This window comes from Balaenoptera ricei, chromosome 2, assembly GCF_028023285.1.
Source record: "Balaenoptera ricei isolate mBalRic1 chromosome 2, mBalRic1.hap2, whole genome shotgun sequence".
NCBI lineage: Eukaryota > Metazoa > Chordata > Mammalia > Artiodactyla > Balaenopteridae > Balaenoptera > Balaenoptera ricei.
Genome location: NC_082640.1, coordinates 97,503,166 through 97,575,254, shown reverse-complemented (window position 1 = coordinate 97,575,254; position 72,089 = coordinate 97,503,166). Strand labels below are relative to the sequence as shown.

At 41.6% G+C, this 72,089-nt stretch overlaps 1 protein-coding gene across 7 annotated transcripts; it reads left to right on the top strand.

The window, feature by feature from the left end:
• Window positions 1-15,077: 15,077 nt before the first annotated feature.
• Window positions 15,078-71,073, top strand: SEMA6D (semaphorin 6D). Of its 7 annotated transcripts, none has more exons than XM_059913364.1 (19): window positions 15,078-15,421; window positions 56,370-56,528; window positions 56,929-57,040; window positions 57,592-57,652; window positions 57,762-57,824; window positions 57,933-58,034; window positions 58,269-58,359; window positions 58,798-58,917; window positions 59,606-59,694; window positions 60,416-60,633; window positions 60,733-60,864; window positions 61,181-61,336; window positions 61,430-61,603; window positions 62,399-62,539; window positions 62,636-62,713; window positions 63,190-63,251; window positions 63,609-63,665; window positions 65,154-65,321; window positions 67,034-71,073. In XM_059913364.1, the coding sequence occupies exons 2-19, from the start codon at window positions 56,420-56,422 to the stop codon at window positions 68,320-68,322; spliced, it is 3,222 nt and encodes a 1,073-aa protein (XP_059769347.1). In that variant the 5' UTR covers window positions 15,078-15,421; window positions 56,370-56,419; the 3' UTR covers window positions 68,323-71,073. The 7 variants fall into 7 exon arrangements, with proteins under 7 accessions (XP_059769347.1, XP_059769344.1, XP_059769343.1 ...); XM_059913361.1 differs by lacking the exon at window positions 15,078-15,421 and adding an exon at window positions 16,270-16,493 and having other exon boundaries at window positions 65,154-65,309; XM_059913360.1 differs by lacking the exon at window positions 15,078-15,421 and adding an exon at window positions 16,270-16,493.
• Window positions 71,074-72,089: the final 1,016 nt, after the last annotated feature.

Sequence of the window (72,089 nt, the reverse complement as noted above, 5' to 3'; positions counted from 1 at the left end):
ACTGCTAAAGTGGAATCTTGAGAGCTCTCTGGCATATTAAATATTCATCAAAAGCCAAACACTACGTTTTCAACATTTGACTGACTAATACAAGTGTAGCTTTGTCCCATCTCTACTCTTGGATTGCTCAGATGTACATCGCACTAAATTACAGTTTTAATGAAGTCGGTTTAAAAGATAAGGAAAGAATCCTTTGTAGTTTATCCCTGCCTTGCATTTCCTCTTAATTTAACCATAAACTAAATGGATTCATAAAATGTTTATAGAGGGCAATAAAGTGATGTTTTTAATACGAAGATTGCTTATGTAATTAAGCATACATTCTATAACATTCTGTGTAATTTGAAACGGTTTGCATGAAATTAACAAATACTTATATCTATTTTATTTCTTCTTCTATTAATGGCAAATAATAAAACAAAAAGAAAAAAATATAAGTACCTACCTATGTAAGTACCTGCAGTGTAGAAACTGAAACTGCAGATGTTGCTAAAGACTATATCTTTTTCTTGGAAATGTGTCATTAAATTTAATTAGATTTCTTATTTGTCTTCCTTTTCTTTCACTGTTTTGCTCTACTTTTTCTTTTCTGCCCCCCTCCCCATTTTCCCTCCTCTCTCTCCCCGCTAAATACTATGAAAACACTATATGTTTTCAAATGACATACATAATATAAATGAAAACTAATCATGATAAGAAAAAATAAAGTGGCCATTTTTCTAATCCTCTATTACATTATAAATTTTCTTGAAAATACTGTTACTTCAAAGCTCACCCTGACCATTACATAATATCATGATGATCATGGCCCCGCACACTCACTTTTCATAACCTTTCTTTTTCTAAATAAAAAGGAAAACTGTCCTTGAAGTATTAAAGTCATATTCTATTTTTTCTAGAACTTTTCATAAAGAGAATTGGAACTTATCTAATCTTTATCGTTATAGAATTTCATCAGCTGGCTGTCAAGATGTGATTTCTTACTCTGAAATGATCCACTCTCTATTATATTTCATGTTAACATTTCAAATCAAGTAAAATGGTGATGTTCATGTTGTCCAAGATAACTGAGAGAAGAAGCCACTGAATTGTATTTCTTTTTTTTTTTTAACATCTTTACTGGGGTATAATTACTTTACAATGTTGTGTTAGTTTCTGCTGTATAATGAAGTGAGTCAGCTATACATATACATATATCCCCATATCCCCTCCCCGCTTGCTTCTCGCTCCCACCCTCCCTATCCCACCCCTCTAGATGGTCACAAAGCACTGAGCTGATCTTCCTGTGCTACGCGGCTGCTTCCCACTAGCTATCTATTTTACATTTGGTAGTGTATATATGTCCATGTCACTCTCTCAGTTTGCCCCAGCTTAAGCTACCCCCTCCCCATGTCCTCAGGTCCATTCCTACGTCTGCGTCTTTATCCAGTCCTGCCCCTAGGTTCATCAGAACCTTTTTTTTTTTTTAGATTCCATATATATGTGTTAACATACGGTATTTGTTTTTCTCTTTCTGACTTACTTCACTCTGTATGACAGACTCTAGGTCCATCCACATCACTACAAATAACTCAATTTTGTTTCTTTTTATGGCTGAGTAATATTCCATTGTATATATGCGCCACATCTTCTTTATCCATTCATCTGCTGATGGACACTTAGGTTGCTTCCATGTCCTGGCTATTGTAAATAAAGCTGCAATGAACATTGTGGTATATGACTCTTTTTGAATTATGGATTGCTCAGGGTATATGGCCAGTAGTGGGATTTCTAGGTCATATGGTAGTTCTATTTTTAGTTTTTTAAGGAACCTCCATACTGTTCTCCATAGTGGCTGTCTCAATTTACATTCCCACCAACAGTGCAAGAGGGTTCCCTTTTCTCCACACCCTCACCAGCATTTATTGTTTGTAGATTTTTTCATGATGGTCATTCTGACCAGTGTGAGGTGATACCTCTTTGTAGTTTTGATTTGCATTTCTCTCATGATTAGTGATGTTGAGCATCCTTTCATGTGTTTGTTGGCAATCTGTATGTCTTCTTTAGAGAAATGTCTATTTAGGTCTTCTGCCCATTTTTGGATTGGGTTGTTTGTTTCTTTAATTTTGAGCTGCATGAGCTGTTTATATATTTTGGAGATTAATCCTTTGTCCGTTGATTCATTTGCAAATATTTTCTCCCATTCTGAGGGTTGTCTTTTTGCCTTGTTTATGGTTTCCTTTGCTGTGCAAAAGTTTTTAAGTTTCATTAGGTCCCATTTGTTTATTTTTGTTTTTATTTCCCTTTCTCTAGGAGGTGGGTCAAAAAGGATCTTGCTGTGATTTATGTCATAGAGTGTTCTATGTCTTCCTCTAAGAGTTTTATAGTGCCTGGCCTTACATTTTGGCCTTTAATCCATTTTGAGTTTATTTTTGTGTATGGTGTTAGGGAGTGTTCTAATTTCATTCTTCTACATGTACCTGTCCAGTTTTCCCAGCACCACTTATTGAAGAGGCTGTCTTTTCTCCATCGTATATTCTTGCCTCCATTATCAAACATAAGGTGACCATATGTGCGTGGGTTTATCTCTGGGCTTTCTATCCTGTTCCATTGATCTATATTTCTGTTTTTGTGCCAGTACCATACTGTCTTGATTACTGTAGCTTTGTAGTTTAGTCTGATGTCAGGGAGCCTGATTCCTCCAGCTCCATTTTTCTTTCTCAAGATTGCTTTGGCTATTCGGGATCTTTTGTGTTTCCATACAAATTGTGAAATTTTTTGTTCTAGTTCTGTGAAAAATGCCATTGGTAGTTTGATAGGGATTGCATTGAATCTGTAGATTGCTTTGGGTAGTAGAGTCATTTCACAATGTTGATTTTTCCAATCCAAGAACATGGTATATCTCTCCATCTGTTTGTATCGTCTTTAATTTCTTTCATCAGTGTCTTATAGTTTTCTGCATACAGGTCTTTTGTCTCCTTAGGTAGGTTTATTCCTAGGCATTTTATTCTTTTTGTTGCAATGGTAAATGGGAGTGTTTCCTTCATTTCTCTTTCAGATTTTTCATCATTAGTGTATAGGAATGCAAGAGATTTCTGTGCATTAAGTTTGTATCCGGCTGCTTTACCAAATTCATTGATTAACTCTAGTAGTTTTCTGGTAGCATCTTTAGGATTCTCTATGTATAGTATCATGTCATCTGCAAACACTGACAGTTTTACTTCTTTTCCAATTTGGATTCCTTTTATTTCTTTTTCTTCTCTGATTGCTGTGGCTAGAACTTCCAGAACTATGTTGAATAATAGTGGTGAGAGTGGGCAACTTTGTCTTGTTGCTGATCTTAGAAGAAATGGTTTCAGTTTTTCACCATTGAGAACGATGTTGGCTCTGGGTTTGTCATATATGGCCTTTATTATGTTGAGGTAGTTTCCCTCTATTCCTACCTTCTGGAGAATTTTTATCAGAAATGGGTGTTGAATTTTGTTGCAAGCTTTTTCTGCATCTACTGAGATGTTCATATGGTTTTTCTCCTTCAGTTGGTTAATATGGTGTATCACATAGATTGATTGTGTATCTTGAAGAATCCTTGCATTCCTGGGATAAACCCCACTTGATCATGGTGTATGATCATTTTAATGTGCTGCTGGATTCTGTTTGCTAGTATTTTGTTGAGGATTTTTGCATCTATGTTCATCAGTGATATTGGTCTGTAGTTTTCTTTCTCTGTGACATCTTTGTCTGGTTTTGGTATCAGGGTGATGGTGGCCTCGTAGAATGAGTTTGGGAGTTTTCCTCCCTCTGCTATATTTTGGAAGATTTTGAGAAAGATAGGTGTTAGCTCTTCTCTAAATGTTTGATAGAATTCTCCTGTGAAGCCATCTGGTGTTGGGCTTTTGTTTGTTGGAAGATTTCTAATCACAGTTTCAATGTCAGTACTTGTGATTGGTCTGTTTATATTTTCTATTTCTTCCTGGTTCAGTCTCAGAAGGTTGTACTTTTCTAAGAATTTGTCCGTTTCTTCCAGGTTGTCCATTTTATTGACATACAGTTGCGTGTAGTAATCTCTGATGATCCTTTGTATTTCTGCAGTGTCAGTTGTTACATCTCCTTTTTCATCTCTAATTCTGTTGATCTGAGTCTTCTCCCTTTTTTTCTTGCTGAGTCTGGCTAATGGTTTATCAACCTTGTTTATCTGCTCAAAGAACCAGCTTTTAGATTTATTGATCTTTGCTATTGTTTCCTTCATTTCTTTTTCATTTTTTTTCTGATCTGATCTTTATGATTTCTTACCTTCTGCTAACTTTCTGGGTTTTTTGTTCTTCTTTCTCTAGTTACTTTAGGTATAAGGTTAGGTTATTTGAGATGTTGCTTGTTTCTTGAGGTAGGATTGTATTGCTATAAACTTCCCTGTTAGAACTGCTTTTGCTGCATCCCATCGGTTTTGGGTCATCATGTTTTCATTGTCATTTGTTTCTAGGTATTTTTTGATTTCCTCTTTGATTTCTTCAGTGATCTCTTGGGTTTTTAGTAGCATATTGTTTAACCTCCATGTGTTTGTATTTTTTACAGATTTTTGCCTGTAATTGATATCTGGTCTTATAGCATTGTGGTTGGAAAATATACTTGGTGTGACTTCAGTTTTCTTAAATTTACCAAGGCTTGATTTGTGACCCAAGATATGATCCATCTTGGAGAATGTTCCATGTGCAGTAGAGAAGAAAGTGTTTTCTATTGTTTTTGGATGGAATGTCCTATAAATATCAGTTAAGTCCATCTTGTCTAATTTGTCATTTAAGGCTTGTGTTTCCTTATTTATTTTCATTTTGGATGATCTGTCCATTGGTGAAAGTGGAGTATTAAAGTCCCCTACTATGATTGTGTTACTGTCGATTTCCCCTTTATGGCTGTTAGCATTTGCCTTATGTATTGAGGTGCTCCTATATTGAGTGCATAAATATTTACAGTGACATAGGGCATCCAGCACTGGAGCTTGCTAGCTGTTGGGTGGAGCTGCGTCTTAGTGTTGAGATGGAGATCTCTGGGAGAGCTCTCGCCATTTGATATTACATGGGGCCGGGAGGTCTCTAGTGGTCCAGTGTCCTGAACTCGGCTCTCCCACCTCAGAGGCTCAGGCCTGACACCTGGCCGGAGCACCAAGACCCTGTCAGCCACACGGCTCCAAAGCAAGCTCTCCGTGATGCTCCCCAGGTTATAGTCATAGAGCTTTGTCTGAATTGTATTTCTCTAAGTTCATTTAGACTTTAGCAGCAAGTATTGATAATCAGAGCCTAAGAATGCCTAATTTTACCTGGAGTGATAATGGTTTAAGTAAACTAATTTTTGGACATTTTTCTCATCTACACCACACTAAGAAAGAGAAAAGTTCCCTTAGCAAATCTAACATGATGATTTTGGATAATTTCACGAAAAGTTTTAAAAGTATCTATCAGCATTTTCAGTAAAAGTGTCAGGCTGAAAAGATAGCACTGAACAGTCAGCTCAAAAAAGTATTACATAAGATATGATGAATTGCTGGGTCTACTTTTTCTGTGTTTGTAAGACATGATTGAGGAATGGGAATAACTCCATAATTGTACATTGTATGGTTTCCATGTTGGAGGAAACAGTCCAGAAATGGGAAGGGTAAAAGTTTCTCACCTCAATGTTTCTGAGCACGTGCAACTTCAGAGGATATATGGGCTAAACTAGTCATTCGATGATTTCCTCTTACTTTCTTGTAAGCATTTGGCTCATTTTGATTTTGGTGTTTCTCTGGAAGATAGAAAGCTCCCCTGTCCACTAGCTGTAATTTTAATAAGAATTTCCGATTTGTTGCTGGGTATCCCCTCAGGGACAGCACTTTAAGCTCCACTTAGCCAAAACCAAACTCAGTTATCCCTCCTGCAAACCTGCTCCACTTCCTGTGTCTCCATCTCTTACAGTAATTCAACTTTTCTTAAATTCAGCCAGACAGAGAAACTTGGAAAAATCTCCCACATCTCTACCTCTGACATTCAAAGATCAGCCCACTCTGGTGCATCACTGGTATATAACCCTACTTTTCCATTGATTCCACCATTAAAGTCATCTTCTGTCATGACCCCTATACTAGCATCCTTACTTCGGAAGCCTCCTGTTTCTCTAAGCTGTGCTTCCCTCTGGCTTGAGTGCTGTCTCTCAAAAGCACAACCTAGATTAGCATGATATTTTCCTCAAAAATCTATGGCTTCTAACGGTTCTGAAGTACCTAGGGGCAGGACAGGAATAAAGACACAGACGTAGAGAATGGACTTGAGGACATGGGGAGGGGGAAGGGTAAGCTGGGATGAAGTGAGAGAGTGGCATGGACATATATACACTCCCAAATGTAAAATAGATAGCTAGTGGGAAGCAGCCGCATAGCACAGGGAGATCAGCTCGGTGCTTTGTGACCACCTAGAGGGGTGGGATAGGGAGGGTGGGAGGGAGGTGCAAGAGGGAAGGGATATGGGGATATAGGTATACATATAGCTGATTCATTTTGTTATACAGCAGCAAGTAACACACCATTGTAAAGCAATTATACTTCAATAAAGATGTTAAAAAAGGAAAAAAACTATGGCTTCTAAACACCCTGAGAAAAACTTTCGAACTCCAGCAAGTGCCAATTCAGAAATCCCATACAGAACCCTAGCCCGTCCTTCCGGTCACATCTCCTACTCCTTTGCCTCCAGGAACGGCAGGCACGCCTCAAGTCCACCACACCCCCGCCACCCTCTCCCGCCTTCGCTGTTCCATAGTCCACATTGGCTATAGTCCTCTACCTTTGACACTCGTCTTTCAGAGTGCTTGGCTCAGCTCATATGACCCCGCATCATGAAGTCTTTTACAACCTCACTATTATTCCCACTCCCTTTTCCCATCTGTCTACAGCACTCTTTCTCTACTTCTGGATTCAGCATCTACTGCCACATAGGATGTTAGCTTCTGCACATTTTGTCTCTTCAGTTAGGATGCGCACCCTCTCCCTCATTATTGCATCCATCAAATGTCTCCAGGATTCCAGTCCCAGCCACTATTCTAGACAATAATGATACAAAGACCTACTTGTCTCTCTCAGTAAGGTCAGTCTAGTATGTGATAAAACATGTAAATAGTGTGATATGGTGAGATAAGTATAATAAGGAAGTCTCAAGGGCAGGAAATAGGGAGACAGTGTGATAAGCACCAGCCTGAGAGTCAGAAGACTCAGGTTCAGGGTCTGGCTCTGCTAATGTAACTAAGTTAGGATGAACAAATCTCCTTGTTTCAGTTTTCTCATTCGCAAAATTAAGATCCCTACCACTTAGTGTTCTTTAAGGCTCAATATAAAATTAAGTAGTGAATTTCCACTTGCTCCACCAGATTCACTCTCTGTCCTTTTTCTCTACTCTCTGCCTCTAGAAGTTGACCTCTAAGCAAGGGGGTCCTCTCCACATCGCCGCTATGTCTCCAGGTTCTGCTAATTGCTCCCTCCTCTGGCTGCTTAGGTCCTAGGGGAAGTTAGGCCCCAGGGTAACTCTCCCTTGTGGGTTCCCTGCACTCTACCCACACCTTTACAAATAATCTCTTTATTAAAGGCTCCTCAAATTACCCAAGTCGAATGTGCCATCTGTTTCCTGCCAGGACTCTGACTGATAAAACTGCTTTTCAAACTTGAAGTTGCTGTCTAAATGTGAGATATTTCTCATTTATCTCTGCACATTGCTTTACACAAAGCAGATTGCTGCTATTAATAATGGTAAAATGAATGCATGCAAGGATGAATGAGTGAATGATCCTGCCCTTTTCCACTTCACTTATGTTCTTCTCTGGGTGACATCTTCTCGTCACCTTGACTGGATTTTGTAATGCCCTGATTTGATTTCTGTTCCCTTTAAACTCACTGTCTCTCAGGGGAAACCTTTCTGCACGTAGTCTATCTCAGGCTTTGTATGTTTCTAGCAGTTTAACTTGGAAGGGTTAACTTTGTTTGAAATTTCTAGAAATATCTCCCTTCAATAGGCTGCACACTTGCCTGATATCAAAATGGATTATTTATTTGTTCATTTATTTATATTTTTTGTTCATCAACATAAAAGCTGGCAAATGAGTCAAAAGCAAACAAATTGAGTGTTCTCCTATCACATGGGAACCAAGAGCATATTTAAGGAATCAGTAACCCAGATTGGGGTAGTTTTCTCTAAAGCACAATAAATAAATGTGGGGCAAATAATTGCCTCCACTGACCCCTTTTCTAGGCAAAAGCCCAGCCAGTGAATGGACAGTCGGGTATCTTCACGAAGTGATCTAAACAAAGGTAAATCACAGAATTCAGTATCTTGACATTTATGAAGAGCTGAGATCATGACTAATTAGACTTTAACATTAAATTAATTTATTTCCAGCAATTATTAGACTATCTTTTTCTCCTGAATCCCCACGTAGCTCGATAAAATAAGAGATAAGTATTTTCCTCTTATTTTAACATTAGGTTGATGACATAAAAATGAGAAACTGACCTATGGAAACTATCTTTAGAAAACATAATTTTGAGTAAACATATTTAATGGTATGCTTTGGTACTGAGCAGCTATTTTTCATTAGCAAATAATTGCATAAATGGAATTCTTAATTAAAATTTGTGATGAGAAGTGAATCTGTTTATTCTGTAATTATGACCCAGAAATTCAGAACATATTGGGATATGTTATGAGCACAATTCCCCAAATTTTAAAATAGTAAAAGAACTCACAAAGCCTTTAAATAGGGACTCTTGGAGGAAAATTACACAGTCTGTGTGTGTGTGCGTGTGTGTGTGCGCGCGTGTGTGTGTGTGTGTGTGTGTGCACGCGTGGATCCAGATGCAGTAATATTTGAAAAGTCAACTGTTGAATATACTATAACATGGAAATATTCTAACTTAATGGCTGTGTGATACTGTTAAAAATTTCTAAACAGTCCTTCTGGACCTTTCTGGATTTTCCAGAAAGGCTGTTAGCCAACAGTTTCTTCTTTTAGCTTTGTAATTGAAATACAAATTCAGACAATGGCAAACTCTGTGAGGCTCCTTTTTAAAGCTTTCCTTGATAATATAAGTTTGAAGTGATTTTTCAGCAGCCATCACAATTCAAGCCTGTAGAAGACAACCATGGAGGAGCCCATCCTGGCCCATAGTCAAGTGAATCAGATAATGTTTAAATCTAACTGGGTTACTAGGGCCACCCTGGTACGAAAGTCTGTTATAAAAATGTAATAGGCCTTATTGTTTTTTCCTTGCAGACTGTCAACAAGTGATATGTTCTAGGTTCAAAGGCCAGAGAGATCTGGGGACGAGGAGAACATGGGTGCAGACCACTCTGTGGAACCAACCTAAGGTTAGATAAGTTGTAGGTTTCTCCCAAGCCTCCTTCTAGGACACAAATAAAACCCCTGTAACTGGGGCTGGTGGAGCAAGCATTACCTCCTGTCACCTAGTTTGTGCCATTGCTGACTCAGTGACACCATATCCCAGACCCAGATTTAAACACTTGTTAGCCAGATGTATCTCTCATGTGCTACTGGGCCTTGCCACTTATCACAGTTTAATAGGGCATTGGGGATTTTAGACAACTCCTATAATTACAGTGGAACGCTAACAGTGTTTGCTATTGATTTTTATCCCAGAATATCAGCTTCTTCCTGTCACCTGTACACATACTTTCCTGACTCCCTTTCATACTAGCAGTGTAATTTTTTAAATGACTCTAATATATTCAATATTAATAAAATGTCCATAATAGTAAGCATCCTATCTGAGAAAGCGAAAGGAAAGAAAAAATGTATCCTTTGTGTGCCTTTATTTGGAAAGACAGGAATTACCCAGAATCCTAGTCTTTTTTTTTTTTAACCAATAGGTGGCCCTAGTGGTTTCTGGCAAAGAATTGGCTCTAACATATAGAAGTTCCTGTATTTAGAGCATTCAATAATAATAATAATATTTGGCCATTATTATTATTATTATTATTATTATTATTATTATTTTGCCAAAGGTATGATCATATAGCCCTAACCATTAATTGAAATACTTGTAGCTTAACCAGTGAGGTTGATTTTAATATAAATTCACATGCTGCTAAACAGGTCTTTTATCTCTTTATTTACAAGCGATCCAAGGGAGTTACATGGGTAATACAATGCATATAATGTATAGAGGTTTAAACCATGCTGTAAACCCTGCTGAAGAGTTCCTGACACTAGTTTATATGTAACAAGGTTTTTTAAAGTTTTTGTTTCCTTTATTGTGCAAGACATTTTTTTTTTAAACTTATGCTCTTTCCATTTTTCAGAGCATTGTGTCCTAGAAAGAAAATAAGGCTTAAGAGCCAAACAGACCTGTGTTAGACTCTAGACTCCATCATCTACAAGGGCTAAAAATCCTGACAAGCTGGTTAACTTAAGCAAGGATGGGTTTCTTTGTTCCTACATGATGCCTGTCTCCAAGAGCTGTGGTAAGAATTAAGTGATACTATTGTGGCTAGCCAAATATTGGCTGGCCACAGTTTCTTCTCCCTTTGTTGATTTGAATTTTAACATTGGCTCAAGCAAAAAAAAATAATATTAGGCAAGGAGATCTATTTTTAAAAACAAAGTAAAAAGTTATATATTTTTTAAAACAGATAAAATGTTCTAATTCTCTGCCCCTTTTGATTATTTTCATTTTCATTATCTTTCTCCTTGGACATTCTAACATTTAAAAGATATTATTCAGTCCCAATTCTTCAAGGTCAGAGGCTTGGTTACTGTAAATTTGTGGAGAGAAGGCTGTCAGGAACTTACACAGAGTCCCCACTTCCTTACATCTGTCAGGATATAAGCTGACCTCCCTGTGTCCTAAGTATTCCTTCCCAAAGTATATATAAGTAAAATTAAGTAACTCACCCTTCATCCAAAAAGTTTATTGTGCTTCTGTTTGTTCAAAAGATCTTTGATAAAATGTTGATAGCATTCCTGCCTCTTGTCTGTTTTCAAAAGAGCTAGTATTATTAAAGGTTGTTTGCTGTTCATCTTTTTGATGGGGAAAAAAAAAAAAAGCCTGATTCTTTTTATTTGGCTTGAGCACTCAGTGTCCTTCCACACAGTGGCACCTGAGGAGTCATTAGCAAAACTAGATAAGTAACTGATTTATTATTTCCGTACATGCACGGTGCATTCCCCTTACTCAGAGTGCACAGCAAAATTATTCATGTTAAGATAGAGCAATCACAATGACTACAAAAGCGCATTTTTACCATTCCAAACATAAGCATAGCTGTGGTGGTGTACTATCATAGTACATGATAATAGATATGAATTATGTCAGTAAAATCTGAGGTTTAAGCTTTACCATGATAAATATGTTTCATTGAAGTGAAGTGTCTTGACGGAGTCACTTTCATATGCAGACTGCTGAAATAAGGAGGCCAGCCATGCCCATGCAGATGCTGAGATTTGGGTCTACATTATTAATGATTTATCATGTCATGGAGAGTTTTGAAAGCACTTTCTATAATGTGCGAACGCAGGGAATACTATATGTGCATCCCAAATTAATCACAGAAGCTGTAGCTACCTTTGAATTTTCAATACCGATATCTTTTTATTTTGAAACATGAAATTCTACATTCTAAACTGTATGATTCATTAAAATTCATATAAAATGTTATTTCGTAGCAACTGGATACTAAGTAGTGTATGTAGCTGAATTAATAGACATATATACATAGATGAGGGAAAGAAGGAGATGGAATGGAACAAAAATGTTTTGCAAACCTATTGTGTACCATGTGCTTTCACCCGAAGTCTCACATTTAGTGTGAGGTTGGATTAAATTTGTAATCCAATTCTGCAGGATTCCAAGATTGCTCTGCCCACAGGGCACGTATAATAACATTGGCTAATATTTATTCAGTGCTTGCCATGTTCCAAGTAAGATGCTAAACACTTTACATGCATTATCACATTCAGTCTTCATAAAATCCATTTGAAGTATTGTTATGACTCCTGTTTCACAGATGAGAACACTGACGCACAGTGTAGTTAAATAAATTATCCCAAGAGAGGGGGGGAGTCTGGATTTGAATCCAGGTTGTCAAATGTTTCCAAAGCCTTCACTATTGACTACTGCTATTAACTGTGACCTCACTACTAACCACTATTACAACTAAGTAAGAGGTTAGGGTTCAGCTCCTATGCAGTTACTACCTGTGTGAAAACTAGATTGGAAATGAAACATAGAAATAAAATTTTGAACTTTTCCTAAAGTAAACAGAGAAACAAAAAATAGACTGTAAATAAAGTTACTACTTATCACTCCTGGGAGATATGCGATAACGGTAAAAGCATAACCACTAATTATCTAAAGCACTGACCACTTTTAAGTATTCTTTCTAGGTGTGAAAAGAGCCAAAATCTTCCTTATTTCCTTCCTTCCTTCTTCCTTTCTTCATTTATTCATTCTTCACTCATTCAGTGAACATCCTTACACGGAAACTATGCTTGCCCTGGGGACACAAATGAATAAATCCCTACTCTGGAGGAGCATACAATCTAGAGACGACTATACTCCCCGATTCAGCACATAAAAGAGTGTGAGAAAGTTGTGGGTTTCCTTGCCAGATCTGTTTAACAAGTATTTATTGAGTGTCTATTAAATGCCAGGCACTGTGCTAGGCCCTGGGGCTATCCAGGTAAATAAGACAAGATCCTAGCAGTTAAGAAGCACCCAGTAAGGAAGTCATCCTAAACAGTTATCTTCCCTTCCCTGTGATAAGTTACATAAGTGAACTTGGTAGGAGAGCACAGAAGAGAGGTGCTTAAACCCATCCTGGGGGCTAGTGGGATGAGGGAAATTCTGACACCTAAACGAAATTTTTATTAAGTCAAGAAAAGCAGAAATTAAAGTACTTGCAGTAATGGAGGAAGAGTACCCCAGGAAGCAGAGACACAAGTGAAGACATGGAGACGTGAAACAGTGTGACCTAGTGGGGAACTGCACTTAGCAGGGCAATGCTAAGTGAGAGCCAAAAGCATACCGTAGGGAGTGGGGAAAGTTCAGCTGGAGGAGTAAACAGGGCTAAACGGTTAAGTGTGTAAAATCAACTGAAAGGACCAAATGCTGGTTCTGGGAACCAGGAAAATGATGAATCTTTAAGAGTAATATTTTGCTCTGACCAAAAGATAAAGGGTACCGTTCTTTTGACGTCAGTAGATAGTCCACTTCCCTACCTCTCTTTCCCTATTGGACCAAACGTGGGGATTGGCTCTGAGGTCTAGACTGAAAACATATCTAATCCTTGGCTCGAAATAACCTATCAGCATATTCTTCTGCAACCTAAAGGTTTTTTTATTCCTGAATTTAAGAACTCAATCTCAGGTAAACTGTACTCTCTAGGGTGGCGCTCTGTAAAGCTGGCCATCGCAGAATTTCAGCAAAGAATTCAAGAATCTGGAGAACTGAGCTTGTTTTTCTTCTCTGCTACTGCAGACAGAAGACAGTTCATAAGCTTTCTGCCTCCAGGTGGGTGGCGATAGGATTCCTCGTCAAACCACTGGTCACCCTCTTGCATCTTCATTCAGTGCACAGAGCCCTTTGCCTGCAGCGGGGCTTGCTCCCTTGATGGAGAAAATACGGAATGACTGGACACCAGTAAAACAGGCACAGCTTTCTGGGTCAGAAGTTGGCTGGGAAAGGGCCCGGACTGCCAAGTAACTTGCAATGATGTCAGAGCCCAGCACAACCTGAAAACACCAGCCAGCCAGCCAACAAAAGCCTTAACAGCAACAGAAAAATCACAAAGCTGTGTTGCCAAAGCTGTTCTTTCCGCCCCCTACCCCTTACTTCGAATGGGAGGAACAGCGGGAAGAGAGTTTGTATTTTAAAAGACTCCCCTTCTTCCTCCCTCCTTCTTCCTTTTGGTAACAAAATGTTAACTAGCGAGGAAACAGTTCTCCCGGTGAGTCCTGCAGCAGTTCCTTGGGGTGTCTTTTTTGAGTTCCTTTTCAAGGCTGTCAGTGGAAGTTTTAGAAATAACTCAGTACAGGGTATTTTTCCTAAATGTAAACATGTAACTGTGCTGAGGAGAAAGCAGGAACCATTGAGGAAAGGAAAATCCTTTCTCTGCCCCCTTCTCCTCTCATTCACGGTAATTAACCATACTCAAATGAAAATTAAAAGTTTGGCGGAAAAGCTCCCGTCTTTCTTTTTCTTTAAATGAGGGCATCATGGTTCATTCCGGCCATTTAGACCCCTCAGTGATTCATAATTCAACTGGAAATTTTAATAAAACACAGCCTGTTCTTGGATATGAAGTTTGGATTAAAATCCTCTTGTTTTTAAGTATGTGACTTTTTTCCTTTCCTTTGTGACAGTCAGTTTGAAATGATGTCACTTCAAGGACATTTTCATTTCTCCCAGAACATATTACACGACACACTTGCCTGTAAAACCGGCTCATTAGCCTGCAAAATTATACTGTACTGAATGGCTTTCATTCAAAGTAGAAATGGGATTTTTAGTAGGCAATTTCTGTATTTTATAAAGATAAAACAATGTTTGATTGCTTCTTCCTAGCTGTTTTGCTTAGTGGTTGTAAAGAGAAATTGGGGCGGGGGACGACAAAGGTAATATGGGGGCGGGCTTGTAAGGATGTGCTTAAAAAATAAATCTTAGATGAGGAAACTAAGGCCTAACTTTACGGAGCAACTGTGCCTGCAGCTCCTCTGGGCTGCAACGCCTTGTCCTCTAAATGTCTGGAGGAGAGCTCAAAAAAAGTGAGGGAGCGAAAAAAAGAGGGAAAGAGGTAGGAAAGCGAAAAGGCTGCTTCTCAGGCTGCAGCAGCCACCGCGAGCTGGATGACTGAGGCGCTGCAAGTCGCTGGAAGGAGCAGCTCTTGAGAGGTGGCGAGAGGGAGGGCGAGCAGCAGAGCGCCGGGGAGGAGGGACGCGGAGGCCACCGAGGGGTCAGCCGGGCCGCGGCGCCGGGCTGGGGGCCTCCAGGCGGCGCTGGCCGCGGCGCTCGGGAGAGGGCGAGCGCGCCGGGCCGCCCGCGCCTCCTGCCGTCCGCGCCCGGGGGTGGGCCCCGCGCCGCGAGCTGCCGAGTGCGGGGAGGGAACGAGGCTCCGGCTCGCCTGATGGATTGACTTGGAGATGGATCGAATTACACCATTTGCCGTGCCTCGATTTGTTTGGCTCCCGCTCCGTCCCGCTGCTGCTGTCGTTGTCGCTGCCGCTGCTGCAAGGACTCGCCACAGCGGTGGCGAGTTTCAGGATTATATCGAAGAAGCCAAAACCTAGAGACACAGGGATATATCTCTTTTTTTCTAATTTTTTCTTTATTTTTTATTTTCTTTTCTCCCTGAGCGTGACAAGCTTTTTTTTTTTTTTTTTTTTTCCCCTAAACCAGCCTCTCCCCCATCCCCCCCATGAGGTAAGACAGCCCTATAAAAATTTGCTAATGCTCTAGGCGCCTGGTGGGGATCGGACCCTGATCCTTAGAGCCTGAATTGCTTCTGGTGTATGTGTACGTGTGCGTATGCGTGTGTGTTGGCACTGGAGAGTCGATTTCTTTTCCAAGCTGTTCTCTCCGGCTGCCGTACCAGGGACGCGCAAAGGGCTGGAGAGGTTTGGCGGACGCGTCAAAACTCGCACTGCTGGAGGCTTGCGGGGAGGGGGCCCCTCAAGACTGTGCACCCACCTCGGGGGAAAAAAAAAGCGGAAGGAGGGAGCCAGCAAAAGTTTCTCGCCAGGCAGCGCCAGCTCTGCGCTCCCCCGCACCTTATCAGGGGGAACCCGGCTGCTTCGGTGCCGGGCACCACGTCCCCAGCCCGCGCGACCGCCGAGCCAAGGCTGAAGGAGCCGGCTGCGGGCTCCGCCGCCCGCCCGCCCAGGAGCCGACTCTGGGACCGCGGGGCCAGGCTAGCCGTGGATGGGCGAGCACCCGCCCGCGCCAGGAGAAGGGGCGCAGCTCAGCCGCCGACGGACGAGCGGCTCACGGCGGACGCCGGCTACCTGTCAGTGCGCCCCCGGGTCGGACGGCCCACCGGTAGCGCCTGTTGGCTAGGGGCGGGGGCTCGGGGGACTCGGCCCCAGCGCTCCAGGCTCCAGCACCGGCTTCTGCCCGGAGGGCGGCCACTTCCCAACCCTCCCTCTCCCCCTGCTGGCCAAGCGCGCCGCGGGCGGGCTCCGGGGCCCAGAGCTGCCCGCCCCCCACCCGGCGCCCCGTTTCTCCTCCCGGCCGCTCTCCCCCGCAACTTTCCGTGCTTTGTTCTCCGGCTGGAAATGATTTACGGAAGCGTCTTGGACACGGTCTCCGCCAGGCGGCAAGTGCCCAGCGCTGAGATGTGTTACGTTCTCATCTACCCATCAATTATGGATGGAAACAAATAAGGAAGAGTCAATTTTGCATGAGCCCCTTCTCCGGCGGCGAGAGGCATTCTGCAGCCGGGAGGGAGCCGCCGCTCGCGTCGGCAGCCGCTGGCAGGGGGATGGTGAGGCGGAAGGTAGGGAAACTTTTATCTCCCGTCTTGACAGCAATGATGTTTGTTCCTGGTCTGCAGAAATTGATACCAGCAGCCGCCTTGGGTAATTTGGAAGGGCTTAAAGCTTCCTCTGTCGTGTATAACTCTTGGATTGAAACTAAAGGTCATAAAGGACTTGAAGGTGTGGATGAGAACTGAGTTTGAAAATGTTTTGTTAAATCAGCTCTCGGGACCACTGCTGTCAGGTGATTCTCTAAATCCCGATCTCGTAAAGAGCTAAATGTCATGGAGCTAGACAGGAGTGAAGTAGCTGTGTTATACGAACCCAGAGTAGTACTACTCATTCTGAGGTAACCAGTCAGCAACCCAAGTTCCGGCATCCCCACTCCTCAGCACGTTCAGCTGGGAGATTCACACAGAAGGAACAGTAGATCATTATTATAGATATACAGACTTTGCAAACAATAATCGGACCTTATGTCCATCACTGTGGGCCACGGCTTTCCCTTAAAAATAACGGTAGTGTTTCCAGTTACTTGGGAGAAGAAATGTGTAGGGCAATTTTCCCAAGAGCTTCTGGCTCCTAAGAATTTAAGTCTGCAGTAAAATGTTTTAGTTGCTTTTTAAGGATTGTTCTTCCCTCTACTTGATATTTGGGGCAGTAACGTGGATGCTTTTATTTCAAGGCTGAAGTCCTGGGGAAAGATTTAACATTTTTTAATCTGGTTTGGTCTCCGTCCCTCAGAATTGGAGAAATAATTGTTTGGAGAAATTTTTCAAGGTTTCTTCCTTGTAGAATTGAGAAATCTTATCCCAGACAGCTCAAGGTGAAGATTTTACTATTCTTTTGGTGGTTTAACAATAGGTTTTGATGCTGGTTTATTCATGTTGTTAAAAAAAAATCCCCTCGCTCTCTTTGATAGCTAACTCAAGAAATTAAGTTGTGTGTCGTCACATTTAATGTAGTGGGTGACAGGCATGTTCTGTCAGGCTGGCAAATATTACACAAACATTTACGCTGGTTTAGCTGAATAGAAATTGCCAAGTAAGCTCTGAGATTTGGGCCTATATTACCATGAACTTAAACATCTTGAGGTAAATAAACATAGCTGAGTTTTGTTTTTAAAGTTAGTATCCATGCGTTGATTTAGGTCCCTAGACTGTGCTCTCAGAAAGACAAATAAATAACCCTGAGATTTCCAAATGGTGTTGTTTAGCAAACCATTTTCTTCCAGTGGTACATTTGGTGAAATTAACAGCCAGTTACTATTTCTTATTGGATTCTAGTTGTTGCCTGTCCTTGTTTCTGTTAGGGATGCTACATAGGTAACCTTTTTTGAGGAACATTTCTGTGATGCAGGACAGTGTGCCTGGAATATCGTGGCTTCTCCTTCACCAAACAGCTAGTTAACTTCAATTTGATTTGGATTTGTGGGCATTCTGCCCTCTTTCTCTTTATTTATTTATTTATTTATTTATTTAGGTGCCCTCTAATAGCACCATCTGGTCTTGTTTCCCCTCGTTTGGATGGATTTGAAAGATGGTTGTGACGCAAACCTATTAGTCCTTAGAGTGAGGGTAACTCCCTTAGAAATCCAGTAGACTTAAGTTCACTGGCTGCCTGCTAAACAGGAAGGATCTGTCCAGTAACTGTGCTCTGGGTAAGTAGGCCCCTGAATCCTGTGTGGTGGGTTCTATTGCATGAAAGGCACACAGACAAAGTAAGCAGGAATTGGAGCTTTGTTTCACAAAAATGCCCATAATTGTTAAGGACTTATTGAAACTGGAGAAGTTCTTCACTTCTTGCTGCTCCATCATAATAAGCCTTGGTAATTAGCTTAGTCATTGTTCTTGCATTTGAGTTTCACTAAGAGACAAAGAGTGAAAAATGCATCTGAAATAGGGTCATTTTTCACCCTTCTGATGCATTTTATGCAGAGTTAAGAGCCTGGCTGAATGCCTAACCATTATTGGTGTAACCGTAGGAGGTGGACTCCTTTCTTAGCATATTACGAGATAAAATATTACCTTTTATTTCAGTTAATAGACTTTAAGCCTGCCCATTCTAGATTCATTTCTAGAGGAAGCAAGAAGTGCTTGAGGTATGCCAGCCAGTCAGTATTTATTGAGTCCCTGTCGTTTGCAAGGAGCTATGCTAGCCAATGTTCCAACATCAGGTGAGGCAGACATGTTTCTCTATGTTCAACTTAAGTAAGAAAGAAGAATCCAGAGAGACAGAGAATGGCAAAACTGGATCATTTGGCAAGAAATGTAAATCTGCATCTTTTTTTGAAGCATGTTATTTCATCCTAAAGATTTTAAGGCAAGATTATCCATACCACATATTTATAGGGGGCCAATCTTCCTGCCTTTAACACTAATAGTGCAATGTACTATTAGTGTAATTCACGTGTTGAAACTGTCATTGGAGCAGGAGATCTTGCTTTCAATGGCTCATGTGAATGGAGACTTAGAGTTAAAATCTACCAAAGCCAGTGTCTTAGGTTGCAGCTTATTTTGTGAACAGCTGCCAACTTCCAGTTGTGGGGGGAAAAAGTGTGTTTTGATCTATTCCCATGACATGTAGAGAGAATGAAAATCATGTAACTATTTTAAGCATATCATAACCCTTTTCAGTGAAGGTGGCTATTGTTGGGCTAACTTTTCCTCCTCAGACCCTGACAAGTGTCAGTGCAGCTGATAAGTGAAGCTGCTTCCACTCTTCCCAGTAGGATAACTAGGAAACATTCTTACTTTGAAAAGCAACCGTTTATGTAACCAAGAGTGATCAAATCAGTGGTCCGCTAGATACCACACGAGGTATACTTTTCTCAAACTTTTCTTTTCTATTAAGCTTTTGTTAACTCACCCAGATTAGCATTTTAACAACCCTGAAGTGAACTTCTGCCATTCTCTCTACTTGGACACAGTATGTAGATCATCCATCATTCTGTCCTTGGCTACAACAGGCTGCTGGCTCTATCACCATTTGGAGCTACACAGAATCCATCCGACTGTGAACAACACAGCTGGCTACAGCAATTTTTTCTTCCACACCACTGGCAACATTGTCTGGCTGTGGTAACTAAAGTTAACACCCAGAACAGGAGGTTTCCAGTGTTTGCCAACCTGTGCTGGGCCCCTCACCCACTTCTGGGGGCACACCTGCAGAAAGGCCCTGCTGGCTTGCAGTGGCATGTTCCACTTAAGAGCGGACTTGCCTCAACCTTACGTGACCCACAGGAAAGCCTCTTTAGACTTGATACGATTAGACCACCAGAATTACAGAATTAGAAGGAGTCATTCACACACCACTCACCCTAGACCTTCAGAACTCAGTCTATTGAAAGGGGGAAGAAAAGAACGAAATAGCTTTTAGCCTGTGATCCCAAATGACTGAAAGCAGAAAAAGACCCCTGTCTAGTTCTTTGGAGAGCTGAAGTTATCATTGCTTCATCTTTTTTCACAAAGAACGTGTGATGTACCTAAATCTGGGACCCATGAGTAACGGAACCCAACGCTTTCTATCACATTTTTTGGTTTGTTTTCTTCTTTTTACTCTATAAGATATCTGTTACAGTAGTCATTGCTTGTTAAAGCAAGAATGGCATGAATTAGGTGGACATGTTTATTAGGTTATGTTGCCAAGCTTTAAAAAAAAAAAAAAGACTTTTATAATTAGAAGTACTGCTTTTGGAGTTTGATGTGGGAAGGGGAGACTGCCTCATATTTTGGTGGGAGATAGTCTTCTCACCTCTCTTCCTAATGTTTACCAATGAAATCAGCCACAAAACAGCTGAGATGCTGTGACGCTCCTGCGGATGACGATGATGGAAGAGGAAGAAGAGAAAGCAGCAACCACAACAACTACCCTTATTGTTAGTCTGCTTGCTAATTTCTAGGCACACACTAAGATCTTTATCTTAATTACATCATGTAACAAACAACTGGGGTGGGTGAGGCAGATTCTGTTATTATCACTGCTTTATCAAAAGAAGAACTCAAGCACCTGAGAAGTCAAGTCACTTTCCTGAGGTCTTAAAGCAGGGAAGTGGTGGAGTCAGGATTTGAACTCAGGTCTCCCTGACATCTCAGCCCACCATGTCATCACTGCACTGAATTGTTTCCAGGAACATAGATCACCTTGCAATCTTCTGACTCCCTGATATTTCTGACATTGCTTTTTCAATAAAAGAGTCATACTTTGAGGGAAATCTTTGTATTGAACGAAATGATATGTACAGAATCGGTATGCTCTTAAGTTTTAACATTTCTCTAAACTAGATCATATTGGCGTACTCTTCTTTCATTTTTATTCCTGTTGGCCAGATAATTAATGACACGCTCTTCTTTTCAAGTGTCCTAGAACAGCATCTTTTCCCACCATTTTTCTCCATGTTAGGCTTTCCTGTCCAAGATTGCATGGCATAGGACAAATGGCAGTATTCATCGCCACCAAAAAAGTGCTTCTAAGTCAGGGTGCGATGGACATTCATCTCCCTGATCTTGGCAGGTGAAGATCGGTTATGTATCTCTGTCCCATTTCCCAGGAGTATTTATGGGCCCCATCAGCAAAGACAGTGAGGGCTGCAGCTGTTCAAGCATTAGTGGCACGAGGATGGAAATAGTCTTACTGAAGTTTGACTATGTATTATACTGTAATATACGTTTTTCTTACTTATGGTTGAGAGAGAATCCTTTCACCTCTGTGAGTAATCAGATACGTTGTTGAGAAATTGTCACCCATGCATCCGCATTTTTTGTTGTTCTTTTTTTTTTTTTTTTAATTTTTGGCTGTGTTGGGTCTTCGTTTCTGTGCGAGGGCTTTCTCTGGTTGCGGTGAGCGCGGGCCACCCTTCATCGCGGTGCGCGGACCTCTCACTGTCGCGGCCTCTCCCATTGCAGAGCACAGGCTCCAGATGCGCGGGCTCAGTAGTTGTGGCTTACAGGACCAGTTGCTCCGCGTTATGTGGGATCTTCCCAGACCAGGGCTCAAACCCGTGTCCCCTGCATTGGCAGGCAGATTCTCAACCACTGCGCCACCAGGGAAGCCCTGTTGTTCTTTTTTATTCAGGATTCCTATGGGAAGGAAAAAAAACAAATACACATTACCACTACATATAATGCTGAAATTTAAGGTTTTCAACATACATTTTTGGAAAAGAAATATGGGTTTTAAAAAGTCCAATATGTTGGTACATGTATAATAAGGCCTCAGGAAGATCTGCAATTACTTAGCCTATTATTGGAGTCTGTATTTAAAAATAAAGTCAGGAGTTTCTACTCAGCTGAGGAACTGGCACATATGAACGAGAGCAGATGAAGCTCTTTGAGAAAATAACACTTCCATTCCCAGGAGCCGGCTGTCAGCAGACCAGGGACTCAGACTCCCCCAGCGCCTACGTTGGCCTAGGCCTCTCTTGTCATTAGAAGGGTCTCTGGAAACTTTTTGGTCTGCAGAGTTGTCTACGTTTATCAGTAAGTCCCCAAACCTCCTGTGGGTAATTGGTGGATCAAGTAAATATATTTTTAAAAGCTATAGAAGAAGAAGAAAGACAGGCAGCAAAAGGGGGGATACAGAGTGTTGCAGTTGCTTCTGTTTTTGTCCTTGCTGGGGTAACCATTTGTTCATTCAGCTAACTTTTACCAAGTGTTGGCTCTGTGCAAGGAGGTGCCAGGGTGGGGAAACGGTTCAAAGAGGAACTGACATGGATCCAGAGCTCAAGGCTCTTACTAAGTGGTGTAGAAAAAACGAGGTACCCACATAGCCAAAATAAAATGGCGAGTGTCTTAAGTGCCAGAAAACACACACGGACCTATGGTAATTGAGAGGAGTGAGAAGTTATTTCTGGCTAGGGTGGTCAGGGAAGGCTTTGTGGAGCCGCTGATATTCGAGCTGGTCCTTGACCTAGGTAGGATTTGGACAGGTGGACAGCAAGGGTCAGTAGTGGAGGTGGTGAAAGGGAGGGCATTCCAGGCATAGAGAACAGCTTAGGCAAAGGCCCTGGGATGCGGGTAGGGGTCTAGGTCACTTGTCCACGTTTGGGTCCTGACCTAGACTCGCGTTTCAGGTGTGAAGAAGCAGTTTGCCGTGCAATCTACAAATATTTATTGAGTGTCTCTGGTCTACTGTACTTAGCCGATCAGCAGATGGCCCTGCGGCTTAAGCCATCAGAATGAATGGGATCAATCTTGTGATGATTCAGGAGTTTGCTCCGTGATCAGAGCTAAAACCCCACATCAACTGCCAACTGGTTCAGTGTTACACGGGAATATTGCAAGGGATCGTGTGATTTGCCTCGAATTACCCAGCAAGCTGGCTCCCCCCACAGAGGGGTTTAGCAGAATCAAGCTAGAAGGTTGCTGCTTCATGGGCTTTATTTTTTGCTTTAACTTGAAGAGACTCTAGACAGAGACTCTATAACAAAGAATAAGCTGCATACATAGATGTGGGTTTGGGGAGGATGTGGAGATAGGAAGCGGAAGAGAGAGTAGAAACTTGTTGAAACCATAAGAGAGGCATGAGTTGGACTCTAGGTGCTCGGTAGAGGAGCCCGCAGGCCCCATGAGGTTAGACTGCCTGTTCACGGCTGTAACTTAGCAGAGTGCGTGACATATAGTAGACGTGGTGCAGATATTTTAGTAAACGTGTTCATTGAGTTTAACTTTTCATTCGATTGTAGTTATAACCTATCATGCCTGGTAAAGTTCGCAAGCAATGGGGTTAGAGCTATGGCAGCCTTTTCCTAATAGAACGAGCGAAAAAGTGGCAGTAAACAACTTGGAGTTACTAATACTTCCTTTTAGAAAACCCCATCCTTGAGAGGCCCTGGGGATCCACCATCCCTTTTTGGGTCTGAGTTTTCATGATAAACTCACCCCCCATCAATGCCTCTCCACGACCCTACCTTCCCAACTCCCACACCTTCACCTTTCTCCCCTACCCCCACCACCCCCCCGCCATGCCCAGCCGTACTCCAAGCGAGGCTGTTTGGGTATGAGGGTTTCCAAGCCATCATTAACCCCTTGAGTTAACTTAAATTGTAATCAATCCACGATTAAATTTAATAGTGGAGGTGATAAGCTTCCTGGGAGGAAAGACCGGAAATTCTCTGTAGTATAAGCACGTGAATACATAACAAAGGAAAAATAAAATGAAAACAATCACATTGGGGAATGGTTAAGCCAATTGCTTTGCCAAGAATTGCTCCAGTGGTTCAATTTTCCCTGGTATGTTTAAGTCTTTTACAAGTTAATGGTTACATGACAGACAGTCTGAGAGAAGACTCTTAAGTCTGAGGAAACACTGCCAATGAAAGATCAATGAGAAATTATAAAATAGGTCAAGGGGGAAAAAGGGTTAAGCATATACAAATTCAATATTAGGGACTTTTCAGGAATATTCCAGTGACGTAAAGCAGAGAATCTAGGATCTCTCCAGAATGCTGGATCTAGGAATTAGTATGGCTCCTACCCAGTTACTTTTTGAAGTGACGGGTGTGCTGCGTCCCTGCATAGAGCACAGTTGCTTTCCAGACAAAACCTAAAATAAACTGGCCTGGCTCAGCTCGACTAATAATAACAGCTAGCCCTCACCGTGTGCTTACCAGGTGCCGTGGCACTCTGCCTAGTACTTTAAATATGTTACCTAATTTAATCCTCATGCTACCCTTGAGAGTGTGGGACTGATAGCTCCCTCAGAGTTAGCATTTATGAAGTGCTGACCATGTGCCTTATACTCTTTTAAGTGGATATATTAAATCATCTGATCAGAATTCTTTGAGGTGGGTACTATTATTAATAATATCCTCAGTTTACACAGGGGAAAAACTAAGGGATGGGAGATTAAGTAATTTTCCCAGGGTCAAACAGCTAATGAGTGGTGGAACCAGGGGACTCGGGTCCATGGGAAGCAACTTAGTAGGGTGGTTAAGGATATGAACTCGAGCCAGCCTGTTGGGGCCTGCGTCCTGGCTGTGTGATCGATTGGCTGTGTGATCTTGAGCAAATTACTTAACCTTTCTGAGCCTCGGTTTCATGACATAAAAGGTGGATGATGATGGTAGTACCCACCTGGTAGGTGTTGTGAGACCTAAATGAATTAAGATTTGAACAGCACTTAGAATGGTGCTTGGCTAGCAGTGAGTGCTGTATTTATCTCAGTGTCTGTTAAGTAAAAGTAAATGCAATCTGGCTCCAAGGCCCGTGCTTTTAGCCCTTATACTATGCAGTCTTTTCACATGTGATTTTATCGTATCTCCTTGACTGATATATAGACCTTGAAGCCAGTTTTACAACCAGCTCTTCTCTACCACCACCCACTACACTTGCCACAGATTCAGCCAGACTGGAAAGGGGAATTTGGCAGGAGAGCTCCAGGGGCCTAGAGAGTCACCTCAGACCTTGACGCCTAGCTGCCTAGCCCTGACCCAGATATCAGCCATTTCAGATTCATGATGTCAGAAATCTGGCTTCCTCTGTTGGTTGGGCTGAAGGACAATGTGTTCTATGCTGGTTGCTCCCTAGTCTGATTAAAACCTGAATAACACCATGGAAGTTCAGGCCCTCTCCTAACAATTCCTGTCATCACCCACATCTTTGATCTCTACCAGTGGTCCTCAAACTTTAAAATTTATCAGAATCACATAGCACTAAAATGCAGATTCCCAGGGCCCCAGCACCAATGGGTCTGTGTTGCTGGGTCTGGAATGGGGCCCCGGAGTCAGCATTTTCAACAAACTCCTCAAGTGACTCATATGCTATGGTCCCTTGACCACAATTTGAGAGACAATGCTCTGGTGTAGCCAGAGTTTCTCAAACATCAGTGCACCTGCAGATTGCCCGGCATCTTGCTAAAATTCAGATTCCCATCAAAGCCAGGTGCTAGACTTCAAGGCTAGTGTTGGCAGGCCACTAGGTAGTAGATCTCAAACCTCTTGCCTACAGCACAGGGTGAATGGTTATGAGCCAAAGGCATCCTGGCCAGCTCATGAAAGAGTAAGAAAGTAATAAAATCTGCTCAAAGCTGCCACTTTTTTTTTCTAGTTTGCAAAAGATCTTCACAGTGAGCAGAAATTAAGAAAGAAAAAGGACACTCACTTATTTCTGCTGACTGGTCTATATCATTTCATAAATGGAGTCCTGGGCCAGTATTCATAGCAACAGTTTTTGATTTAATGATAAACTGAGATAAGGGTAATCAAACTTCATGCTTCAGAGCATCAGGTGATTGCCTGCTGCGGTCAGGATGGAATCTTTTCCCTTGTGCTTTGCACAACTGACTAGATGCATTACAGAGAGGCCTCGGGCTATGCTTGCAGGAGCTGGGGCAGGAGGCCCTGGCAAAAAACACGGATGAATGAGATCACATGGGAAATGGTCTTGTGTGGGATGAACAACCCCATCATCTGGCCTTATCATTTTTGTTTTATGTTAGGATTCTACAAACCCTGGGTGTATATTTCTATAAACCACATGATGAAATTGGCAGCCTACTGTATCTGGAATCAGATGACCTAGACTCCAACTTTGGCCAGTAGTGGGCTCTCTGAGTGACCTAAGGAAAGCACTGTCTCCTCGGAAGCGCTGTCTCCTCATCTGTGGACTCACAATTATAACGAGCATCAAATAAGACGTTGTTGATAAAAGGGCTTCGTAAAAACCAGATAAGTGCCGCTCAAATGTAAGGGATTATTATGATACAATGAATTATACTTTATGGAACCACCATTTATTACAATCACAATATATAAATCTCCTCTCTATATAATGATATCATGCATAATGACAGTGAACATTTATTGAGTTCTTCATCTCTGCCAAGCACTAAAGAGTTTTATTTACATTCTCTTATTTAATCCTCATGTCAGCCCTTTGGGGCACATCCTTTTTTTATTCCCATTTTGTAGATGAGGGCACAGATACTCAAGGAGCATAAGTGAGTTTCCTTTTGCTGTTGTAACAAATTACTACAAACTGAGATGTCTAAACAACACAGATTTATTACCTGACAATTCCGGAGGGCACAGATACTCAAGGAGCATAAGTGAGTTTCCTTTTGCTATTGTAACAAATTACTACAAACTTAGATGTCTAAACAACACAGATTTATTACCTGACAATTCCGGAAGTTTGAAGTCCCAAATGTGTTTCACTAGGCTAAAGTCAAGGTGTCAGCAGGGCTGTATTCCTTCTGGAGGCTCAACGGGAGAATTCATTTCCTTCCCTCTTCCAGATTCTAGAGGCCACCTGCATTTCTTTGCTTGTGGCCCCTTTCTCCAAATTCCAAGCCAGCCATCATATAACTCCGTCTTCTGCTTCCATAGACACATCTCCTTCTTGGATTCTTCTGCCTTCCTCTTCCATCTTTTAAGGACCCTTGTGATTACATGGAGTCCAGCCAGGTAATCCGGGAAAATCCCCCTATTTTAAGATCTCTTATTTAATCACATACGTAGAGTCCCTCTTTCTGTACATAATAGCGTATTCAGAGGTTCTAGGGATAGGGCATGGACATCTTTGGGGATGGATGGGGACATTATTCTGTCTACCACAGTTAAGTATCTGCTAGGAGCACACAATGGCAGCGTCAGAATTCATGGCCAAGCCTGTCTGACTTCAAAGCCCATGATCTCAACCACTCACTATAAAATCTCCTCAATTCAGTCAGTGAAAGAAACAATAAAATCGCAGAACATAAGTAGTGAGGAGGGCCATGTTACTTTTAGAATAATTAGTTGGGGGCTTTTAAATATCATTTTAGCAGTAACAACAGAGAAATTAACCTTACTGATCTCCATGTCCAACTTTGTACTAAGCATTCTATATATATAGTCATTCACTTTTTTCTTGTGAGGTTGAATATTATTTACCTGGTAAATGAATTGACAGGGTCCCTGAATCCAGTTGTCTTTCATGGGGTGACTAAATAAAGAGCATTTGGGGGACCAGGGGACCATTTTGGAGGACTATACAAAGGTGTTTTAATGGAGCTACTGGTCCAGCAAAGGATGATTGACAAAAGGTGATGGATATAACCAGACCATCCTTTGCTGTCTCTGGCAGTGTCTCTTGGCCAATTGGATGTGGTTCCTCAGGTAGCACCTACCCTAGCCCATCCACTGATAGCCAAGACCGTCTCCAACTTATGAGGCTTGATGTCCTCAGAGGTCAATCAGAAAATCGGGAGCCTGTGTTTTGCTAAGAATTGTAGAAAGTTATCATAGATCTCTTTCCCACTCTCTTACTTTTCTTCTCTCTCTCTCTTTCTTCTCTTTGCCACAGACTTTGCTGATTTCTGAGGCTTAATGTAGTTTTAAAGTTCAAAACGTGCACCCATCACTGAAAAGGTGTGAGAGGACAGAGCTGGAGTCTGGAAACCTGGCCTGGCTCCTCTGTTAGCCCACCAGATAGCTCTGGACAAGGCCCTGGCCTTGCTGGCCCTAGCGCTCTCATTAGAACAAAGTGAGGTCGGGATGGGCACCAGAGACAGTCTAAATGATTTCTAGGTTTCTTTCTAGTAGTAGGATTCCTTAATGATATATTTATCTTCATATTTTAATTGCCTCATAGTAGCAAATCTAATGGTGATTTACAAAAATATGAATCCACTTCGTGAATGTGCATATAGCTATCTGTACAAAGAGACAGACACACAAGTAGTCCAACTTCGCCAATTTATTATTGCCATTTACATTTTACAACACTTTGCCCTTTTCTTTCGAGATCACTTAAACTTCATTGCTGCTAATATAGTTTTTAGACTCAATTTTCAGAAATACATAGATAATATTTTCAGTTAGCAGTAATTGCACCTCATTCAACTCTCAGGGGTTGATACGCTACCATTGCACAATTTCCCTGTAATTTTCAGTTACTTCCCTGAAGAGCCACTCCCCATGGAATGTGTAGGACAGACAGGGCAAATGAGTTTCAAAGTAGAGAGCCAAACCTGATTGGTAGTAGCTGTTGCGTCTTGTGTTGTAGAAACTTATGGGGCTACATCTAAGGTCAAGGAGAAAAAGGATACCTTGACTGATTTGCAAAGTCTTCTGTGAAAAAGGGAGAGGGCATGGTAACCTCTATACAACAAATTCGCCATCTTTGATTCAGTATTTTCTTTGGAGACACATATCCCTCTTAAAGCACTCACACTCATTAATGATCTCTATACAGATTGATGAGTAATTTAATGCAGATGTCATCTGGCACAATGTCTCAGAACCGAGCTTGAAAATAAGTAACTCCTAATGGATAAGGAAACTTGGTAATGATTACTTTTGCCAGTTCTTACCATTTGCTTTATTTTGTTGCTATTCCCTCAATTATGAGGGAATATTTTTAACATATTTAACTATTTTATCAGAGACTCAAAAATGTGATGAATGATTGTGCTACTACAGATAACACCTTCACCGTAGATGTATAAATGTGGACATATATAAAAATAGAACAGCACCACACATACACACAAACACATACAGAGGTTTTAAATAACTTTTCAAAGTCAGACAGACATAGGTTGGAATCCTGCCCCCTATCTGCTAACTAGATGTGAGAAATTGGGCATATCACTAGCTTCTCCAAGTCTTAGTTTACTTTTCTGTTAAATGGAGAAAATGTCCCTTAAGAGATGGGAAATAAATTAAAGCTAATGCATGGAAATTGGCCAGCTAGGTCCTAGAACACAATAGGTGCTCAGTCATGTTGGTTTTGGCTACAAATAACAGAAAACCCAACTCAAAATTGCTGAACAATGAGGAAATATAACATTAAGTCAATAATAATAAGTCCTGAGATGGGGTGGCTCCAGGGTTGATTAATTCTTTGGCTTAACAATATCATCAAAGACTCAGGTGCTGTCTATATTCTCTGCCATTCTCATCCTGTCAACCTCCCCTTGGCTAGCTCTTTTCATGTTCCCAGTAAAACTGGCACATTCTAGGCGAGAATCCAGCAGATCAAGAGACCAAGAGTCCCTAAGAAACCTTTCCTAGTACAGACTCTCCCATTGATAGAATCATGACACCTGCTCACACCTGTAACCTAAAGCAGCCTTGGGCAGGAGAATGGGACCACCACAATCGACTTACATGGAGGAGACGACTGGCTTACCAGTGGGTGCATGAACAAAATACAAACTATTTGTATTTATACATTGTTATATATGCATATTATGTACACACAGTGTACATGACATAAACATATTCATGAGTGCTTTCAAGCTATAAAACTTCAGTGCTTGGCCAGAAATATTTTTCTGCCATTATTTGAAAATTTTATGTCCCTAGAACAGCATTTTCATTTAATTAGGCAGTTAAAAAATATAAAAGATATGACATGGGAGGACAGTGCTACAAAGAAGTGGACAGAATATATCAAATGAATTTGCTCCCATATTTTTTTCTTTTTCCCCCCCTGTGACTTGTTTTAAATGAGAAGTAAGATACCCCTGCCAGATTAACACTTTGAAACATCATAATAAATACAAGCCATAATTATGAAGCCACTTTTATCTCTTGAGAGGTAGAGACAGAAACACTCTTCTTCTTTTCAACTCTGAGATAAATGTGAATTTATAATCCTGAAAGTTACCCACATTTTTTGTCTTTCTTGTCCCTTAATGAAATATACTGCAGACTACCTGAGTGGAAATCTTAGCCTGGCTAAGTCTTCCTTCACTCTGTACTGTTCAACCTCTTTTCCTGATACAGTAATGCAGTAAATCAGATCCTAAGGCCCCCGAAAATCTGGATGAGAAGGTTCCTCCTTTACCTGTCTTTGTACGACTTTGCAATAAGCTATAAAATTAACCACCTAGATTTTCAGTATCAGAAATTTCTGCTTTCAGTGTTTTATGGCTGCATTTTTGTTCATGAAAGGGAAACTTCACTCAGTCCTTATCAGATAAAAGTCTCATTCCTTAAAGGAAGCAGTAGCCCTTGCTCTGCTGTTCTGTGTATACCCAACCTTCCGAAGAACTATTAGTCTCCAGGAGTCCAAATGGTCCTAAGGTCAAATTCTGATTCTGATTCTGCCATTCAACCTCTTGGAGCCTTGTTTTCCTCACTGGAAAATCAGGATAATATATCTACTTCATAGAGATGTTGTGGTGAGGTCTTTCTTCAGGAGGAAATATATGCAAAGCATTGAGCATGGTATCTAACATAATAAAAAACTCAATAAATTATAGTTTTGTTATTACTACTGTTTTCAAATCAGGGATGCTTGGCAATATGAAATACTCATATCTGAAGTATTTTGTGGATTTTGCACATGGATAGGTTCCATAAAATATATCTGGATGGCTACTTCTAAACACACAAAGAGACAGAAAAAAAAAAAAATGCAAGACCATTTCTGCTAAGAAGTGGCATTTCTTGAGCACATAAAAGCATGGTAATGCTACCACATGTACACCTTGCTGCTCACATTTTGGACATGGTTCTGGCAACTTATTTACGTTGGGGCTGGGAAATTTTATTATGTTGTGAAGTATTTTCAGAGTATGAATTGCATCACTTAAATAATGGACCAAGTTACTCACAGTGACTTACTGTATCAACTCAACCTGACCCTGGGTCTGAGTTGTAATTTTCTAGGCTCATTCCCTCACTCATTCATATACACATTCATTCACTTATCCACACAATAGATAATTTTTGAACATATTCAGTGTTCAAAGAGCTTTTCTTCCCCTTGGCCTTCAAAGAGTCAAAGTTTAGTAAATAATGAAATAACTGCATCCAGGATCAGTTTCATGGGTGTGTTACCTGTGCGGTCACACTGGGCCCCATGCCTAGAATGTGCTGCTTTAGCCATCTTGAAATTCTTAATAATTTTTGAATAAGAAGCCCCACATTTTCATTTTGCACTGGCCCCTGTGAATCAGGTAGCCTGGCCTGATTGCTCCTTTTCACCAATGCTGTTTATTCTGTAGGATCTGAGTTGACAGGGTATGAGTTCCCACTGCCTCGCACTCTCAGGCAAGCTTCCTAATTTCCCTGGGCCTTGGTTCTCTCAGTTGTAAACTGAGGCAGAATAGACATGGTCTCCAGGGTCACTGCTGGTAATCTGCACACTTCAGGAGAGTAAGACACGAGTGTCAAATGATGTCTGCCCTGGGTTTGGATTGTAACAGGGGTGACCACACTCTCAAAATTCAAAATTAGGATATGGGGATTATGGGACCAAAAGAAAAAAAAGTTGCAGTCAGGACTCTTTTTGAGAAGTTGAGCTGTGTAGCTGAAACTTTTGATCTCTAGACTAGGCCTACATGCTGTTTAGTGATTTTACAACATAAAATCGAATTGACTGAACACTGGCATTATTCTGCTCATTTCATTTGGATTGTCCTTTCCTCTCTATAGATTTTATGCTAATATCCCAGAGGAGACGTAACTCACTCCAGTATTTTTGCCACACTTAGAAAAAAATCTATATCCAAGACTTTTAAAACTCTCATATACAAATATTGGCATCCTTAAGAGTTCTCTAATTTACAGTCCTCATTTTGTATGTTACAAGGTCATAATCAAACTATTTAGGCAGCCCACTGGCGTGGGCAACTGGCCAATTAAAACAGACCCCACAGTGTGGTGCCAGGGGGAATGCTGGCTCTGGGCATATACTGTGTGGGCTTAAACTTCAGTTTTAACTTGTAGAGAAGACACCACTGTACTCATGGTGGTCCAAATATCTAGTTCTCTGGAGACCCAGTCTCTCCAAGGTGCAAGAAAGAGGTACCACCAATGAATCTGCAGTCACCCTGTGTGAGAACCAAGATCTTTTCTGATTCAGTCATTATGACACTTCAGAGCACTGTTGCAAATTCTGTATTAAAACTTGTAGCTGTTTAATGGCAAGCATAGACTTCAGGTATACTCATGCTTTTTATCAAGTTGAGGTCACCAGCAAACTGAAATAAATAAAGACATATCAAAGAAAAACAACTTTAAGTTAATTGAGATGTAGCAGTCATCATTTTTAGATAGACCTTCAGTTCTGCTTGGAGCTGCCTTCCACTTGAGCAAATTTTAGATCACAAGACAATTTGATGCTCAAAGTGTCTCTAATCACCCACCTAAACATTTGCATCATTAAGTGGACCTTTTTCAACTTTGCACTCATGTTGTTGGCCTGTTTGAGCAGATATTGGAAGCCGTCCTGTAATGTTAAAAGCCCACAGACAACTCCAGTGTAAGTCACAGTACCAGGGGCCAATTAAAATCAAAGCCTTGGTGCTTGGTGCTACAGATTTCATCGCTTAAATATTAAGCAATTTTTACTCTGACATTGATCAAGAGGTGTTAATGTAGATTCTTTTAAACAACTCAGTTTAGGGGGTGTGTGTGAGAGAGAGAGAATGGTAATTTTTTCTACTTTCAAGAGCTGGAAGTATCATGTCTTTGGGCCTCCTAAAAGTTACTCAGTTTAGGGATTGTTTATTTATTCACTTATTTTCATTTAATTTAACCTCATTTAATTCTAGTTTATCTTGGTAGAGAACATCTTGATTTCTTCCTGTTTTATTGTGTGCAATAAGATGATTAGCTTAGGAGCCTTGGAACCAAATGCGAGTTTATATTTTAGCTCCCAAGATATTTCTTCAGCCCCTAATGGTTGGCTGACTGATGTGTTTACATTTGTATTAGCATTGAGTGGGCTGATTCAAAAAGGGCCACAGAAAGTGCTGAAGTCTGACTTCTTGTTACTCTAACACCTAGAGGCAGAATTACAGAATTATCTTTATCTGCTCTGGTATTTATTTTATGACTAAGAAAAATGGCTCAAAGTGACCAAATTCTGAAATGGATTCAGTGTTCCAGCAGCCATTTATCTTTAAGGTAAAATGTAAACAGTTCTGCTTAGAAATTAGTTTAGGAAAACATGTACTTAATGCTGTGCTACACATACAAATAAAAGTATACTTAATGCTTAGCATGTCACTTACATGGCGGGTAGTGAAGTAGGGTGATGACTCCAGCAAAAAGGCTGGCAATGAAAGCGTCCTTACTTCTTCCCACTCCGCTCACCGGCTTTAAGAGGAAGTTCGGAATTTGAGTGAGCCAGGTCTTTCTTCTCCATTTTCCTGTGCATGTTTTTAGACTAGAGAAAGGAGACCTTGATGCCAATATTTAAACAACTGGGGTAAAAATGGTTTTGGCTTTAAATATTCAAGGACACAATTGCAATCAGTTCTCCTTTTGCTTTTGCACTTGACCACTGAGAAGTCTAAGCCAGGTTTTCTTTCTCCTGTGTGACTAGAATTCTTAATGCAAAAGGCAGTCACCATACTACTAGCACCAAGAGTACAGCAGCGATTTTGAATTGGCATGGATCTTTGTGAAAATCAGATTAAAGTTCACTTTAAAAATAGAAACTGTTGTTGCCGGTTTTATTTTAGCACTTTATATTTTGGAGCCCTAGGAAGGAAAAAGTAGGAGGTTAGAAGGGGAGAAGAGCAAAGCCAAAATTATGACATGCTAATTTAACTGAAATCTCTGAATTACTTCCATTTTCTTTTACTGAACACCCAGAGTATAAATATGATATTTAAAATTACAGAGGACTTATTCTGTAGGAAGTTACCATCTAAAATAATATTCCAAGAGACATATTCCGTAGGATCCGACTATTAGTTCTTGGCTTTGGTCAACAGAAGGGCAGTAAGTGCCTTCATCAAGAAAATGCTCAGCTTATTTGGGTTGGAGGGTGGCTTTATATATATATATATATATTTTTTTTTTTTAAGTGTTGTACTTTTTTTAAGTAATTAATTAATTTATTTTATCTTTGGCTGCGTTGGGTCTTCATTGCTGCGTGCGGGCTTTTCTCTAGTTGAGGGGAGTTGGGGGCTACTCTTCGTTGCGGTGTGCGGGCTTCTCATTGCAGTGGCTTCTCTTGTTGCGGAGCACGGGCTCTAGGCACGTGGGCTTCAGTAGTTGTGGCTCGTGGCCTCAGTAGTTGTGTCCTGCGGGCTCCAGAGAGCAGGCTCAGTAGTTGTGACACACAGGCTCAGTAGTTGTGGCGCATGGGCTTAGCTGCTCCGCAGCATGTGGGATCTTCCTGGACCAGGGCCCATGTCGCCTGCATTGGCAGGCGGATTCTTTTTTTTTTTTTTTTTTTTTTAATTTTATAGCTACTTTATTTATTTATTTATTATTTATTTTTGGCTGTGTTGGGTCTTCGGTTCGTGCGAGGGCTTTCTCTAGTTGCGGCAAGCGGGGGCCACTCTTCATCGCGGTGCGGGGACCGCTCTTCATCGCGGTGCGCGGGCCTTTCACTATCGCGGCCCCTCCCGTTGCGGGGCACAGGCTCCGGACGCGCAGGCTCAGTAGTTGTGGCTCACGGGCCCAGCTGCTCCGTGGCATGTGGGATCTTCCCGGACCAGGGCTCGAACCTGTGTCCCCTGCATTAACAGGCAGATTCTCAACCACTGCGCCACCAGGGAAGCCCGGCAGGCGGATTCTTAACCATTGCACCACCAGGGAAGTCCCGACTTTATATTTTTAATTGATCATCTCTCCATCTCTCCTCTTATAATGTTAAAAAAAATACAAAGTATTGTTTTTAAAGGGGAAAAATTCTAAAATCACTTATTTTGTCTTTAGTCTCTTTTAATATTTGTCTATATGTATCTCTGTTTTTATAGAGTTGTAATCAGTGGACATACAATTTTATATTCTGATTTTTCCCACTTGGTATTACATCATAAACTGAGGATTACTGGTCTTCATTATTATCATCTGAATGGTTGCATAATATTCCATGAGACTGGTGTAATATACTTTTGTTTTAACTACTCCATGTTTAGAAAATTAACCTGTTTCCAATTTTTTCACCATCATAAATAAGCATCTTCCTCTAACAGGTTCTTTTTTTGTTCTTCTTACTTTAGATCATTTGCTTAGGATAAAGTATTAGAAGTAAAAATTACTGAGTCAGGGTTAGTATTGTTAGCATGCATGGATGGGAGCATGTGTGTACACATTGCCAAATTGTTTTCTAAATGGTTGTACTGATTTACCCTGCCATGTGCAATATATTGATTTCATCCCAATTTACTAGTATTAAATTTTATCCTTGAGAAAAAAACAAAAGGTATTTGCATTTTGTAAAATTGTACCTTGTTGATGTAATTTGCATTTCTGATTAATAACAAGAAGGCTGATTTTTTAAGAAACGGAGATAAGACATTTTAGGGACAAGTTTAGTCCTGCTTGACACACAGAAAGACAATCTGAAGACTGGGAGTTGTCATAGCATCTACATTCTGACCAACAGCTTCCTGTGTCTCTGCAGTATATCCAGCTCTCCCTGACAGCTAATTTCAGTCTTCAGCTCGACTAAGAGGAGAAAGCAAAAAAAAGCAATATTTCAGGCCACAGAGAGTACCTGAAAGGATCCAGGAAAGGATTCTCCCCAAAACATGCAGTATCCATCCCAAAACCGAGTGTTTAAAATAACAGCAATCATTCATTTGACTCATGAATCTACAATTTGGGCAGAGCTCAGCAGAGAGACTCATTTCTGCTCCACGTTGTATCAACTTGGGTGGCTCAACTAGGGGCTGGAGGATCCATTTCCAAGTTGGCCCACTCATGTGGGAAGCCCATGGGTGTTGCCTATCATCTGGGAGATCAACTAGGGCTGAGAGCCACAGCCTTAGTCCCTCTCTAATGGGCCTCTTCATAGGCAGTTTGGGCTTCCTCATACTATAGTGGCTGGATTCAAAAAGTGTCTGAAGAAACAGAAAGTGGAAGCTGCCCATTCATTATGTTCTGAGCCCAGAAGGTGATATAACATCACTTCTACCATATTCTGTTACTCAGGCAGCCATATCCCAGATTCAAAGGAAGTATCTATACACCCACTTCTAAATGGGAACAGTATAAAAATATTTGGGGACCATGTTTTTAAACTGCCATACAGTATTCTAGCTCTTTGAAAGGCTAAGAATCTAGATACTTGAAACACCATGGACTGGGAGGTATTATATTATAGCACTGGCCTCTACCCTTGCTTTCTAGAATACTCCAGGAGTGAGTTCTCCATTTACCTCACTCACCTTTCCCACCACAAGGAATTCAGTCATTCTGTTTGGTGTCTCTTGACTGACTTTTCCACTGTGGAAATCTAGCAGCATTCCTTCCACTCCCCAGCCTTCCCCAGGAAGACAGGTCTCAGGACTTTCAATCATCTGTGTCATGGCTCTTTTCTTTTAAGATAGATATTAGAGGTGGGCCTGATGCATCTCAAAAAAAATAATGACATTAAGTATATTTGCTGCATTTATAGTGGCAAAATGTTTATCATCTAATGTGCTGAGAGTTGCATTTATGAGGATCTCACCTGATTGCTTAGTGGTTTATCTAGGTGTTTCTATTCCTAGTGCCAGACAAAGGGAAAGGCAGTTTCTTTGTCCAGTCTTCCAAAGAACATTCCAAGAGAGAATTTGGAACATAGAAGAAGACACTGAAATCACCAGAGGTGGTCTTCAGAAAAGATTAAATGATCACAGGGCAGGGGCCACAGAAACAGAGTTATGCTAATAATGATACTAGCAGCAATAACCCTAATAATAGCTAATACTTACTGCACTTACTTGACTGGTACAGTTTTAAAGGTTTTCTGAATATTAAGCCTGTAATCTTTAAAACAATCCTTTAAGATAGTCCAATTATTTTCTATTTTTTACAGATGCAAGGTGGAGTAGTTTTTCCAAGGTCACACCGCTAATGGGTGGTGGAACCAGAGTATTCTTAAAAGTCCATTTCCTCATTGGATTGTATGAGGGTGTTTATTCTCAGGCGTGGTGAGAAGATGGGCCATGATCTCATGGTTCCTTCTGCGGGTTTCCACAGTGACCCCCTTTTTCAGCCATTTCTCAGGGTTGAGGTGGGCTGTGGATAAGAGTTTCCACTTGCCTATTAAAAGAAGTAGACAAGCCTTCAGAGGTGGAGACTTGCCTTCTTATGTGCCCCCGCCCCCCATCCACTCTGCATGGCCTGCAGGACCTTTAAAGGAAGAGATTCCCAAGGGAGCCTTTCTTTAACTCTGAGGGACCAAGGAGCAGAGCGGGGCCTGGCGGGCTTTCCACCCTCAATTTGTGTCCACGCAGGAACACCTGAACGAGGAGGTTCCCTGACTTTGGGGGTGGGTCCCCATTGTATCCCTGCCCTGTCACCCCCAGAAACAACTTGAAGGCTCTGATGTTAGGTCAGGGATGGTAAGGAAAAGGCCCCTGACCGCTTCAAAGGTGGAGGTAGGAAGAAGAGGTGGAAACCAACTCCCAAGACTTAGGGAGACAGGATCTTCGCTTGCTTCCAGCTTGAAACTCCTCTCTCATTAGTTTTTTGTTTTCATGGAATCTTTATTTATTTGTCTGCTGCAGTTACCTGCTAGGTCATTAGACTAGAAGAAGAGACGAGTGCTGCTCATATCTTAAAATAACAGTAATAAATCAAGCTAAAAACATGACAGTGTGCTTTTCTTAATAAATTACAAAGGCCTCTTTCTCCTCTCCTTTTTGTCTCTTCTGCATTATCTTTCTCCGGTGTGGTGATTAAGATGACACACATTGGAGTCAAATTGACTTAAGCCCCGCTATTTAGTTTTGTGACTGGAGACAGATTATCTCTTTATTTCCTTATCTGAAAATCTGGGAAAACAGCACCAGCCTCCTGGGGAGTTCTTAGCACAATGCCCCGTGCTTCCTTAGCATTCAGCCACGGCTTGCTGTGATCAATATCATCTCTGCTTTTCCAGTGTCTAGCGTGTGCATATTACGCATAACTCCAGGTGTGTCCCATGAACACAAGAGGAGATGTTACCCAGCAAACCCTGCTCTCTTAGTGGAGCAGACATGGTAAATATTTCATGTAGTGGCCTGTGAACTTATTTCCACTAAGAAGTCATAGATCCCGCCTTCCAGGAAGGAACTCAGTCTAATCAGAAAGACAAGCATGTAGATGGCCAATGCTACCCACCATGGTCAAACCATAGTCGCAATGGATGGAGTGTTGTGAAAGGAGAGAAATGGAAAAGGGCTCAAACTGGTGAAGGGTCCTAAGGGACGAATAGGAACTTGCCAGTCGGAGGAGAAGCCATGGAAGGTGTTCTTGGTCCAGAGAACAGCAGGAGGCCCAGCAAGGCCCTTGCCTTGCAGAGTAGCTGCATCCAGGGAAATAGGCATGTTAGTATTTATCTGAACAGAAGCAGAAGCGACGTCCGTGTACCGTGCTGTGGCAAACTGCGACTAAGTAAAGCACTGATGATGATACTACTTCTTAACACTTGGATAGCACCTTTACAATTTACAGAGTTTTTGTTTTTTTTTTTTTTTAATTTATGGCTGTGTTGGGTTTTCGCTTCTGTGCGAGGGCTTTCTCTAGTTGTGGCAAGCGGGGGCCACTCTTCATCGCGGTGCATGGGCCTCTCACTATCGTGGCCTCTCTTGTTGCAGAGCACAGGCTCCAGACGCGCAGGCTCAGTAGTTGTGGCTTACGGGCCTAGTTGCTCCGTGGCATGTGGGATCTTCCCAGACCAGGGCTCGAACCCGTGTTCCCTGCATTGGCAGGCAGATTCTCAACCACTGCGCCACCAGGGAAGCCCTACAGAGTATTTTTACTCACATTTTCTCACTTGTCCCTTTGAAAAACCATGGTGAGTTAGTCAGCAGCGATGCCCCCTTATCTCACCTCCAAAGAGGCAACGGGGCTGGCCTGGGAGCGTGGGAGGCCGCTGTATCCCACACATGCGGGTGGTGCCCTTGCTGCGGGGTCCCTCTACTCCTTCACAGTGGCTTCCATTGCTTCTCCCTTTGGCAGGATGGATGCTGCAAAAGTCACAGTAAGCCGAGAAGGTATACATGATCACTCGAGACAGGGCTTAGGGCCTGGGAACTTTTGATTAGGGCATCTCGAAAGGAGTAGCCCCACCTCCATTGGGTTGAAGATCGTGCCTGTTAGTGGCTGCCGCTACTTGAGTTCCCACCACCCCGAGGGCTCTCTGGGACCTTAGCATGTATAATCCAACGTGAAAGAGGCAGCTCTCCCTCTCTCCCCAGCTTGGTACAGACACAGCCACTTTGGAGGAAACCCAGAGGTCCCTCCTATCTTTTTCCTCCAAGTACTGATTAGGGTTCTCTACTGAATCTGCTTGTAACCCCACTTTTGTCCATGTATCCTTTATACAAAAGACCTCAACCCCTCCATCTCCCCTGGCTTTATAATCTTTCCTTTTTATCAAGGAGCTGTGAGTCTGTAATAAGCGTAGGAGGTGAAAAAGAAAGACAGCCACACTTTTCCCTCCAAAGTTAACCAGGCTAATTGCAACAATGTTCAGCCCGTTTGCAGGTGTAAAGCAACACTTTTTTCTGCACCTCCCCAGGATGCTGCCTGTGACAGGGATAGAATGTGGGGCCCCAGGTCCAAGGCACTGGTCACTGTAGGAAATGGGACGGAGAATATCATTGGTGCATTAAGTCCTATATATTCATCCCAGCGATAGCAAAATCAGTGGAGGCCCAAGTCTTAACTGTGGTCAGATCAGCAGCTGTAAGAGAGAACACCTTCCCTGCGTACTGCAGCATCATTCCATGCTGGTGTGTGTCTGTGGTTGTTACTGGTGACCTGGGGGATGACCTGTTGCTAGCAGTTCACCATGAGTGGGAGAAGTGCTCTTTGGAGATTTTTTAAGTTTTTTTTTTTCTTCAAAAGATAACGGAGTTGCATGTATCAATTCATTTAACCAACAACTATTAAAAACCTATATGCCAACCACTTCTTAAGGAATGTATTTACGGACGTAAAGGACACAGTCCTTACACTCAAGGAACTCACAGTGTGGGGCTGGGGGAGGGGAGAGGATGTTGAGAAACTAAGGAAATATAATATTGTGTGCTATGTGCTCCGATAAAGGTGAGCCCAGATTTTGGTGTCAGGAGGAGGAAAAGAGGGAAAAGCCTGGTGGGAAGTGATTTCTGATTAGGAATTGGCCACATAAAGGAAGAGGAAAGGACAAGAAAGACACTCGAGAGGGTGGGCACAGCACATGCAAAGGCCAAGAGACAGGAGAAGCAGGTTTGTTATTAGAACTCAGTGAATTCATATACCCACGGTTTGGGGCGCCAAAAGAGGTGTCATCTAAGAGAACTGATATCCAAATGCTGACCTCTGGTCCCTCTTGGGCCTCATATTTGTAAGCTCACCGCTGAATGTCACTGTGGAACCTGGTTTTTCTTTTTTCTATCCAAATCCACTTTGAGCCTCTCTTGAGATTAGCCACTAAGGTGATAGAAAGAGCAGTGGACCTAGAGACAGATGACCCAGAAGCCTTTTATTAACAGCCTGGCCTCAAGCAGTTCTTTACCTCCTCATCTATACGGTGGAGATTCATTCACTAACTCAACCAACACTAAGTAAGAGACCGGGTAACAGACACCACGGTGGGTTACAAAGATAAAGCAGAGAACGGAACAGACCTAACTTCTGTTCTCTTGAAGCTGACATGGAGTTCAATGGAGATAATAATTTCTGTCCTAAACATTTAAGGACCAAAATAGATAAGGTATATTTGCTTTAAAAAGTGCAAGATGCTATAAAAGTGAACAGCTCGTTGCCCAACTCTGTGGTCTGGGATGACTTATCACTGAGAGCTGGGAGTTCCTGATCCCACCCTCACACACAGAAGTTAGTGAAATACCTCCATCAGATCAGCTCCAAAGTACATTTGGGGACACAGAGAGGGGCTAAGAAACCTAGAGGTTCCTGGTGTATGTGACCTGAGCTTCCCACAAGCATATCACACAATATAAAGAAGAAATTGGAAATGATCTGTTGACCAGTGGGAGGGGCTGCACCACCTCACCCCTGGGTCCAGGGAAGCTAGAGGGCAGCACCTAAAGGCAGTGTTTCCAAGACCACGTGATTGTGAGAAGGGTAAAAAAAATGCACCTTCTGCTATTCTATCTGGCATAGAGTCAGAATGCCACATCCACATTCATACGCGCCAGTGGAGACACGTTCCATGTTCAACACATCAGTCGGTTTGTACTACAAAGCCCATTTGTGGTTTGGTGTTATAGATCAGAGGCAGCGATCACAGCTCTCCTGTCTCGGGGTTCAGAGGGAGCACATGCATTTTGTATCCTAGGCAACGCCAGCGCTATAGGAAAAATTGAGAAGTGTGAATCGGGAATTCTGTTACTTTCGGTAAAGAGCCTTTTTCGACCCAGGCGCCAAACTCAGAATCAATAAAATCTAATGACTTAGACGGGCCTTACGGATGGTCGATGTTCTAGCCCAACCCTTCATTTATAGATGAGGAAACTGAAGCCAGAGGAGGTGCGGCCTCTTGGCTGCTAGAGTAGAACCTAGATTGCTCAGTCCCCTGTTATCTCTAGGTGTGTTTGATATGTTTGATGTCTGGGGTGAAATTAGCATCCCCATAAGGAGAGGCGAGAATAAATGTAGATAAGGGTAGCATAACCTTTGAGGCATAGTTATCTCCAGCAATAGCATGGACCACGCAGCCCTTCCTCAAGGTGGAGCCGCGGGCAGCCTTGCACCGGCTTCCTGGCACTCAGCTGATCACGGAACACGATCGCAGGAGCTCAGGGATTGCTCTTCAGGTAACTCACTCAGGCCTCACAGCACCTCTCTGCGAGGAGCTGCTCGTCATCCCCACTTCACAGGCAACTGAAGTACAGAGCAGTTAAGCAGCTTGCCCGAGGCTGCTGAAGTGACCAGGCTTGGTCTCCTCCCTAGGCATTCTGGCTGCAGAGTTCATGTTCGCAATCATCATACTGCACTGCTCGGCACTCACTCAGGCCCAACCCCAGAGGAGGAAGGGCCCAACTTTTCTCATACCCGCTCGGTGTTGAATAGATTCAGTAAAACTCAGCAGTTGGCATCGATTTACCTAGACTCCCATTTTGCCTCTGTGGACCCAGAGGTTTCAAAAGCTCATAGATGTGATAGATAACGGAGCCCAGACAAAGGGCTACAGGTGAGTCACAGGTGAACTGACTCAGGCCCAGGCTGGGCCCTCGCAGAGCTTTTCCTGGCCATAAAAATTCACCTGGGCCAATTTATTAGTCCAGGTCTGTTGGCTGAACCCTCACCAGGGGACCTCATTTCCATCAGTAGAACAAAATAACATTTTTAGAAGTTGTTTCGAAATGGCTATAAACTAACAGGAAGTTGCAACAATAGCAGGGCCCCATGTACTCTTCACCCAGGAAGTGGATTTTTAAAAACAAGTCAGGACTGAATTCTCTAATGGAATGCAGATGATGGTAGTGCTTTATTGTAGATCCTTCTGAACAATCAGTAATCGTTCTCCACATTTGCCATAGACAAGCAGCTCTTACTGTGTTTTCAAACACAGAGGGCAAATACAAAGGCTATATTTTTGGCAACTGGAAACCATAGTGCTTGGACCAGGAATTTTTGGCTTTACAAATTTTTTTAAAGTCTACTTTGCTTTCTCTGGGTTGTTAAATTTAACCCTTCTGTAAACCCTTGAACAGCTATTTGAAATCATGACATCATCTGGGAACCTCTGGTGAGGTGATTTGCAGAAGATAAAACAGGAAAACATTAGCTTCTTCATGTAGAGCAAATTCCTGTCATTGGCAGGGATGAGAAACATACGTCAATAGACTCTCATGACATCTGGGTTCTGCACCAGCTTTACCACTCTTGGACCTTAAGTCCCTTAACTTATCTCCTCATTCTCTCCTAGGAATAGTAGCAGCAGCCCAACCTCAGTCCTCCCTTGCCTGGGTATTGTTCATGTTCTTTGAAAACCTAAAACAGGCACCATACGGGATACTGAAAGCTATGGCCCCACAGTGGTGGCATCAGACAAGTCAGTAGAAACAGAACAAACATGCTCTACTTCTGTCATCCCAGCCCAGAGGGCAGAACCAGGCATGGACCCAGGCCCTATTAGCCTGAACAGAATGTCTGCGCAGGCCATATGGCAGCCCCAGCAGGTGATCTAGTAGAATAAGCCAATGTTCCAAAGACAGGCTGAGTCCTTTGGCATCTCAATCATCCCTTGGAACCAGGAGCCCTTCCTTTGTCTAGAACGGTGCCTTTCCTCAGGCCAAAGGGGAGCAGCCGAACCTGGCTGGGACCACGCGTGTGGAGGAGATAACACAGGAAAAGCTTTTAATGTCTCTTGTCACTAGTTAGCCTTGAAAGCCCTGCAGTCTTCCCTGAAAAAAGGACACACCGTTGTATTCATTTCTGCCACAGCAACCTGCTTTCTTTCTCTCCCTCTCTTTTTTTTTTCAATTGCAGACGGCTCCTTTATTTTATATTTTCACAAAGCTAGTCCTCCTCTTGATCTCTTAAGAAGTTGATGTGTTTTGTCATCTGCCCAGGTAGCAGATTCTCTCTGCTTAGCTATGGGGCTCATCCATCCTCTCATTAGTTTCTTTTGTTATTTTCACTTTAAATGAAGATTGTTTCTAGGTCAGTTTAGCTTTAAAATGTTACGCGATTTGAGTTAGGATGGACAGGCAAAATCTTGTAGGCAAGGTGTCACTAGAATTACGCTCCCCAGAGCCACGGTTCTGATCAGAGGTCGAATTCTGGGATTCCTGTTCAGATTTGCTTAGAATTTGGCAGAGACAGGTTAGATCCTGTTTTCTGTCCCTTCCTGCTCAATTCCTTTTAAGTGCAGTTCCTTTTTGAATTATTAATATTTGACCAGAAGCATTACTGATGGAGATATTGGTATGCTTTGCTTTAAGAAAACCTAAACTTAAAATGAAAACCTTACATAAGAGCTGCTTTAATTTTCAGAAGACTTCTTTAAATAGCCAGCTTTTCTCATGCATGTAAAATATAATTAAAATAAACAAAACTGACCCAACTTTTAGGAAGACATTGATTATAAAAGCAAGGCATTAATAAAGAACACAACAGCCTTCCATACCCCGCAGTGTGCCCTTCTCTGCCTTCCATGGTGTCAACTGCCACCCTTCTTTCTTTTCTCTTCTATCAGAATCTAGCCCCAAGGAAAGATCTTACAAATGTATTCATACTGATTTCTGGCTTATGTTACGCTCCAGCACTACATACTTTATAACTGGAAAAAAGTCCGTCAGCCAAAGGAAAGAATTTCCCATTGCAGAATCTCCAGCATCAGTCAGCCATTAGGCAGGTTGATTTTTATTTTATTTTTCCTTGTTGGGTAGTGGGGAGTCAACAGACCTCCTTCTCTGCCAGTTCCATACACCCCACTCTTTAATTTCAGGAACAGCTCAGTTTTCCTCTCCTTGTTCTGGGAAAGCTGCAAAATGAGGCGGAATTTCAGTGGGGGGGTGACGGAAATCACTTACTCTTTTGGCCGGTGTTGCCCATGCCTCCCGGATCAAAGAGCAGTTTGTTAGTGATGGGAGGGTGTGAAAGGAGGCATCTCTGGCCATTTGCAAGAACCTCTTAGATTTGGAGCAACTGGAAATGCCTGGGGCGGATGAGGGTTGTGTGCTACTGCTGTCACAGGGAAATGGTAGACCCAAGACTCCAGGTGTTTGGGGCGATGGTGACAAGGTGTTCAAGCCGTGGCACCTGTGCCACCACAGCTGAGTCAGCCGCGTGTGCAGCCCCCATCTATTTCTTTTTTTCTCTATCCTTTACATAATGACTGAGGACCTCCTACATTCCAGGCCCTGTGCCTCATGCAAAGGATAAAGAGGACAAACACGGACGTACTCTCCGTCTCGAGCAGAGCCCAGTTTAGTAGGGAAAATGTGAAAATAAGTAACATTATGATGAGGTGGTGAGTTCTGTAATAGAAGTCTTTACACAGTGTCATAGTATGATTAGTCATCCTGAGGGGAACAGAGCGCCCAGGGGAGCAGGATTTGGGGTAGTTGGAAGAATGGGAAAGGGGCCAAGGCCAGGGACATTTTGATCTGGTAAGTAGACAATTTCCAGGAAGGGCTTTTGAGAGAGAATAGTATGTGTAGAAGACACTGCTTTGGGATGAAGATTGGGAAGCATTAGTAGCTGAAACAGAGAAGCTGGCAACAATCAAATTGTGGAGGACCTTGTAAATCCTGGAAATAAATTTGGACCTTATCATAGAGGCCTTCGGGAACCATAAAATTGTTTTTAGACAAGGAAGTAACATGATGCTATTTGTGCTTTGAAAAGATTATTCTGGTGGCTTTGTGGGGAATAAACTAAAAGTCTAGGAGGGCAGAAACCAGTTCAGGGTGGATTCTAGAACAATGAAAAGAGAAATCAACAGGATGTACTGACAGGTTGGAAACAGGACGATGGAGGGGGAGAGATCGAGGGTGACTCCCAGGTTTAAGGCTTCAGTGACTGAGTAGGATCTTTAAAATATTACTAACAACAATAATAATAATAATTGTAATTGTTGGATCCTTACCAGGTGCAAAGGGTTTGGCTACGTGCTTTACACAGATTATTTCATTAAATCATTGTAATATTAGTGCTTAAAAATTATCTTCATTTTATGTGTGAAAACTTGAGACTTTGAGAGGTGAAGTGACAGGCCCAGGGTCACATGGCTGGTAAGTGATAGTGCATGAATTTGAACCCAAGCACTTGGAGCTCAGAGCCTGCCCTCTGTAGGGAATTTAGCGGGAGTACAAGTCAAGACAGAGTATCTGAAGTGCAGATTTGCACCTTCCAAATTTAAGTTGCCTATATTTTATGAGCCGAAATATCTAGCAAGAGAGTTGCAAGCTGGGTCTGGAGCAGGGAAGTATGATCTCTGCTGGGCACGTGGGGTGAGGATTCATCAGTTAATCAGTGGTAGTGAAGAAGGTGTGTGTAATGTGGGTGAATCTTCAAAGAGCCTGAACAGAGCCATGAAGAACCACATCTAAGGGTGGGCATGTTCAGACAAGTTTGGGAAGGTTGCTGACAAGGAGTAGCTAGAGAGGTGAGGACATAACTATGGAAGCCAAAGGTAGAGCTTCAAGATCTGATGGAGGGACCACCATGACTGAATACTTCAGGGAGATGAAAGAAGATTTAAAATGAGGATTGAGGGAATTCCCTGGCGGTTCAGTGGTTAGGACGCCACGCTTCCACTGCAAGGGGGCATGGGTTCGATCCCTGGTCGGGGAACTAAGATCCAGCGTGCTGCGAGGCGCGGCCAAAAAAAAAAAAAAAGAGGATTGAGTTGGAGTTGACCGTAAGGTGATTGACGGGCAAGAGTTGAAGTTATACTGAAGTGAGTTAAAAATTTAATAAAGAGTGAGAAAATGGAGACAGTGGGCTGAGACTTCTCTTCAAAGCAGTTTGGCTGGGGAAGGGGTGAGAGACAGGGCGATAAAGGAGGCAGCCTCAGGATCAGGGAGATACTGTTTGTGATGCGAGCCACTTGAGATGCTGGTATGTGGAGGGGAAAGAACGTGGGAGCGGTGGGTATTACACCAGGATGTTTGTTTATCTGAGCAGGCAGGGAAGTTGGAGTCTGCCCTCCAGCCCTCAGAAGGAGCTCCTGGACTCTGAGAAAAAGTGCTCCTACACTTTCAATTTATCTCCCTTTTATTACATGAAGAAACTCAAGCCCGAAAAGTGAGGTTTCCTGTCCGTGGTCACAGAGCAAGTCCATGACCCCCGATCTGCTGGTGCCCGGTCCCTTCCTCTCCTGCTGCCGGTGTCGGTGGGAGAAGCAGCCCTGACATTCCTTATGCTTCCAAGCTCCCAATCCTCCAGACTGACAGTTCCCTGCTCCATCAGAATGTACGTCCTTACAGATTCTGGTGTGTCAGCAAGGCTTCAGCTGTGTGGAGGGGCGGGGGGGGGCGGGGGGGGTGAGTCAGAGAGCTGCTTTGTCATTTCCTCAACATGCCAGAGGGCAATGTTTTAAGTTGTAAAAGTGTCATTAACAGAACAGTGCAGGAAGTCTCTTCCTCTCACCTGGGCACCCAAGTTCCCAGAGGGAGGAAGGGTCTCAAAGTCAAGGGCCTTTCAGAAACCTCTTCCTGGCCCAGGGTCAGGGAGGATATATTTGTTCATACATGGTGCCCTGGTCCCCAAGCCCTTGTGCAGGAGAGGATCGGGCCGAGGGGAGGGGGGATGGTGGCAGTGGGGGTGACAGTAGAGCTTCCTTAAATGAGAGAGCTGATGCTCTCCCAAGAGACTCCGTGAGTCAAGAATCACTTGGATGTAAGTAGCTACCCACGCTGCTGAGAAGTGCCCACAGTACCCTGCCCCAGCTCTGCTAAGAGGTCTTCTGGAATCTGTATCATCATCTCTTCTTCTCACCTTCTTATACTCCAGAGGTTATGCTGTCAGCCTGGTTGTCACACCATTCGCATTAAATACTGATGTTGAGCACAGATTAAAATCCATAGCCCTACACAGAACGCTCTGCCTAGTATCTAGAAACGTGAATGCTCTATAAACATAAACTTCTCTTTTGTAGTTGACCTTCAATTACAACCCTCCGTGTGTTGGTAGGTTCCAAGGAATAGCAATTAACTTCCTTCTCTTTGCTCTTTTTCAATCTACTTAAACCCATTGCTCCTTTTCCATTTTGTCGTGTGGGGCTGTCAGGCCTTAGACCTATAACTCCTGTAACTCCATGGGCCGTCCTTCTCATGGACTGCCATGTGGACGGTGCCCCCTGGAATTTCATAGCCTGTGGAGTGAATGGTGCCCTTTGCTGCAGCTCCAGGCCCACCCCGCTCCTCTCCTGTGGTTCACAGCACACTCAAATAAAAGAAGGAATGCTATTTGGGAGCACCTAGGGTGACCATCCTCCCTGGGTCTGCTGCTCTCTGTTATTATTGTTGTTATTTTGTTTAACAGTATTAAATAAATCTAAATCAGACAGGAATCCAAAATGCTAATCTTGCCCTGAGAGATTTAGCAGAGCTGGTAGATTTCAGGACACATGACTAGTTCTTTTGTTTCTTCCTTCATTTACAGTTTGTTCACGGTTGTATCAAGTATTGACAACTGTGAGACCTGCTTGTCCCACGGGACTGACTCTTCTTCGGGCTCTGAAAAACTAGGAGGACTTAACTAGGCCAAGGATGGGAGGCAAGAAGGGCCATCCAGAGGGAAAGGAGGAGCAAAGGCTTGGTGGAAGTAGCTAGCATAGGACACATTCCAGGGCCAGAACCATAGCCAGGGTGGTAGAAGCATGAGTAAAGAGGGAGAGAGACTCAAGATAAGGCTGGAGAGGGAGGCAGGACTCAGAACAGGAACTGCCTTAAAGCCTCATTGCAAAGATCTGGACTTTCTCCTAAGAGTAATAGGGAGTTCCTGGAGGATTATGAGATTCTGTGATGGGGTTTATATTCTGAAAAGCTCATTCTTGTTTCATCTACAGAATGAATGGGAGACAAACAAGGGGCAGACAGAAAAGTAGGGAAAAGGTCAGAAGAATGTGGTAAAAGGGAAGGCAAGGAACCACAGTGCTTTAAAAAGCTGTGGACAGTCAACTGCGTCTAAAGCTACTGAGGGATTACATGAGATGGGACTGGAAAGTATCCATTGCATTGAGCTACCGGGAGGTCATCAGTGTTTTTACAAAAAGACGTTATTGAGAGAGGAGCTAGAACAGAGGAAGTAGAAGACTGAGTGGGAGGTGAGGAGATGACAACAGTGAGAATGAAAAACTTTGTGTCAGGGTCTGCGAATGGGAAAAAAGAGATAGGCGGTGACTAGAGAAGGATCTGGGGTGACAGGAGCTTTTTCACCTTTTTTGTTTTTGAGATGAGAGGGGTGTGGGCAAATTTAAGTGCTGATGGATAATATTTAAGCAATAAAAATTTATAGAACATGCTGGAAGAGAAGAATATAATCCATGTTTTTTTCTGTTCCAGGAAGAACAGAAGGGGTTGGGTTTAAAACACATGGAGGGGAGTTGGGGAGTGAAGTCCTCTTAAAACAGGAGAGAGGGAGGAAAAGCTTCATGACGAAGCATATAGGTTGATGTTCTTGGTAATGGGAAGGGGGAAGGATTGAGGAAGTTCCTAACTTAAGGCTTTATTTTCTATGTGAAGTAGCTATGAGGAGGGGGAAGGATTGAGGAAGTTCCTAACTTACGGCTTTATCTTCTATGTGAAGTAGCTATGAGGAGGGAGAAGAGATGAGGGCCTTGAGGAGAATGGGGAAAGTTTAAACTTACTGATTTGGGGTGTGGGCAAATCTAGTAGAGAAACATAGGATCCCCACAGTTTTATAGTGTGAGTTGTAGTTGGTGGTCCAGAATTCTGTGACATCAGTACATACCAAATTGCCGCAGACCGTGGTTGTCTTCCCTACAGCAGCTCAGCTGCTCTGGGGCAGGTGCAGAAGGCTGTGTTCATCCTAGGTAGAAACTTTGCAAGAAAGTCTGACACAGAAACAAAGGATGAGGGAGTCTAGAGTACAGGTAAAAGTATTATTGAAGTGGTTGACTACCGAATATCACATATAAGATGGATAAAGTGGTATGACAGGACTGGGGATGAATAATGGATTAGAAGTTAGGAGAAGAAAGGAGAGCAGTTAGTAGACTGAAGGCCCTGACGAGAAGGAAGAGTAGTCTGGTGAAAGCAGTCAAACAAGCTGGAGGGACAGAAGTTTGGGATCAAAGCATGCAGTGCTTGACTTCATGATTTTTGAGGTGAAGAAGCTACAGCTGATAAGTCCAAGAGTGGAACCATGGACCAGGACTGCTAAAGTCTTTGAAATATTTTTCTTAGAGAAAGTGACTGGGAAGTTATCAGCTAAAAGAAAGGAGGAGGGACAGAACCTCAAGTAAGCACAGGATTTTATTGTAAAAGGATGGAGGCCCAAAGTCTAGAAGAAATACTGGGAAACTGGGCCATAGCAACTCCACTGTCAGACCCTGAGGTGTAGGGGGAATGTGAGAGTCTAAACTGCTCCTCTTTGAGAAGCAGCATTTCCAGAAGAGAGCCAGGGATTTAAAATCAGCATGGTTCTTTCTGGGTTCTTTGGACTGGGGAGAAAATTAAGTAGGCCTACTGCATTTCTGAATTCTCATTTCCTTTGAACTAATATAGCTTTAAGAGAGACAGACTATAGGGGCTTCCCTGGTGGTGCAGTGGTTGAGAGTCTGCCTGCCAATGCAGGGGACACGGGTTTGAGCCCTGGTCTGGGAAGATCCCACATGCTGTGGAGCAACTAGGCCTGTGAGCCACAATTACTGAGCCTGCGCGTCTGGAGCTTGTGCTCCGCAACAAGAGAGGCCGCGACGGTGAGAGGCCCGCGCACCGCGATGAAGAGTGGCCCCCGCTTGCCACACTAGAGAAAGCCCTCGCACAGAAATGAAGACCCAACACAGCCAAAATAAATAAATAAATAAATAGCGGTCCCTTTAAAAAAAAAAAAATGAGAGACAGTCTATAGATCAATTTCTCTATCTGGGATTCAGTAATTTCAAATTTGGCCACTATTCTGTAATCATAAAAAGAACATGTATTAACCAACCGTATAAATTCTCTTGCTTAAAGAACTTCCTTTCAGTATTTCTTTTAGTTTGAGCCTGCTAACAATAAATCTCTCAGTTTTTGCTTATCTTAAACATCTTATCTTGCTTCATTTTTGAAGAATATTTTCACTGATTATAGACTTTAGGCTTGAAATGTAATTTCTTTCAGTACTTTAAAAATGTCATTTTGTGGTCTACCGAATTCCATCATTTCTATTGATAAGTCATCCGTCAGTATTCCTGCTTCTTTGAAGGTAAACTATCTTAGCTTTTAACATTTAAAAAATTTTTATTTTTAGCATCTTGACTATGATATATTTAAGTGTGTTTTTTCTTTGTATTTAGAAGTTCTTAGAGCTCCTTTAATGAGTGCCTTATGGTCTTTTCATCAGTTTTGCAGCCATTATCTTGTCAGTTATTGCTTCTGTCCATTTTTCTCTCTCTCCTCACTCTCAGGGACTCCCATATGTGACATCTTTTCACAAGATCCTGTGTGTCTCTTACTCTCTGGTCTGTTTTTTCCAACCTTTTGCTGTCCATGTTTCTGTGTGGTATTTTCTATTAACCTATCTTTCGGTTCACTAATCTTTTCTTCAGCTATAAGAAATATGTTGCTAAACACATCTATTAAGAAGCTTTAGTTCTGTGCTTTTTAGATGTAGAATTTATATTTAATTCTTTTTTAATAGATTCTAGGTATCTGGTGAAATTCTCCATCTTGTCATCTTTTTTTCTTGGACAAAATAAACATAGTTACTTTTTTAAACTATATCTGAGAATTCTAATACCTGGGTTACCTGTGGTCCTATTTTCTATTGTCTTTTTTCTCTCTTAATCTTAGTTCTTGGAATGTCTAGTAATTGCTGCTTGAATGTTGAGCATTTTGTGTAAAAAATCATAGTCTCTGTCACTCAAGCCCTGGCTATCTTGGCAGCTCTGAACTCCTTTTAAGAGCTATCCTCATTATATTTAGGTTTAAAATCAAGAATGTTAGGGAGAAGCCCATACAAAAAAAAAAAATCCAAAATATACTTACTCAGATTCCCTGCTCTCTCACTGAAAGGAATAACCTCATATAGGTATGTTCTTTACTATAAGCTTACACGTGAGGAAGGTGGTTCCCTCCTTCTTGGAGGCATGTATGTCTATGAAGCTGTACCTTATGCTCTAAGAATACCTCTATTATTGTTATGATGATGTACATAAACAGTTGTACATAAATAGCTGTACAAAATGAAAGAGTAAACATATCTCTTTTTTTTTTGGCCCTTTTGCACAATAAGATCTAACAATAATACTCATGATAATAGTCAATAAGATTTACTAGAGATTTATTATAGGCCAGGTTCTGTGTTAGACGTTTTGCATAGATTATCTCATTTAATCCCCAGAAGAACCTATGAGGTAGTAAAGGTAATTATTCCTATTTTACACATGAGGAAACTGAGGTTTAAAGGGTTAGTTCACCTTAAACAAGGTTCCAGAGCCAGGAAGTAAATGGCACAAGCAAGTTTGTACTCAGATCTTTCTAACCTCAAGGTCTAGGTTCTTTTCCAACATTTTATCCTGCCTCTTGTGTTGCCTTCATTCCACATAACTGGTTTGATGATTTCACTGAGCCCTGGAACCCTGAGATACTTCCTTAAATAAGGTGAGAACAAAGTAGCCTGAGGGGTTTACATGCAAATAAATCTCCTTCCTGGTACATTTTTCTTGAGTATTTCCAGATTCTTACCTCCCCTACTCAGCTTTGCTTTGATATATGTTTTTACATCAAATGCTTCCATTTATAAGTTCTGTGGGAAATCTGAAAGTAATTTTTTAAATAAAGCTTTATGCAGGGACAGGAAGTAATTAGTGGTGGGGTTTTATTTTTGGAGGATGAGATTGGTGAGGGGTGGGGTATAGGGAGAAATTGCTTTCTGCAGTGTCAGATGAATGAGTTACAGGAATTGATGGCTCAGCCAGCAGCTTGGTGCTTGCCAGTGAGTCAGCAGTGATTCCACCCTCAGTCTCAATGCTGGAATCACAGCTGTGAAAGACTCTTCCCGGCGAGGGCCCCTCCCTGCCTTGCTGTCTGGGGCATGGAAGCTCTGCCCACATAATGTGAACCATTCAGTTACCTGTCCTAGTGGAGAAAGATTCACAAAACTACCTTCTTGGGTTCATGCACATATTTCTGTGTTTCTTTAGGATTCATTGGTGTTTCTGATTTTTTCCTCTGATAACCCAGCAGAAACATCCAGCTTGGGATTGATGTAATAGCAGAATTTAATTCCTAGGGCAACATTTCATATTTTTACACTGCTTCAATGTCTAGGGTCTTTTTTTTTATTATTATTGAAGTATAGTTGATTTACAAATATTGTGTTAGTTTCGGTTGAACAGCAAAGTGATTCACTTATATATATATTCCTTTACAGATTCTTTTCCTTTATAGATTATTACAAAATATTGAGTATACTTCCCTCTGCTATATAGTAGGTCCTTGTTGTTTATTTATATATAGTAGTGTGTATATGTTAACCCCAAACTCCTAATTTATCCCCCCCCTTTCCCCTTTGGTAACCATAAGTTTGTTTTCTATGTCTGTGGGTCTATTTCTGTTTTGTAAATAAGTTCATTTGTATCTTTCTTTTTATAGATTTCACATATAAGCAATATCATATGATATTTGTTTTTCTCTGTCTGACTTACTTCACTTGGTATGATAATCTCTAGGTCCATCCATGTTGCTGCAAATGGCATTATTTCATTCTTTTTTATGGCTGAGTAATATTCCATTGTATACATATATATGTGGTATATGTATATATACCACATCTTCTTTAGGGTCTTTATAAATGGCAAAGCAAGACAGGAAGATGCTGCTTCAGGAAAAATGGTAGATTGAAAGAGGTCATTTTGTCATGATTGAAAATATGTGTGTGTGGCAAGAAGATTAGAACGAAATCATTATGGTTGTTGGGTTGAGATGGTAGGATTGTTGGTGATTGCTTTTTACTTTTTTTCTAGGTTTGATAAATAGGCTCAAGTTGTAAAATTTATTCTAAAAACAGTCGTTTCGTATTTTAAACTAACTATCCACTTGTGGGAAAAAATCTGGCCAAAAAGCTTTAATATTTTAGGATATCTTTTTCCCAGACTTTGCTCATATTCTTAAGGTCAACTTGGTCATATACATGGTGTGCTGTAGGAAGTGGGCAAGGAAGATTAACTTTGCTCAGAAGCTGTAGGTGCCAAGCTTTTAGTTCTTTTAGAAATTAATGCTAAGAGAGATCGAAGAACCTTTCCGAGGTCGATTAGCTGGTAAGTGGTGGAGTTCCATTCAAGCCCCGGTCCCATTGCCACCAAAGTCCACACTCTTTCAACGAGAGTATAGAATGATACTACCGCAGGGCCCGGTCCTCCAGGCTTTTTTGCAGGGCATTTTTATTTTATTTTTTTAATTAATTTTTATTGGAGTATAGTTGCTTTACAATGTTGTGTTAGTTTCTGCTGTACAGCAAGGTGAATCAGTTATACATATACATAAACATATAGCCACTCTTTTTTAGATTCTTTTCCCATATAAGTCATTAGAGTACTGAGTAGAGTTCCCTGTCCTATAGAGTAGGTTCTTATTAGTTATCTATTTTATATGTAGTAGTGTGTATATGTCAATCCCAATCTCCCAATTTAGTCCCCCTTCCCCCTTGGTAACCGTAAGTTTGTTTTCTACATCTGTGACTCTATTTCTGTTTTGTAAATAGGTTCATTTGTACCATTTTTTTAGATTCCACATACAAGCGATATAGTATTTCAAGTGTGTTAACTTACCGCTGGATTTAGTTGTCCATTGAGAAAAATCGTATTGCAATATTTTTCTCTCTTTTTGAAAAACTAGGATTCTAAATTGCACATATACATACTTGGCTTCTACTCTAGTTAGAAAGACAAATACTGAGAGTGTTGTATAGAATGCATGTGTGTACATCTGTGTGTTTGACATTAAGAAGATGAAAGAGGTATGGTAAGTACTTAGTTAAGTGGTTGTACTCCCCCAGAATTTGAAGTGATTCTCATGATCACACCTAAAGTTCTTAGATATATGAGATCGAGGCTAAAGCTAAATGTTTTACTGTTCAGTATAGTAGCTATAAGTGACAGTTTCTGTTGAAGAAGGAGTGATATTGTTGCGAAGCAGAGGTTTTACAGTTTCACAAAAATACCCATTGGCCAGTAGGGCCTTAATTTATTTTTCTAATAAATTAATAACATTTAAAGATTTTTGCAGCTAATATTGTACAATTAACGCTATAAGCTTTGTTGAGATACTGACATACAATATACTGCACATATGTAATTGTACAACTTGTTAAAATTTAACATATGCCTACACCTATGAAACATCCCTTCAGTAAAGATAATGAGTATATTCATTACCCCCCCCAAAGATTTTTTTGGAGTGCTATATTTTCTAAGAAAAAAACCCCCAGCCATTTAATTTCATTATCTAATTTGATGAAAAAGGCCTGGGTGGGGACTCAGGTGATGTGAGTCTGGACCCTGATCTTGCCCTAAATAGCTCCATGAAATTCAGCAAGTCCCTTAATTTTTCCAGGTCTTAGTTTTCTTATCTGAAAAATGAGGGGGTTGAACTGGATGGTCCCTAAGGCCCTGTATGGCTCTAAAGCTTAATAAAGCTAAGAGGACAGGCATACTTAGGGTATTGGTTTGTGTCCAAATGGTTTTATGTAAAAATATAGGCTTCCCCAGTTACCTGGTGTCAGCTGTGCTGTTTCATCCCGGCCCCTCTCTGCTTGATTGATTGATCATGAAATCATTTCATTTCTTTTAATTCTCTTTCACCCTGATTCAAGGTCATTCAAGTCATTACTTTCATGTTGTTCTTTCTAAGCTTAGGGAATTGTTCTACTTAAGAATTTAGGGGTAGGGCTTAAATAATGCTGGGAATTTGGCAAGCCTCAAGGGGCTGCGAGGGGCAACAGGACTATCAGCTCCTTGGATACTCTCGAGGCAGCTTGGGCATTTTAGGGGGGAGGGGGCAGAGGCGAGCTGTACTGGATTTATTTCAGGGATGGGGGAAGGGAAGCAGACTGGAGTTTAATTAAAATTCGAATCCCAACTTTGCCCACCTTCTTATCAGCAACCAGCATTTCTGTCTGTGGTTCTGGTGATTTTGCTGTGATAACATATGTAGTTACCTCGAAAACTCTTGCAAACTGACCTAAGATTTCAATATGCTCACCAGATGCTTTAATCAGACTTGGCATGATTCCATCTTTGGCCTGTGTTTTCAGAGATACCTCCTCCACCACTGCCATCTTTCTGTTGGGAGCGGGGGGGCATTGGAGAGCTGGTGGTGAAAATTGAGCTGATTGCAAATGACAAAACAGTTTCATCACAGCACAGAGATCTTTCCAAACTATTTCTGTTTTCCCGTAGCTAAGTGGGATTTCTGCGGAGGGGCTGCTCTGATTTCATCTTGGCCCACCATGAGGTTCTTCCTGCTTTGTGCCTACATGCTGCTTCTGATGATTTCCCAGTTGAGAGCAGTCAGCTTTCCTGAAGACGATGAACCCCTTAATACTGTTGACTATCACTGTAAGTAATCTAAAGAACATTCTCCTTTTCTAAGAAGGAAGCTTTTTTGGTTTTGATTTTCTAAGCATATTCAATTTTAGAAAGAGAGACAGAGTTTTATGTCTTTATAATGTTTTACATACTAATTTATCCATAATCATTTCCTAGTGTCTGGAGAAAATGGGACAGTTTAGTTAGGTGCTTTTCTAAAGCAACCCATATATAGGTTATATGTTTTCAGTTAAAAGAAAAAGACCATTTGCTGACATTCACTGTCCTTTATTCATTCATATTCAAAGACCTTAAGAGAGGAATTTAGTTAAAACCCTTTTACAACTAGTATATACAGCTAATCAATGCTGTATATCGATTCTTCAGCTCCGTAATCCTGACTGATGGTTTAGCCCATTTTTACTTGCAGATTCAAGGCAATATCCGGTTTTTAGAGGACGCCCTTCAGGCAATGAATCACAGCATAGGCTGGACTTTCAGCTGATGTTGAAAATTCGAGACACACTTTATATTGCTGGCAGGTAATTTTCCTCTCGTTGGTTTATTAGATTAAAATTCTTTTCTCTTGCAGTGCTTGCATTAATGTGTCTAGTTCATGAAAAACTAATATGTGATTGTGATCAAAAATTGCAAGTAGCCAAGAATATTCACCTGGAAGAGTCAGTGTTGTGTACCAGGAACAAAATATAGCAAAAACCTTTAGCAGTCTTATTTTATTACTGCCATCAAGAAATCATACACCATTCTTTATTCCTAAAGCAGCAGGAGAAAAAAATCTTTCTTTATTCTTTTTTAACTTGGAATTATTCAAGCAAATATTAGAAGTATGTCTGTGCTAATAGCAAGTAGCAGTTTGACCCATGCCTGAAAAGCTTTCTTTGCTCCCTAAGCACAGTGATATATAAAAGCATCTCAGTAATGAAAAAGCACTCTTTGTTGACTTTGTTGGAGACAGAGAAAATCCAGATGATCTCCAAAACACAATAAAAGCAGATCTGTAAAAATAAAATAAGAATCAGCTTAACATTTTTATGTATTTACATGATATGACTTACTGCCTTGTTTCCAACAGGGATCAAGTTTATACAGTAAACTTAAATGAAATCCCCAAAACAGAAGTAATACCAAACAAGGTGAGCAAGTGTAGTTGGCAAATTTATTTGCACTCCCTCAGAACTTGGGTAATGTCCCTCTCCCCTCAATATTTAAAATATTGAACTTTGGTTTGCTTGACTGATACAGAAACTGACATGGCGGTCAAGACAACAGGATCGAGAAAACTGTGCTATGAAAGGCAAGCATAAAGTAAGTGAAACAAACAAGTGCCTACTAGATTGAGTCTCTGTGGGGGCTTGAGCCCACAGTGTAAGCATACGGAATGTCTAATGTTAATGTAATTGTTACTTTCTTTAGGATGAATGCCACAACTTTATTAAAGTATTTGTTCCGAGAAACGATGAGATGGTGTTTGTTTGTGGCACCAATGCTTTTAATCCCATGTGTAGATACTACAGGGTAAGTATATTTTATACAATGTGCTTTTTTTAAATCAACTTTTCTTCCTTTACTGGAATGTCGTTAGCGTCAAATCCTTTCTCCTATAGACCCAGTAATTTGTTTTGTCTCTAATGCTATGGAGGAAGAAAGACAGAATTCTTCCCATAGAATTTCAGTGCAAATAAAGCAGTATTGCCTTCAAACTTGTACATTGAACAGATATGACACTAGCTATTTATTTTTCTTTTGTAGTTGAATACCTTAGAGTATGATGGGGAAGAAATTAGTGGCTTGGCAAGGTGCCCATTTGATGCCAGACAAACCAATGTTGCCCTTTTCGCTGGTAAGATTCTTTAGTGTAATGAATATAAATGATTAATGACATTGAGGGTGCAAAAGGAATTTAAAGGAAGAAAAAAGCTCATAACTAGGATAGCTACCTTGACACAGGTGTTTCAAAGACTAAAAGCTATGAACAAGTTTTCAAAAAAGAGGAATTAAAAGTGAGCATATTATAAGTATTCTGACACTTGACTGTTAACTAGGCCAGTGACCCTGAATAAGTTGCTTAACTTTTTGATGCTTCAATCCCTCATCTGTAAACTTAGATAATACCATGGGTCAACCTGTCACAGGTTGATTATGAGCATCGGGTTTAGATTTATTTGTATATGTAGCAATAATGGAGGTGAAATCACTCCAAAGGATATTATACACTATATAAGATAACACACTTAGGATAATTATGGCTATTTTATCTAAATTATAACTTTGGTTTCAGATGGGAAGCTGTATTCTGCCACAGTGGCTGACTTCTTGGCCAGTGATGCTGTTATTTATCGAAGCATGGGCGATGGATCGGCTCTTCGTACTATAAAATATGATTCCAAGTGGATCAAAGGTATCTTTGAAGAACAGCTTTGTGATATCACCAAGGGAAGTAGCATGGCCGAGTGGGAACAGGAGACCTGGGCATCAGGAAATTCAGTGCATGACTTTATATTGTTTATTTAGAGCCAAGTATAGGCTGCCCTGGTTGTGAACGGGAGCATTAATGGGGGATGAGGAGACCGGTAGCCATGTCAGGAAAGTAGATGTTTATCCTAGGTGACCTCAAAAAAAAGATCTCAATTCTGTGTGCCATTTGCCTAACTCTAAATGCATGTAATAATCCTTGCCCACTTCCATCTACCTACCCTGGAAAGTTAACCCTGGGAATCGTTAGTTCGTATCTGCAGAGTTATTTTGACCTTTGGAGTCTAGAAATCAAGATTTTTTTATTTTCAACGTAAGAAGTTTCCTTCCCTAGTTAACTACAGGTTAATGAATAAATCTGTTGAAACAAAGACCTTTTGTTGTAGTTCATTTCCCTGTAGGCTTTTTCTAGCCCATTAGCTAACATTAAAGACTCTGGGTTCCCTGAAGCTTCAACACACCCATGCTGGGACTCCACAGACTTGCTGGCATATCAGAGTTCTCCTTGGCTTGAATGTAGCAATGTGACATCTGTCAGTCATGCCTGGCGGTCAGGGCCTGATACTAATTGAATTATCCTTTAGGAACCAGTTTGTTTTCAATTTCTCTTTCAGAGCCACACTTTCTTCATGCCATAGAATATGGAAACTATGTTTATTTCTTCTTTCGAGAAATTGCTGTAGAACATAATAATTTAGGCAAGGCAAGTATATGATTGTGCACATGTCCACTGCATGGAATTGAGCCCACTTTGGTAAAGTCTTTGCATATTTTCCAGCACTCAAAGCATTTAGGGCCAAGTGCAGAGAGGTGAGTTGCTTACCCTGAGAATAATTGCTGTGAAATACCTGCACAATGGCCAGAGTAGGAACAGCAGCCTTGGGCCTTGAGAAGATTTCATTTTTTTTTTTTCTGTTACTACAGAGAATGTTCTGCAGGCTCCCTTGAGCTATGGATGCTTCTTTAACTCTTTAGAAATCTATTGATAGCTATTCTTTCTCGGCATCAAAAGGCAGGATGGAAAGTAAGGGCCCCTGTTCAGTGTTGAATACTTCAGTACAAGCCCATATGATTCTAAAATATTGCGGCCCCTTCTATGCCAGGTTTAAGGATGGTGCATTTTGTTAACAATATGGGAAGCTAAGTGGGGGACAAAGTACGGGAATGGTTTCCATTCAGCCGGGCCGTTCGATAGCTCACTTCTTACGGAGCTTGTTTGGCAGAGCAGGAAAATGGCCCTTTTTGCTCACAGATAAATCTAGTTTACATTCTTACTCTACAGATCCCTAGAGAGAAGGCTGCCGGAGTCTTTTGAACCACATGTATCTTTAGCATGTTTCATCCCTCCCTTATCTGGCAGCTTTTTGTTCCTCTTCTTCCTCCATGCTCATAACCCCGTTGCTTTGCTTTTGTCCCGTGGGCAGGCTGTATATTCCCGTGTGGCCCGCATATGTAAAAACGACATGGGTGGCTCCCAGCGGGTCCTGGAGAAACACTGGACTTCTTTTCTGAAGGCTCGGCTTAACTGTTCTGTCCCCGGAGATTCATTTTTCTACTTTGATGTTCTGCAGTCTGTCACAGACATAATGCAAATCAATGGCATCCCCACTGTGGTCGGGGTGTTTACCACACAGCTCAACAGGTGAGAACAGATCCCTGGCACTTCAAAAGGCCTTCCGTATCTCGCTTGTGGGAGCCGCGAACAGGCCCGTTGTCGCCTGATACTGTTCCTCTTTTTCAGCATTCCTGGGTCTGCAGTCTGTGCATTTAGCATGGATGACATTGAAAAAGTATTCAGAGGACGGTTTAAAGAACAGAAAACTCCAGATTCCGTTTGGACAGCAGTCCCTGAAGACAAAGTACCGAAGCCAAGGTAAGAAAAAAAAAAAAAACGGAGAGGATTTTTGTCTTTGACAAAACCCTCTGGTCACGGGAAGCATCCATCCTCAGAGAGCAGCTGGGCCAACCTCCCACTCCAGGAAGGGTCCCTGCGCAGCGCTACAGACAGAAAGTCAGTGAATATGACTCTGAGAGCCTGAATATGGAGAGCCCGCAGAGTTCAGGGAAATAGCATCGCTCCTCTGGTTTGGCTTACTCTCCTTTCTCTCTCGACCTCTTCTTCCAGAATGGACACCTAATCCCTAGATACAAATTGTGAGGGGGGACAAAACACACTATTTTCCTTTCAGGCCTGGCTGTTGTGCAAAGCATGGGCTTGCCGAAGCTTATAAAACCTCCATCGATTTCCCGGATGAAACCCTGTCGTTCATTAAATCCCACCCCCTGATGGACTCTGCCGTCCCACCCATTGCCGACGAGCCCTGGTTCACGAAGACTCGGATCAGGTAAGACTGTGCAGAAACACGGGCCCTCTCCCATCCAGTGGCTTCCCTTCCTGTTGCCCTCCCCCCCTGACCTGGCTCCCCCTCCTCTGGCAGGTACAGACTGACGGCCATTGCCGTTGACCATTCTGCTGGACCCCACCAGAACTACACAGTCATCTTTGTTGGCTCGGAAGCTGGCATGGTACTTAAAGTTTTGGCAAAGACCAGTCCTTTCTCTTTGAATGACAGCGTGTTACTGGAAGAGATCGAAGCGTACAACCATGCAAAGTAGGTATATTTTAGGAGAACACTCTTTAGTACTTCCAGTGTGTGTTTCATCTAGTCATTTCCTTTCAGCCCTCTAAATTAGCAGTGGTTTGGCATATTAGTGTTTTGTTTTGGTTTGTTTTTTTCCTCACTGAAATAAAACCCGGGTCTGTTGTTTTCCTGAGTCCACTAGGGCTTGGAGGGTGGACGGTGATGAGTTTAAAAATAATTCAGCCCTTGTTTGTCACCTGTGGAAAATGAGAATATCTTACCACCACCCTCCTACCTTGCAGATGTATTTCAGGATGCTACATGGAGCAGACAATTGATTGCAAACACACACACACACACACACAGTACACCATAATTCTTCTAACCACTGATATAAAAAATTACGTGGACCATTAAAACAAACAAGAAATAGATGAGAGAAATGGAGCAAAGAAGACTAAGGAGAGCTCCAGAAATATCTAGCACAGGAAGATTTAAATGCATTAAAACGTTATCCTTTTTCTTCCCTATAGTCTAACATGCTCTTCACAAATGCAGTTTCCTTCGATCATCAGAACGGGAAGCCAATCTTTAAAAAACCCTTTGTCCAGCCTGAAATTAAACCAGCCATGCAGAGCAGTAGAAGATGAATCACATAATTATTACTTCCTAAACTACGTGCGTGCCTGGTTTGCTACTGAGAGTATTCCTCAACGCCTCCCCAGCTCTCAGTAATTGCAAAAACCAAACGTCACTTGCCTCGTATAGTTCCTGTAGCTTTTGACTTACTAAACGTATATGTTCAAAATGTCTCCCACAATATAGGTGCAATGCGGAGAATGAGGAGGACAGAAAGGTCATCTCACTCCAGCTGGATAAAGATCATCATGCTTTATACGTGGCGTTCTCTAGCTGTGTTATCCGCATCCCCCTCAGTCGCTGTGAGCGGTATGGATCATGTAAAAAGTAGGCTGATGTTTCTTTCCTTATCCCGGGTCTTAACAGCATCATTACCTTTGATGATGAGAAAATTCAAGTTACGTTCTGTTTGGTTTTATACAGGTCTTGTATTGCATCTCGAGACCCGTACTGTGGCTGGTTAAGCCCAGGGGCCTGTGGTCAAGTGACCCCAGGGATGCTGTAAGTATACTTTGTCACATTAGCTGAGATCTTCTCCAGATGTGCTTCTATCTTCTCCAGGGACTCTAAAGCTAGAAATTTTAGAAAACTTCCAATAACACTACTTTTCTTTTTTGCTTTACTTTTCTTTCTTTCTTTCCTTTTTTCTGTTTGTGTTTTTTGTTTGTTTGTTTTGTATGGGAGAAGGAAAAAAAAGAAAATCTGGAGCTGTGAGAGGGAAAGGAGATTGTAGACAGTGAAATACCTACGGGAAATGGATGGAGAGAAAGAACCAATTCTCTTCTGCTCTCTTAAACATTCTAGTTACCAAATGTTTAATAGAAATACTCATTTTAGCAAGCTATGTTGAAATGTCCTTTTTTTTTCTGTCTGCTCATTCTTACTAATCCGTCTGTGTTCTTGGTTCTGCTCTGGTTGTCACTTGTGTTCCTATGAAGGCTGTTAACTGAAGACTTCTTTGCTTTCCATAACCACAGCGCTGGAGGATTTGAACAGGACACGGAATATGGCAACACAGCCCATCTAGGGGAGTGCCATGGTAAGACCGAATCTTCCTTTCCCTCCTGGTGCTTCTTTTTGACCACATTTGCACGTGAACATTATTTTACAATCAGCCTTTTATAATGACTCAGGACACATGCCACCTAGCATTTAACTTAAACTTCACAAAAGCTGAGCTATTTGGTCATGGGGATACATTAGAGAAGAATCTTACTTTTTTTTTCCTTCACCATTTACAATCTTGTAGGAAATCTAGAGAAAGGTAGTCTAAGCGGTAGGTTAATCTTTTAATTTATAGTCCTTTCTTTTGACTTTTTGAGTTAATTGGAATTCGTAAATTTTTGCTTTCTTTTGGTTACTTTTTACTGATTACTTGTTCCTTTAATTCTTTTAGAAATTTTGCCTACTTCAACTACACCAGATTACAAAATATTTGGCGGTCCAACATCTGGTTAGTTTTTTTTCATTTTTTTGAATTAACAACCTTTTCTTTCCTTCAGTTCAGCATTTTCAGCCCCTTCTCCCCTCCTTTTGCACAGTTTGGCAGCCCTTCATTTTTGTGCTTTGACTCATAACCCCCCTGATGGTCCGAAAGACTTTTTCTTATTCAGCACCTCACCCTGTGTAGCATGTTTACAGCCCATCATTGACCAAGGCACATCCTTTAAGAAAAATCCAATGGATTAACATAGGCTGCATTCCAGCTGCACGCCCGTCCACCCAAGCTTTCTTCTCTCTCACCCCTGTGCATTGTGAATGTTCCCTCTGGCCATCTGTATTTAATGGATGGCAGAATTTCATTATTTACCCCTTCTCTCCTCACCTTTCCTAAGACCTACTAAACAAATACACATTTCCCCAAAATGTGTATTTATAAATTTGAGAGATCTTTTTTTGAATGGTTTGCGGTAATCCCAGAAACCTTTGAATGTTGTGGTCTCAGTGGTGTGAAAAAGGTTCCCATCGAATGAAGCTGGTTTCTGATGTATTAAGATGTTCACTGGGCTCCCTGTGCCCTTCTTGTCTGCATCCGTTTTGGAGTCTTCATGTGTGACCGTTGCACCAGTCTGGCTTGGGGTCTCCAGGGGTTTAACCTAAGATCATATGCTTACATTTTGAGGGAAAATCTACTTGGCAGAAATCAGTAATAGACACGCTAAGAGGTTAAGTTACTCCCGATCCTATTGCTGGTTCTAAAACTTACCAGCAGTTTCATTCCTCAGAGGGGAGAAAAGGATGGAAGATCTTGTGTATCAGAACATCCTTATTCAGCTTGTAAATGCCATTTCTTTTGCATGAGTTGCTGCTAACTCTTTGGAAGAAACTCCCCGGGCATTTTGGAAGGCACGGACAAGGTTCGTCCCTGCTTCAGTGCTTTAGCATGGATGGTGAGCCCTCAGTGTAGTCAGTCATCTACAGATAGACGAGGCGTCTGCGGTAAAGCAGGACAGCCTCTTTGTCAGGTCTAAAGTCAAGTGTTGATGCAGACCTAATCAGGTGTTTTCTGATGACGTTACACTGTAGGTTCCCCGGTGAAGGCAATACAGTTTCCAACCATCTATGAAAATGCTTTAAAAAAATAGACACAAAAAGAAGTGATGTTGTCTCACAAAAGGATGCGAAACTAGCAATTAGTCTTCGGGATCCATCGTACCTTCTCCATGAGTGTCATTAATCACCGCAGAGGCTTCGTAGAGGAGTATTTTCAGTGTCTTCAAGTTCGAAATCTGCTTAATATGTCTCTATTGTTCATTTGTAGCTTATATTTTTCCCTTGCCAGAAAAGGATTTGGTATAATGTCCTTGGATGTGTTTTTATGAAATCCTAGAACAGGCTTTCTCATAAAATTTGCTTAAACTTTACTTGAAAGTACAGCAGACCAGTCAGAAGCAATCCGCTGTCACTACCCATGTTAATAAAAATCTGTTTGCCACCACAGACATGGAGGTATCTTCATCTTCTGTTACCACAATGGCAAGTATCCCAGAAATTACACCTAAAGTGATTGATACCTGGAGACCTAAACTGACCAGCTCCCGGAAATTTGTAGTTCAAGATGACCCAAACACTTCTGATTTTACTGATCCTTTATCAGGTATCCCAAAGGGTAAGGCCTCACCAGGGAACTCATCTCTCACTGAGTGGAAACCTGATTCCTAATGTCTCTGAGGAACGTGTGGAGGTGAAGCCGGACGGAGCTGCCTCTGTTGTTAACCATCGCCGCCACTGGCCACGGTCACACCGGTTTTCTGTGGTTACATGGAGCGTGCATTCCTTAGCAGGTGAAAGAGGCGGAAAGCTGTTGAAGAAGAAGTTGGTGAAACAGCCACTCAGACAGTCTAATCCGTGTTGGCTTCTGTCTGAAGAAGCTACACTCTGCTGGGTTTCAGAGAATTCCGGGGGTCACCCCAGCGATATCCAAAAACAAAACTCATTAACTGCAAATATCCTGATATCGGATGTTTTGTTGAGGAGCCTTTCCCAGACTTTTGTTTAGCTGCAATTTACAATGCAATCTGAAAAGTAAGGGAGGCGCGAAGTTGTTTGAATGCCACAAGCACTAAAACCTAACAGAGTGCTTGTCCGTAACTATCATTTTCAGCCCATAATAGAAGCATTTATCAAAGAGCTGTCTGCTGAGTTACCCTGTTAGACAGATCACTCTGGGAAAAAAATCTATTCTTTAGTGCTTACTAAACTGTGGTATCAGGTTTCCAATCAGTTTTTATAGCAGTGCATTGTCATTTATGATTTACATCTGTTGATTTTGGTTTTATTTGTTTTCATTGTAAACAATTTTATAATCATTCTTCCTCTTTTATTTTCTTTAGTAATTCCATTTCTCTCTACATTTCTTTCTTTGTCTTTCACAATGCCACTGAATTCCATAGCCCTCAACATTGGTTAAAAACAACTAATGTTCAAAGGCCTTAGTACTAACCTAGAGCAACAGAATCTTCAGATCACTCTGACTTACCTTACTCTGGGATAGCTGTGCTTGTAGCATGTAACAGACTTGGATACCTCTTAAACTAACATGTCTAGATGTCTGTGGTTGCATTAAAAATCCCAATAATTATAAACTAATTCACTCTTCTTCTTCTAGTCTAATTTAAATATTTCTTAAATATCTTAAGACAATTGGATAATATTACTTAACATAGTATATTTCCTTAGACTGTCTGGATTTCTTTCATAGCAGGCAATTCAAGAGTGCTTCACTCCAAGATGGAATGAAAAAAAAAATCAAAGTAAACATGAAAGGCTACATTTGTAGCTAACAGTGACCAAGCAGATGCTTTTAGTTTGTGAACGAACTATATACTTTCATTCTAATTAAGATAGCATAATTATTTTAGCAAAATATATATTTATGCCAATTCATACATTTCCCTAATCCCAGTAGCTGCCCTTTAATCCTGATTTATGAATTAAGAGAAAATCATGAGAAAAAAACATTTTATGAGTTTAAAATGGGCCACTTAGAAAATATATACTTTCTAGCTCTAATTTTTAGGTAGAAACTCTTAAAATTTTGAATGTTATGTAACAACTATTTAAGAGGGATTGGAGGGGAAAAGACAAATACAGATCGGTGGAAGATTAGAGTTACCCTGGTATTTGTAGCGATCATATATGTCTCTGGGGATCCTATTGGGATTAAAGAAAAAAATATGGAATTTTGGAGTCCACCTCACCCTCCAAGCTAAGCATATGGACCATGTGAAGGTAGTGTTGGGTCAATGGGAGCCATTTGCTGGCTAATATTGTTTTAAAGAAGCTCCTCACTCAGACTCTTTTCCTGTGTGTCTACTGCAGGTGTACGATGGGAAGTCCAATCTGGAGAGTCCAACCAAATGGTCCACATGAATGTCCTCATCACCTGTGTCTTTGCAGCTTTTGTTTTGGGTGCATTCATTGCAGGTGTGGCGGTATACTGCTATCGTGACATGTTTGTTCGGAAAAACAGAAAGATCCATAAAGATGCAGAATCTGCCCAGTCGTGCACAGACTCCAGTGGAAGTTTTGCCAAGCTGAATGGTCTCTTTGACAGCCCAGTCAAGGAATATCAACAGAATATAGATTCTCCCAAATTGTATAGTAACCTGCTGACCAGTCGGAAAGAGCTGCCACCCAATGGAGATACGAAATCCATGGTCATGGACCATCGAGGCCAACCTCCCGAGCTGGCTGCTCTCCCGACACCTGAATCTACACCTGTGCTTCACCAGAAGACCCTGCAGGCCATGAAGAGCCACTCAGACAAGGCCCACGGCCATGGGGCTTCAAGGAAAGAAACCCCCCAGTTTTTTCCTTCTAGTCCTCCACCCCATTCCCCACTAAGTCACGGACATATCCCCAGTGCCATTGTCCTTCCTAATGCTACCCATGACTACAACACATCTTTCTCAAACTCCAATGCTCACAAAGCTGAAAAGAAACTTCAAAACATTGACCACCCTCTTACAAAGTCATCCAGTAAAAGAGATCACCGGCGTTCTGTGGATTCCAGAAATACCCTCAACGATCTCCTGAAGCATCTAAATGACCCAAGCAGTAACCCCAAAGCCATCATGGGAGACATCCAAATGGCCCACCAGACCCTAATGCTGGATCCCGTGGGACCTATGTCTGAGGTCCCGCCCAAGGTTCCTAACCGCGAGGCATCACTCTACTCTCCTCCCTCGACTCTCCCCAGAAACAGCCCAACCAAGCGAGTGGACGTCCCCACCACTCCCGGCGTCCCAATGACTTCTCTGGAAAGACAAAGGGGTTATCATAAAAATTCCTCCCAGAGGCACTCTATATCTGCTATGCCTAAAAACTTAAGTTCACCAAATGGTGTTTTGTTATCTAGACAGCCTAGTATGAACCGTGGAGGCTACATGCCCGCCCCCGCAGGGGCGAAGGTGGACTATATTCAGGGAACACCGGTGAGTGTTCATCTGCAGCCTTCCCTCTCCAGACAGAGCAGCTACACCAGTAACGGCACCCTTCCCAGGACGGGACTAAAGAGGACACCGTCCTTAAAACCTGACGTACCACCAAAGCCTTCATTTGTTCCCCAAACCACATCTGTCAGACCACTGAACAAATATACTTACTAGGCCTCAAGTGTGCTCTTTCCCATGTGGCTTTATCCTGTCCATGTTGTTGAGAGGATGATGTTGTAAGGGTACCTTAAGACAAGAGACTCGCTTGTATCTTAAGAGAACCAAGTGGCCAAAGAAACTCTTCCTAACTTTGGCAACATCAGAACTTGCCATACGTAGCTACTGCAGCAAGGCTTCTGTGTACTTGCCTGAAAACAAAGGAAGGTGCTGGTCATTCCATTTCTTTTGTTTGAAACTAAAGAGATATGTGGCTCCGAGGGGCTACCTGTAACCAGTACAAAGAGCAGATACAGTGCTCAGAAGAATCTGTCTGTGAGCAAATACTTGAAAATGGGTTCAACTTAGACTGCCATTCTGTGTGGTCTTCCCATTAAATGTGAACATTTTAATATGTATGCATTCACCTTGCCTCTTGCACAAATGTCAAAAAACAATGGTAATGTCTCAAAGAAAAGAAGTTGTAGATTACCAAACAATTTGCTAAAAATTCAGTCTTTGACCCAAACTGTAGCATTTTTTTACGTGTGGCATTTTTTTCATGCCACCAAGGAACTGTGTTGCGTGTGCATGTGTGTGTGCGTGTAAGTGTGTGTGTGTGTGTGTGTGTGTGTGTGTTCTGTCCCCACTAGGATTTGTTTAGGTGCCCATGGCATCTTTTTGTGCTATGGAGTTGTTTACATCACACATGACTGAACAAGAGACAATAACTTCTTCCCACAGCAGTCCATTGGGTTCAGCTTTGAGAAAGAAAGAAAACCGAGGCTGATTTTGACGGTCAAAATGATTAACCTGACTTACGTGTTACCCAATGCCAGAATGTAAGAGTTCTAAGTAATTTTGTGCTGCTATTCACTAAAACTTCTATAACAGTCTTGCCAGCTTAAGGAGATGGAGATGATAAGAGGTATCCTTGATTTATCCACCAGTATTCAGTAGTAAAATTCACCTGTCCACTGTGAATCCAAGCCCGAATCACTCTACTTAACCTTGGACACACTAACGAGGTTTTATTTTGATTGTGTTTGGTTTCTCCCATGTAGTAAAATTCCTCTTCTTTTAACTCCCCCTAACCCCAAGATCAAACAAACAAACAAACAAAAAAACAAACCCCCCCCCCACACACACACACAAAACAGAAGACAAAAGAAGGGGATGTGAGAAGGTTGTAATTGGCTTAGCAGAAACAGTCTGTGAAAACCTAACAGTGGTGCAATCATGTTGTCTACGTTGTGTGATGTGAGAATTTTCTCCTAAGTCATGCAGGTAATGACAGTATACTGTACATATTACATGTGAGTTTACCTAAATCTGTGCATTTTGTGCCTTATTCATGAGAATGATAGAAGTACTCAAATATGTCAAGTGTTTTCAGTATAGCACATCATTTACTGAGTGCCAGTTGTAAATGTTTTTCAACCAGCACCTGAAAAGACTTTTAAAAAATCCTAACAACAATCTAGAACAGTTAATTGTAAAACAATCTATCCAAATAGCTGCGTTACATCCTTTGCCATGATAAACATTCCACTCCTACTTTCTTAAGGATGAAACAGTGATAATGTGAAGTCAAATGAGGTTTCCTGGGTAATGTGACACCTGCAGAAACCATACAGAGTCATTTATTTGTAGTTTTGCAGAAGCCACGTAGAGCTGATGATGTGCAACCCTGATGACGATTTCAGTTAATATGCTGCACACCACGGTTTACTGAACCTCATCTAGAAAGTATCAAGGCAGAGGAATGCTCCTGACTTAGTCAGACAAGTAAGTTCAACTGTTTTCCTGATGATATCTATTACTTGGGGGAGATGGGTTGCAGAAGACCAGAGCATTTTTATGCAGAATGTAGAATATGGATGCAGTTATTCTTTTCCTTTGAGAATATTGTTTAATAAAGAACGCGATTCCCTGAGGTCTCTGGAAGCTCAAAAGCTAAAACTTCTGTTCTTGAAACACTTCAGCTTTGAAACTAAAATATTACAGATTGATAATAAATTAAACCAACCAACGATAAACACTACTCAGTCCATCGCTGACAAACCTGTTTGAATTCACCTTACCAATATTAATCCCAGCGTGCGGAAAGTGGAACAGTAACTCTATGTGAACCCGGATAACATTTTGTAACATTGTGCTGCCTTGTAGTTTGTAATGTGAGTTCTATCAGTATTTATGTTGAAATTTCTAACAAAATCTAGTCTGTATCCTGTTAATTTAATTTTTAAATGCTTTATCCATTTGTGCAAAGGTAAACACAGATTGTATCTTTTTTAATGGTACGGCATAAAAAGTAACCCTAAAGTGAAGTGGCTCTATACTGTTTTATAGAGTACTTTAACATGTATAGATATCTTGTAAACTTGTATTGTGGATGTGTAAATAATATGTACTTTGGGTTTTTAACACCGCATGTAAAGTCAAAATAAAATATACAAATCATTATATCCTGCCTCTTGATGTTGAAGAGGTCTGGAAGGTATCGTGTTTTTAAAATATTTTTAAGTCAATCAACATCCTTGAGAGCTTCTTTTAAAATATACCAAAATATTCTTACCTGGAATACTTGCCATCAGGTCGTGGTTACACCACCATTCTCATCTTGGAAGGCTGGGCAGAGCCCCTGGAAAACGTATAATTCAGAAAACCAGATGAACTGTACTACAGCAACAGTCACATGCTTCAGGCCAACCCTTGTCCACGTATCGCTAGTTCGACAGGCATTTGTAAAATTCATGATTTGTGTTCTCGTGTGAAATTGTTAATATTTTAGTCTAAAATTATAGCTGGTCGATCAGGTTCCTGTGAACATTTCTTGCTATTTGGTATAGGGCATTTCTCAATTCCATTGTTTCAATTGAATAAGAATGTAAGTAAGAGATAACGTTCCTCAAATATGGAAATGGGAGGTAAAGTAATGATTCCACTTAGTTCTTTCCTTAGCATGGCATGAGTTAGTTAGTGGCTGCTGTCATTGGGTTTGGACAAATGAATGAAGGAAGAGACAAGGGAAATGTATCTTCAGCCTTGCTTCTCCCTGGGCTTCTTGAGCATTGTATTCTCTTTCATTTCTATGGGCTATTTCTATTAAGTTGCTGTTTATTATACCTTCTGGCCATTTTACAAGTTTTCCTGGGTTCAGTGATTTTCTTTTTCTCCTAAAAAGTGCATTTTTCTCTTCTTCCTTTATAGCAAATTTTAGCCTTTTTCAATCATGGACATCTTTGATAATTTAATGAATGGTACGGACTGAGAGCTGAATTTCATTTTCCGTTTTCAGGGGATTTACAGACCCCTAAAACCACACCTACGAATCCTCGAGATAAATGCTTAGATGCCATTTGAGAGAAATGGAGTTAGAGAACTTGGAGCTTTTCATAAGGAAAGCATTGTAAAGAAAATGAATTAACCAAGACACACCACCCGTACTCTGGTTCCAGAGATCCCATTGGTTGGCATTTAGCTTACTCTGGGAAATGGCAACACAAGAGATGCTGGTTCAGGCTAAGAAGAAAGGGGGTCTCACGTGCAAAGTAGTGGGCCTTGTGTGGCCTAGGTGCTGGCCAGGTACCAGGAGGACTCGCCTTCCTGCCATCTGAGAGAAGCCAACTTTCTCCCTTCTCCTCCCCTCCCAGCTCATCTCCTTCATCCTCCTTTTCAGAGGAGGGCAAAGAACAAGGGGTCCAAAATAGCCCTGGGTCCAGGTCTGGGAGCTGGGTTCAAATCCCGACTCTACTACCCATCAAGTAACTGCCGCACTATAC

Bases quoted from the DNA above. Each gene is read 5' to 3' on its own strand.
- SEMA6D (XM_059913360.1), top strand. From the start codon at position 16,367: ATGGAAACAAATAAGGAAGAGTCAATTTTGCATGAGCCCCTTCTCCGG. The intron at 60,865-61,180 runs GTAAGAAAAAAA...TTTTCCTTTCAG, and splicing joins GACAAAGTACCGAAGCCAAG to GCCTGGCTGTTGTGCAAAGC. The intron at 61,604-62,398 runs GTAGGTATATTT...CCCACAATATAG, and splicing joins GAAGCGTACAACCATGCAAA to GTGCAATGCGGAGAATGAGG.